At 43.0% G+C, this 72,089-nt stretch overlaps 1 protein-coding gene across 1 annotated transcript; it reads left to right on the top strand.

Moving 5' to 3' along the window:
• Positions 1-14,834: 14,834 nt before the first annotated feature.
• On the top strand, positions 14,835-50,344 carry LOC124788515. The gene is made up of 2 exons (XM_047255784.1): positions 14,835-15,200; positions 49,988-50,344. The coding sequence occupies exons 1-2, from the start codon at positions 14,835-14,837 to the stop codon at positions 50,342-50,344; spliced, it is 723 nt and encodes a 240-aa protein (XP_047111740.1).
• Positions 50,345-72,089: the final 21,745 nt, after the last annotated feature.

Below are 72,089 nucleotides of genomic sequence, written 5' to 3'. Positions count from 1 at the left end.
TTGACACCGACCTACATAGGGAGGAACGATCACCACGATAAAATAAGGGAAACCAGAGCTCGTCCGGAAAGGTATAGGTATTCATTCTTTCTGCGCGCTATACAAGATTGGAATAATAGAGAATTGTGAAGGTTGTTCGATGAACCCTGTGCCAGGCACTTAAAGTGATTTGCAGAGTATCCATGTAGATGCAGATGTAGAATGTGTCTGTACTGCATATCTATGAAAGTTTGTTACTTCCGTGTGTCATTTCTAACATTGCAAATTATAGGCACGAGGTGCAAAACGAACACGTTTGGTGACAGCGTTGTATGAGAACGGTGGAAATTACCACTCCCTGCTCCAACTATGAGGCAGAATGTGTGCTCTCTTTACCCCATGAGTGCCTGGATCAAGAAACAATAGACGCACTGTGAAAGTAACTTAAACTGAGCACAAAAGTCGCACACACTATTGCGCTGATATTTGATGGAAAATGGACTCTTGTTGTCTGTTTATGGTAAGTACGATATTTCAAGCACAGAACACATATCAGAAGTGTTTCACTGCAGAGCCTTTTCTCGTGTAGCGATGAGCCGAACACATCGCTATTTCAAAATATCGATTGTTTTGTCTCTGTGATATCAACTTCTTTTACATAAATCGATACAAAATATACATCGATATTTATAATTTGCTCATCCCCTTTCGGCAGTGGTAAATCCAAGTTGCCTGCCACACTTGCCAGCTGAACACACTGTATTTAATATTGCGCCTTGTAAGAACAATAACAGCATAAAACACATTGGCAATGAAAGATCGCTCACTTGCAGATGGCCATCAGTTGCTCAAAATAAAATAATTTTATGAATCTCCTTCCTTTTGGGAATGTCCCTAATAAAGGCGTCAGTTCTACAAGGAAAAGCACCATCAAAGCAAGACCATAGTTTAGGAATGTACTGTCGTTATTTATTAACTGTTGGGATGCCTCATCAGTTCGTTGCAAGGAAGAAAATATGATACTAAAACCGTTCTTGTTCAGTTGAAATATTTAATTACTCAATGCAATTACAAATTGTTGCATACGAGATCAACATTAATAGGCTTACAGTGACGCAAAAATTATTGACATCAGTTAGCAGTATGTGGTTATTCTGGGCTACTAATTATCCGTCGGCCAGGGTGGCTGAGCGGTTCTAGGCGCTACAGTCTGGAACCGTGTGACCGCTATGGTCACAGGTTCGAATCCTGCCTCGGGCATGGATATGTGTGATGTCCTTAGGTTAGTTAGGTTTAAGTAGTTCTAAGTTCTAGGAGACTGATGACCTCAGAAGTTAAGTCCCATAATGCTCAGAGCCATTTGAACCATTTTGAATTTATTATCCTTGTATGTGCCGATGGCACTTGACTTTTTCATGTCGAAGAGGGCTGCAAGGATAAATCAAACGACTATTCTGAGCAGCTCACAAATACTACTAAACTGGGGAAGATCGATTCGCACTTTCTGTAGTGGAATCTTTCTGTGATAAATAACCGAACAATTCCCATTGCTGAATAATTACGCATTTCCGAGTTTCACAGACCAGAAAGTAGTGTAAGGCCTAAATGCGACACTAACTCAAAATAACTGCATCAGAACAACGCCAAGGTGCAAATGGACGCCTCGGGATCTCTGTGTGCGCTAGAGACGGGGGATCCGCTCCTGAACTGATTCATAGAGTTGAATCTTTCAAAGGAGTGAACAATCAGTGATTCAGAAAAAAAGAACGGTAGCTCCAAACGTTTTCCCACAGCAGAGAAGAGAGAGAGAGACAGAGAGAGAGAGAGAGAGACGGAGCACATCAGCGGGGCCTCTGCTGGTCAGAGCACACTACACGCCACACAACACAGCCAGCGCCGGCCTCTGCCCTGCTTCTACCTTGGCTGCCTGCATTGTGCAGTGCCCCATTGGATTTTGTGTTTCACATATGCCGTGCTGTCTCTGTGCTTCCTCTGCCGCGTGCAGTGTCTGGCGCAGCTTAACTTAGTTAGCATCGCACTCCGCCGGCGATCGTTTCAGTCACACGTCCTGCCCTCTGGGCAGTTGATGCGAGCAACAGGACAGAGAGCCTCCTAGCGGAGAACATAAGAACTACTTGCAACTACCAGTTCGCAAGAGAACGGACGATTTGTCTCGGAGTGGGTGACTGATGACCGTTCACCGCTCCCCCCACCATCGGAACTCGCCCGCTCAGCTCTCATCCCACCGTTCTCGACTCTAGCCAGAGCGTTGAGCAAAGCAACTCAGGTGTCACTCTGGTCTCTGCGGTCTTAGCTCACGCAGTAATACAGCTCGCGGCTCGACCTGCTTGACTCAGCGCCTCTGCATCGGAGTTCGTCTCTAATGGATATTGTTCTTCGTAGTAATACCGCTATGTATATTACATTATTATGTTATGCATACATCATTTGTTTTTATTTTAGTTTTATTTGTTTAAACTGATCAGATTATGTTCCTGACGACTCCTCTTACTATAGGATTTTTATTATGGACACTCGAGTTTACGCTTTAATTACGAGCGAACCGATAAACGTATCGCAAAATATGATACACCAATATTTTCCTTGTTTTATTCTGTGTAAGGCTATATGCAGCACTTTAGTCTTACAGTCAAATTTATATATTTTTTTTTTCTTATTCTGGTACGGATTTTGCAATCTTAGGCGTCTTCGGAAGGAAACATTCACTTTAAAAATATATGGCTTGCGATGTATTTGTACGAGGTTAATGAAATTTTAATACATTATATCCAAATATATTGTTAATGTAAATCTCAAGTTACAACATTTTCCAATCACCCAAAAACCACGATAGTGCAAAATAAATCAATAATCAAAAACTTTGTCATATCGTGGAAATTTCAATAACCAATACAAAATTCTTATTGATTATCTGTGTTACTTCATAATAGGATCAAATAAGATCAAAATACAGGTATAGTACTGGAATAAACCAAGTTTAAAGGAAAATGTGCCTTCCATTTATTTTCTATTGTGAATGAGTGGTGAGTCATGAAAAAGAGCTAGTTCATTTCAGGGAGTGAACAGTTCTGATCCGATCTCTGAAAAGAACAGTTTTGCCCATCTCTAGTGTGCGCCCGCTCAACTCGTCGCCCTGCGGTCGGGAATGCGAAAGCTTACAAGGAAGCTCTTGAGTGGTAGGTCGCAAGTTCAGCCTTTAGTAAGGCTCATTTGAAACTGATGTGTTAACAATTGTGACTGGAAAAATATTAGCTGCTAATAACTCACCATGTGCATCAGGAGTGCGACAGGAAATGAGTGCACTGGATGAGCAGAGACAAACTTTCTATGGGATGTATGCATTACACTTCACAAAATGGACATCGTTGACATTCAAGAAATGTTCAGAACAAACCATTAGCTTGCCCCATGAACACAGGGTAAAATGGTGCGCAACAGTCTTCACATAGGTTCGCACCACCAAGATTGAAGGCGAACTCCTTGGGTGCTACAAACTGCACAGGATGTTCAGCTAGGTATCCAGTCTCAAAGACTGCATATAGAATCATATTGGTGTAATGAGGTGATGAGAACTGATGGAATATGATATCATGAAACCGAATGTGAAACGGTCTCTCCTAGAACTTTACGTGAAATTGGCTATCCTTTAAGGCGTAGCTGCAGATACTACGATAATGTGTTTTGTAGGTGCGGAAAAAATCAAACATCCAGAGGCTGAATTTGTCTAGTGGTTCCAGGTGGTAGGAAAGGCAATGTCACACATTTTTCACTAAGGATATTTTGCTCTAAAGGAGTATGACTCTTGTATGCAGACATGGAATCAAGCAAAAGCAAGTTATTTTAACCAGCTATTGGCCAAAAGCAGTGCTCATAGTATCGTTGTAGTTATCTCACGGCCATTTTCCCATTCTTGCTTGCTGTGACGTAAATATGTCCTACTAACCTTGCTAGAGCAATCATACGATATAGAATCTTAGGGGACAGAGTACCTGCAACTTCTCACAGATCAATAAATACATTTACAGCCAACCACACAGATTAACAATAGGCGTAATTATATGCGAATGCGTTAAGGCATTGATGTTAGTCGATCTTGATACAAATCTGTTGGTACCTCTAATTTCCAGGGTGCCTTTCACATGCATTTGACCTTCGAATCCCCATTGGACGGAGATGAAAACAAATTCCTTACTGAATGCTGGAATAAGTTTGTTTATTTCATCTACAAATTATCGGGCTGATTCCGCAGTTTGCTATACATCGTAAACTTGACACTTTGTTTGCAATTTCGCTATCTTCCGCTTTCAAATTCTGTAGCACTGTTTGAAGTTATGCAACCATCGCCTGCTTAACTTGAAATCACTGTAATCTATGTAGCGCGCAATTTGATGTGCATAACATAGTAGGTCACTATCACTCGCATTCTGTAAATTACGCTACTGGACATTAAAATTGCTACACCAAGAAGAAATGCACATGATAAACGGGTATTCATTGGACAAATATATTATACTAGAACTGACATGTGATTACATTTTCACGCAAATTGGTGCATATATCCTGAGAAATCAGTACCCACAACAACCACTTCTGTCCGTAATAACGGCCTTGATACGCCTGGACACTGAGTCAAACAGAGCTTGGATGGCGTGTACTTGCCCATGCAGCTTCAACACGATATCACAGTTCATCAAGAGTAGTGACTGGCGTATTGTGACGAGCCAGTTGCTCGGCCACCATTGACTAGACGTTTTCAGTTGTTGAGAGATCTGGAGAATGTGCTGTCCAGGCCAGCAGTCGAACATTTTGCGTATCCAGAAAGGCCCGTACAGGACCTGCAACATGCGGTCGTGCATTATCCTGCTGAAATGTATAGTTTCGGAGGGATCGAATGAAGGGTAGAGCCACGGGTCGTAACACATCTCAAATGTAACGCCCACTGTTCAAAGTGCTGTCAATGCGAACAAGAGGTGACCGAGACGTGTAGCCAATGGCACCCCATACCATCACTCCGGGTGATACGCCAGTATGGCGATGACGAATACATGCTTTCAATGTGAGTTCACCGCGATGTCGCCAAACACGGATGCGACCATCATGATGCTGTAAACAGAACCTGGATTCATCCGAAAAAATGGCGTTTTGCCATTTGTGCACCCAGGTTCGTCGTTGAGTACACCATCGCAGGCGCTCCTGCCTGTAATGCAGCGTCAAGGGTAACCGCAGCCATGGTCTCCAAGCTGATAGTCCATGCAGCTGCAAACGTCGTCGAACTGTTCGTGCAGATGGTTGTTGTCTTGCAAACGTCCCCATCTGTTGACTCAGGGATCGAGACGTGGCTGCACGGTCCGTTACAGCCATGCAGATAAGATGCCTGTCATCTCGACTACTAGTGATACGAGGCCGTTGGGATCCAGCACGGCGTTCCATATTACCCTCCTGAACCCACCGTTTCCATATTCTGCTAACAGTCATTGGATCTCGACCAACGCGAGCAGCAATGTAGCGATACGATAAACCGCAATCGCGATAGGATACAATGCGACCTTTATCAAAGTTGGAAACGTGATGGTACGTATTTCTCCTCCTTACACGAGGCATCACAACAATGTTTCCCAGGGAACGCCGGTCAACTGCTGTTTGTGTATGATAAATCGGTTGAAACTTTCCTCATGTCAGCACGTTGTAGGTGTCGCCACCGGCGCGAACCTTGTGTGAACGCTCTGAAAAGCCAATCATGTGCATCACAGCATCTTCTTTCTGTCGGTTAAATTTCGCGTCTGTAGCACGTCATCTTCGTGGTGTAGCAATTTAAATGGCCAGCAGCGTATATCTGAAGTCCTTGAAACGAGTAGACAACAGTTCTTTTCAGAAGTGCACCTTGTTTTCCCTTGAATATCCCTAGCTTTTCTTATGCTCTACACATCAATCTTGCTGTGGACTCTCACGAAATCTGTTTATAGTACTCTTTTTACTATAACGCGGATGATCTTCAATTTACACAATTGTGTTTAGCACCCGCACTTGGAGAACAATTGTCTTTTACTACTTTTCATCGCAGGCGGGATTTGTGGCTCCCTGTCCTACAAGGATGAAGTATACTACACTCATTCTCATAAATTAAGGATAATTGCAGAATGTGGTGCCACAAAACTGGGCACTACACAAAACTGGCGCTAATAGCATAGGCACATAGGGAAAGCACACGACACAGATCTGTACATCCATGGTATAGGTGATAAGTTGAGGAAATCATCCCGCAACACATGTGCTACTAAACGCCACTGTGTCCTGCGCATGTACCCCGAAATCAGTATGGAATATGATCACCATGTGCACTTACACAGGTCGCGCAATGAGCTGGTGTATTCTGGATCAGGTGGTCGAGCAGCTGCCGGGGTATAGCCTCCCATTCTTGCACCAGTGGCTGGCGGAGCTCCTGAAGTGTGGTAGAGGTTTGAAGACGTGCAGCTATACGTCGACCGAGAGCATCCCAGACATGCTTGAAGGGGTTTAGGTCTGGCGAACAGGCAGGCCACTCCATTCGCTATATTCTGTTTCAAGATACACCTCCACGGTGGCAGCTCGGTGGGACCGTGCGTTATCATCCATCAAGAGGTAGGTGAGACCCACTTCCCCCTGGAAAGGCGGACATACTGGTGCAAAATGACGTCCCGATATACCTGACCTGTTGCAGTTGCTCTGTCAAAGACACGCAGGGGTGTACATGCACCAATCATAACCCCACGCCACACCATCAAACCACGACCTCCATACAGGTCCCTTTCAAGGACATTAAGGGGTTGGTATCTGGTTCCTGGTTCAAGCCAGATGAAAACACGGTGAGAGTCACTGTTCAGACTATATCTGGATTCGTCCCTGAACATAGCCCAGGACCACTGTTCCAATGACCATGTACTGTGTTCCCAACACCAGGCGTTACTGGCTCTCCTGTGACCAGGAGTCAGTGGAATGCACCTTGCAGGTCTTCGGGCGATTAAACCATGTCTGTTAAGTCGTCTGTAGACTATGTGCCTGGAGACAATCATTCCAGTGGCTGCGGTAAGGTCCCAAGCAAAGCTACCTGCAGTACTCCGTGGGCATCTGCGGGCACTGATGGTGAGATATCGGTCTTCTTGTGGTGTTGTACACTGTGGACTTTCCGTACTGTAGCGCCTCGACACGTTTCCTGTCTGCTGGAATCGTTGCCATAATCTTGAGATCACACTTTGTGGCAGACAGAGGGCCCATGCTACGACCTGCTATGTTTGACCAGCCTCCAGTCGCCCTAGTGTTCTACCCCTCATAACGTCATCAATATGTGTTCTTTGAGCCGTTGTCAACACACAGTCACCATTAGCACGTCTGGAAACAGCGCACTTACTCGCTCCACAGTACTCCGACATGCACCTGCGTATGTGAACTGCTGCCAGCGCCACCGTGCGACGACCGCAGGTCAAATGCACCGCATGGTCATACCCCGAGGTTATTAAACGCGCAAACCGCCTACCAGAGCGTTGTTTCACCATGTATCAGCATTATCCTTAATTTATGAGCATGAGTGGATATGAGTCGACACCTGTTTCGGTATCACATTCACTTGTTAAGCACGTATTCTCATTATTGTACTCCACATGTACTTCGCCTACACAGTTGAGCGTATACGACACTAGAGATGGGCAAAACTGTTCTTTTCAGAGATCGGATCAGAACTGTTCACTCCTTGAAATGAACTAGTTTTTTTTCATCACTCACCACTCATTCACAATAGAAAATAAATGGAAGGCACATTGCCCTTTAAACTTGGTTTATTCCGGTACTATACTTGTATTTTGATCTTATTTGATCCTATTTTGAAGTAACACAGATAATGAATAAGAATTTTGTATTGTTTATTGAGATTTCCACGATATGACAAAGTTTTTGATTATTGATTTATTTTGCACTATCGTGGTTTTTGGGTGATCGTAAAATGTTGTACCTTGAGATTTACATTAACAATATATTTGGCTATAATGTATTAAAATTTCATTAACCTCGTAGAAATACATCGCAAGCCATATATTTTTAAAGTGAACGTTTCCTTCCGAAGATGCCTAAGATCGCAAAATCCGTACCAGAATAAGAAAAAAAAAAATATAAATTTGACTGTAAGACTAAAGTGCTGCATATAGCCTTACACAGAATAAAACAAGGAAAATATTGGTGTATCACATTTTGCGATACGTTTATCGGTTCGCTCGTAATTAAAGCGTAAATTCGAGTGTCCATAATAAAAATCCTATAGTAAGAGGAGTCGTCAGGAACATAATCTGATCAGTTTAAACAAATAAAACTAAAATAAAAACAAATGATGTATGCATAACATAATAATGTAATATACATAGCGGTATTACTACGAAGAACAATATCCATTAGAGACGAACTCCGATGCAGAGGCGCTGAGTCAAGCAGGTCGAGCTGCGAGCTGTATTACTGCGTGAGCTAAGACCGCAGAGACCAGAGTGACACCTGAGTTGCTTTGCTCAACGCTCTGGCTAGAGTCGAGAACGGTGGGATGAGCACTGAGCGGGCGAGTTCCGATGGTGGGGGGAGCGGTGAACGGTCATCAGTCACCCACTCCGAGACAAATCGTCCGTTCTCTTGCGAGCTGGTTGTTGCAAGTAGTTCTTATGTTCTCCGCTAGGAGGCTCTCTGTCCTGTTGCTCGCATCAACTGCCCAGAGGGCAGGACGTGCGACTGAAACGATCGCCGGCGGAGTGCGATGCTAAGTTAAGCTGCGCCAGACACTGCACGCGGCAGAGGAAGCACAGAGACAGCACGGCATATGTGAAACACAAAATCCAATGGGGCACTGCACAATGCAGGCAGCCAAGGTAGAAGCAGGGCAGAGGCCGGCGCTGGCTGTGTTGTGTGGCGTGTAGTGTGCTCTGACCAGCAGAGGCCCCGCTGATGTGCTCCGTCTCTCTCTCTCTCTCTCTCTCTTCTCTGCTGTGGGGAAACGTTTGGAGCTACCGTTCTTTTTTTTCTGAATCACTGATTGTTCACTCCTTTGAAAGATTCAACTCTATGAATCAGTTCAGAAGCGGATCCCCCGTCTCTATACGACACCACACATTCTGCTGCCTCATCTTGCAGAAACGCTAACATTTCATGTACCACTTCTTTCTCACTCTGCGAAATTCCTCGTGTTCCTTCCTGACGAAATGGCAACTTCGGCAACAATTCTGTAGATATAGTGCAATGTTTGATTTGTTCATCATTGCCATTACTCTGCTATGTATGGACACCGCTAGCACTGTAGTGAGTTACTTTGTCGTCTAAGCAGTTCTACTACGCTCCATAGTCTCATGCTGTGCTCACCATACCTGTCGTCCCGCCCGTGTTGCCACTAGCAGCCAGTATTGTGGTTCCATGGTAGACAATAGATTCGAACCAGCGATCCATGGAGATCAACTCATAAAATACGACGGTCTATTGCTCTAACAACTCAGCTGCCGAAGAAATGAGGTGTAGTTGGGTTAAAACGACAATTTTCAGTAGTAGTTTAATCTTGTTGAATGGCGCTGTCCTTCCTTGTAACAATGGGAGAGGGTATTTATGAGGTAGTTAAATGTTAACTTCAGGTTGCAACACAGTCTCAAGTTAGTTAACTTGTGTGTCGACGTGCTGGCAACTTACTGGTACAGTGCAACCACAATGTATGCATCTTCTCACTCACTGAAACAGTCACAAACAACTTTTCAGTAGTTTCTATAGATGTATTTGTACAGTACTGTACTACACACCGTTTGTAACCCATTTTCCGAAACGCAAATCCCAAACCAGGACATCACTGTGAATTAGCATTATGACGGTAGGAACAGCGAGCTAGCAAGTGACGTCACAGGTATCACACTACTCGAATGGAGCGTTTGAGGGGGCTTTCAAATTATTTGAATTTAATTTCCGTTTTTATAGAATAATACCGAAATTCAAGAGGAGGAAAAGCATGTTAGGAGCATAAAGGGACATAATTAATCATTTAAGACAATTTCCGGAAAACTAATACCCAAGGCGTCTTCCCGTGCTCCGTTGAAAGGACGAGCTCCCGCACAGTCTAAGGGAAAACATTTTAAGTATTATGCAAGAATCTTTTTGGGCAACGACAAATTTCCTAGGCAGTTCTTTACCTCAAAAGTAGTATTACGGTCCACCCAGTCTGTCGTTGGAGAGTTACGGTATACACTATGGAAACAATGTGGCAGCGTCCTCGGCAACTTTTTATTGATCGCAAGGAGAGTAATATCGCCAACTAATACCGTTGAGTTCACAGTACTAACTGAGAATGTGGCGTAATCTGAGTTCCATTGTAGGCATGTCTGTCCATTTCGGTGCCTGGGTTCACTCTAGGGCTGTTGCGTAGCGTATGTATTCGTTACTGAGTAATGAGTATTCTACGAGACGTAAGTACTGTATTGTTATTGCCTGAAACGTTTCGTAACTCACATCTGCCCTTCCCTGCATGGAGTTCTTACCCAACTCCAGCCCCTACAAGTGGTTGGTTCAGTGGACTCGGAAGCATATCGTTCCAGCACGTTAGTCCCGGCTCAGTACTTTTTGAGTTTCTTGAATTTGTTATTCTCAGTGGAGTAAGTCATTAGTGACGCGAAGTGACACTTACATTTTGTCCCTCGCCATATTTTCTTTCGCGCATGCAGTTTCCTGTCCGACTCGTGCGTATCTTCCTTCGTAAGTCCCTCAATACTACAGATGTATTTAGTTAACCACGGGTGCTTTACTACCTTCCACCTTGAGCTATAAACTCTATAGTAGTCCATAATTCTGCTCTTGCCGGTTCGGAATGTTATCTTAGGCAGATTTTCTTCTACGCTGTCCACAAAACTTCGAGGGAGCTGTAGCGATATAACGATGACGTCGGGGCTAATGATCCATTTCTCATTGTGGCATCTCAGCGCCTTGCTACTCTGCTTTGAGCCAGTGATGTAAAGACAAAAAACCCAAACCGTAAGATACTGCTGAAACACTGATTTATGTTGTACTCTGCCAGCGTTGCACCACGCTTTGAAACTACCTCACTAGAAAACAGAACAAGAAGAATAATTGTGTTACAGAAACAGACAGGAAGAGCTCTACATGCGACTCAGGTGCTATGTGGATGTCAAACCACATTTCTAGTATTAATTTTAAATTAACAACAGCCTCAGTTGCAACGTTTACCTAGATTTACCTAGGTTTCAGTTGGGATAACCCAACCTTCTTCAGAATAAAAGGAACCACGATTTGTCCTTAACGGACACTGTCAAAAACTAAAAATTATAATATAGTAATACATCGTCATATTGCAATAACTTATCTGGGAAACAGCCTCGGCCCCACTTCGTGACCGCAGTACGGCAGCAAGTCAAGAATGATATTAAATTTGCACATGAAATTATTTCCACGATAACTAGCATAATTACTCCTGACCACCAAAGGAACTGACATAAAAATGATTGAAATTCAAATATTAAATAATTCAAATGCCTTCATCTGTGGACTGTCCACATATCAGTCCGTACTCACCAGGCTCCAGCAATGCAGTAACTCTTCCCTTCCCCCCTCTCCGGTTCCGCCACTTCTGTGGTGGGGAGGGGAGGGGGGCATGAAAGGTGCAGGCGTCTTACACGCCAACCTAACTCTTTTGTATGCTGTTGTACCAGCTCTGACTACCAAGCTAGACCTCTCTGCCTTTCTACTTCCGCGAAAGCTGTTGACAAAACTGGAGAAAAAACTACTTTAGCAGACAGCAACTGGCTACTCTCACGAAAACTGACATTCACTCGTTGCAGTCATGCACTGAAGGGTAAATGTTGTAACAAGGATGTGGGGGTTACGCAGGTGGCCACTAATTTATAACATAATAAAGAAAAGAAAAGACACACTCATATAAACGACACACTTCGTTGTGAGAGACTAGTGGCGCACATGCGACAGATACCATTATGTAGGCATAAAGATCTCCACAGAGTGTTTCCGTAAGAGCGCGCAAAAATTTAACAGGACTTAGAGGATGCTCCACTGAGCGATTTGAAATAGGGAACCTTGGGTCGGAGAAACCGGTTTAAGGAGATAATAGAAGTAAAATCACTTTACTGTGTACTTTTTTATTTACGTTATTTACAGTTAACTGCAAACACCATCATTGACACAATGAACGTACTATTTGTACTGTATCTTACAAAATGTGCTGAAACGGACGGCCATAAACCTCAATGCAAGCATGGCATCAGCGAACAAGATTGTAACGCACCCCGACAAATATCCCTGGTATGTTTCGAATCACACCACAGGCAGCTACGATTCTGGCAATTAATTCCGTCTCTGTATCCTCTGGGGTTTCATACACAAGTGACCTTAGATATCCCCATAGGAAATAATCAAGGGTGACCTCCACTTCCAATCCAGCGACCAGGAAATACAGCATTAGGATGGTTGTGGGTATCTACACTGAAGTGGGGCGGTGTACCGTCATGTGTATCCACATCGTCCCATGAACAGCCAAGGGTACGTTCCCCAACAACTCTGGTAGAACTCTGTGCACGAAACTTAAGTACAGGTGGCCATTCAGACGGCAACGTAGAAGATATGGCCCAATGAGATTGTCGCCTACAGAGCCGGCCAAGAATGTACATATAAATAAACAGCACAGTAGGTGTTAACTTGTACACATGTTAGTTGTAAATAAGCTGGAAAACAGTAATTCTAAACAAAGGGGGAGACAGATCTACTTCCATATCTTCTTAAGCTGGCTTCTCCGACCCTATGTTCCGTATCTCAAGTTGTTCAGTGGAGCATTCTCTATGCCGTGTTACATTTTGCACGCTCTTACGCAAATACCTTGTCTATGTACGTATACAGGGTGGTCCATTGATAGTGGCGGGGCCAAATATCTCACGAAATAAGGATCAAACGAAAAAACTACAAAAAACGAAACTCGTCTAGCTTGAAGGGGGAAACCATATGGCGCTATGGCTGGCCCGCTAGATGGCGCTGCCGTAGGTCAAACAGATATCAACTGCGTTTTTTAAAAATAAGAACCTCCATTTTTATTACATATTCGTGTAGTATGTAAAGAAATATGAACGTTTCAGTTGGACCACTTTTTTCGCTTTGTGATAGATGGCGCTGTTAATAGTCGCATACGTAAAAGTACGTGGTATCACGTAACATTCCGCCAGTGCGGACGGTATTTGCTTCGTGATACATTACCCGTGTTAAAATGGACCGTTTACCAATTGCGGAAAAGGTCGATATCGTGTTGATGTATGGCTGTTGTGATCAAAATGCCCAACGGGCGTGTGCTATGTATGCTGCTCGGTATCCTGGACGACATCATACAAGTGTCCGTACCGTTCGCCGTATAGTTACGTTATTTAAGGAAACAGGAAGTGTTCAGCAACGTGTGATACGTCAACCACAACCTGCAACAAATGATGATGCCCAAGTAGGTGTTTTAGCTGCTGTCGCGGCTAATCCGCACATCAGTAGCAGAGAGATTGCGCGAGAATCGGGAATCTCAAAAACGTCAGTGTTGAGAATGCTACATCAACATCGATTGCACCATATTTCTATGCACCAAGAATTGCATGGCGACGGCTTTCAACGTCGTGTACAGTTCTACAACTAGACACAAGAGAAATTACGGGACGATGACAGATTTTTTGCACGCGTTCTATTTAGCGACGAAGCGTCATTCATCAACAGCGGTAACGTAAACCGGCATAATATGCACTATTGGGCAACGGAAAATCCACGATGGCTGCGACAAGTGAAACATCAGCGACCTTGGCGGGTTAATGTATGGTGCGGCATTATGGGAGGAAGGATAATTGGCCCCCATTTTATCGATGGCAATCTAAATGGTGCAGTGTATGCTGATTTCCTACGTAATGTTCTACCGATGTTATTACAAGATGTTTCACTGCATGACAGAATGGCGATGTACTTCCAACATGATGGACGTCCGGCACATAGCTCGCGTGCGGTTGAAGCGGTATTGAACAGCATATTTCATGACAGGTGGATTTGTCGTCAAAGCACCATACCATGGCCCGCACGTTCACCGGATCTGAAGTCCCCGGATTTCTTTCTGTGGGGAAAGTTGAAGGATGTTTGCTATCGTGATCCGCCGACAACGCCTGACAACATGCGTCAGCGCATTGTCAATGCATGTGCGAACATTACGGAAGGCGAACTAGTCGCTGTTGAGAGAAATGTCGTTACACGTATAACCAAATGCATTGAGGTTGACGGACATCATTTTGAGCATTTATAGCATTAATGTGGTATTTTCACGTAATCACTCTGCAACAGCATGCGTTCTCAGAAATGATAAGTTGACAAGGGTACATGTATCATATTGGAACAACCGAAATAATATGTTCAACTGTACCTAGTTTTGTATTTAATTTAAAAAACCTACCCGTTACCAACTGTTCGTCTACGATTGTGAGCCATATGTTTGTGACTATTACAGCGCCATCTATCACAAAGCGAAAAAAGTGGTCCAACTAAAACATTCATATTTCTTTACGTACTACACGAATATGTAATAAAAATGGGGTTTCCTATTTTTAAAAAGCGCAGTTGATATCAGTTTGACCTATGGCAGCGCCATCTAGCGGTCCAGCCATAGCACTATCTTGTTTCCTCCTTCAAGCTAGACGAGTTTCTTTCTTTGTAGTTTTTTCGTTTGACGCTTATTTCGTGAGATATTTGGCCCGGTCACGATCAATGGACCACCCTGTATATACGTATATATGAAAGGGGTCTAATGGAGCCCCCCTCGCTGTATGCACAGGTCGTTGCAGCGATTCCGGCGGAAGCAGACGGCAAGGCCGTCGTTCTCGCAGGGCAGCGAGACCGGGACGCTGTACGTGGGCGTCTCGCCGCCCAAAGTGTACTCGCCCTCTGCCGTTCTGGAGACCCTGGCGGCGGCGCTGGGGTCGCGGGAGGCGGCCAGCCAGATGCTCTCGCAGTCGACGCTGAGCCGCGGCCACCTCGCACCCTCCGGAGACTTCATCCTCAACACCCAGCAGCACGCGTCCTTCTTCTACGCCAACGCGGCGCCGCAGTGGCAGACATTCAATCACGGGAACTGGCTGTCCGTCGAATCGGCGCTGCGCAACCACGCTCAGCGCCTGTCCCTGGATCTGGAGGTGAGTCACACCGCTAAACTTTGCACATATAGCCCAGCCGACGATGACCAAAAGAGGCGTGCATGTCTGAAGGAACAGACATTGTAAAATAGCTATCACGAGGGCCGTTTGAAAAGCCGGTGCAAAAATAAGAACTACTTGCGTGTTTGGGGTAAACACTTTTTATTTTTCGACATAGTCTCCTTTTAAAGTAATACACTTCGTCCAATGCTATTCTAGTTCGTTGATCCCTTCCGAATACACTACTGGCCATTAAAATTGCTACACCAAGAAGAAATGCAGATGATAAACGGGTATTCATTGGACAAATATATTATACTAGATCTGACATGTGATTACATTATCACGCAATTTGGGTTCATAGATAAATACAGTAGAAGAAGAATGGGTAGCTTTGAGGGATGAAGTAGTGAAGGCAGCAGAGGATCAAGTAGGTAAAAAGACGAGGGCTAGTAGAAATCCTTGGGTAACAGAAGAAATATTGAATTTAATTGATGAAAGGAGAAAATATAAAAATGCAGTAAGTGAAACAGGCAAAAAGGAATACAAACGTCTCAAAAATGAGATCGACAGGAAGTGCAAAATGGCTAAGCAGGGATGGCTAGAGGACAAATGTAAGGATGTAGAGGCCTATCTCACTAGGGGTAAGATAGATACCGCCTACAGGAAAATTAAAGAGACCTTTGGAGGTAAGAGAACGACTGGTATGAATATCAAGAGCTCAGATGGAAACCCAGTTCTAAGCAAAGAAGGGAAAGCAGAAAGGTGGAAGGAGTATATAGAGGGTCTATACAAGGGCGATGTACTTGAGGACAACATTATGGAAATGGAAGAGGATGTAGATGAAGATGAAATGGGAGATACGATACTGCGTGAAGAGTTTGACAGAGCACTGAAAGGCCTGAGTCGAAACAAGGCCCCCGGAGTAGACAATATTCCATTGGAACTACTGACGGCCGTGGGAGAGCCAGTCCTTACAAAACTCTACCATCTGGTGAGCAAGATGTATGAGACAGGCGAAATACGCTCAGACTTCAAGAAGAATATAATAATTCCAATCCCAAAGAAAGCAGGTGTTGACAGATGTGAAAATTACCGAACTATCAGCTTAATAAGTCACAGCTGCAAAATACTAACACGAATTCTTTACAGACGAATGGAAAAACTAGTAGAAGCCAACCTCGGGGAAGATCAGTTTGGATTCCGTACAAACACTGGAACACGTGAGGCAATACTGACCTTACGACTTATCTTAGAAGAAAGATTAAGGAAAGGCAAACCTACGTTTCTAGCATTTGTAGACTTAGAGAAAGCTTTTGACAATGTTGACTGGAATACTCTCTTTCAAATTCTGAAGGTGGCAGGGGTAAAATACAGGGAGCGAAAAACTATTTACAATTTGTACAGAAACCAGATGGCAGTTATAAGAGTCGAGGGACATGAAAGGGAAGCAGTGGTTGGGAAGTGAGTAAGACAGGGTTGTAGCCTCTCCCCGATGTTGTTCAATCTGTATATTGAGCAAGCAGTAAAGAAAACAAAAGAAAAATTCGGGGTAGGTATTAAAATTCATGTGAAGAAATAAAAACTTTGAGGTTCGCCGATGACATTGTAATTCTGTCAGAGACAGCAAAGGACTTGGAAGAGCAGTTGAATGGAATGGACAGTGTCTTGAAAGGAGGATATAAGATGAACATCAACAAAAGCAAAACAAGGATAATGGAATGTAGTCTAATTAAGTCGGGTGATGCTGAGGGAATTAGATCAGGAAATGAGAGACTTAAAGTAGTAAAGGAGTTTTGCTATTTGGGGAGCAAAATAACTGATGATGGTCGAAGTAGAGAGGATATAAAATGTAGGCTGACAATGGCAAGGAAAGCGTTTCTGAAGAAGAGAAATTTGTTAACATCCAGTATTGATTTAAGTGTCAGGAAGTCATTTCTGAGAGTATTCGTATGGAGTGTAGCCATGTATGGAAGTGAAACATGGACGATAAATAGTTTGGACAAGAAGAGAATAGAAGCTTTCGAAATGTGGTGCTACAGAAGAATGCTGAAGATTAGATGGGTAGATCACATAACTAATGAGGAAGTATTGAATAGGATTGGGGAGAAGAGAAGTTTCTGGCACAACTTGACCAGAAGAAGGGATCGGTTGGTAGGACATGTTCTGAGGCATCAAGGGATCACCAATTTAGTATTGGAGGGCAGCGTGGAGGGTAAAAATCGTAGAGGGAGACCAAGAGATGAATACACTAAGCAGATTCAGAAGGATGTAGGTTGCAGTAGGTACTGGGAGATGAAAAAGCTTGCACAGGATAGAGTGGCATGGAGAGCTGCATAAAACCAGTCTCAGGACTGAAGACCACAACAACAACAACAGAGCCTGAGAAATCAGTACCCAGAAAAACCACCTCTGGCCGTAATAACGGCCTTGATACGCCTGGGCATTGAGTCAAACAGAGCTTGGCTGGCGTGTACAGGTACAGCTGCCCACGCAGCTTCAACACGATACCACACTTCATCAAGAGTAGTGACTGGCGTATTGTGACGAGCCAGTTGCTCGGCCACCATTGACCAGACGTTTTCAAGTGGTGAGAGATCTGGCCAGGGCAGCAGTCGAACATTATCCAGAAAGGCCCGAACAGGACCTGAAACATGCGGTCGTGCATTATCCTGCTGAACTGTAGGGTTTCGCAGGGATCGAATGAGGGGTAGAGCCACGGGTCGTAACACATCTGAAATGTAACGTCCACTGTTCAAAGTGCCGTCAATGCGAACAAGAGGTGACCCAGACGTGTAACCAATGGCACCCCATACCATCACGCTGGGTGATACGCCAGTATGGCGATGAGGAATACACGCTTCCAATGTGCGTTCACCGCGATGTCGCCAAACACAGATGCGACCATCATGATGCTGTAAGCAGAACCTGGATTCATCCGAAAAAATGACGTTTTGCCACTCGTGCAGCCAGGTTCGTCGTTGAGAACACCATCGCAGGCGCTCCTGTCTGTGATTCAGCGTCAAGGGTAACCACAGCCATGGTTCTGAGCTGATAGTCCATGCTGCTGCAAACCTACCGATTCCATATTCTGCTAACAGTCATTGGATCTCGACCAACGCGAGGAGCAATGTCGCGATACGATAAACCGCAATCGCGATAGGCTGCAATCCGACTTTTATCAAAGTCAGAAACGTGATGGTACGCATTTCTCCTCCTTACACGAGGCATCACAACAACGTTTCACCAGGCAACGCCGGCCAACTGCTGTTTGTGTATGAGAAATCGGTTGGAAACTTTCCTCATGTCAGCACGTTGTAGGTATCGCCACCAGCGCCAACCTTGTGTGAATGCTCTGAAAAGCTAATCATTTGCATATCACAGCATCTACTTCCTGTCGGTTAAATTACATGTCTTTAGCACGTCATCTTCGTGGTGTAGCAATTTTAATGGGCAGTAGTGTAATAGGTATTGTCCAAGTCTGAAAAATAGCTATTAGTTCCTGCAATCACCTCCTCGTTTGAATAAAATCTTTGTCCCACCAGCCATGTCTTCAAATTGGGGAGCAAATAGTAATCTGGGGGAGCCAAGTCTGGAGAATAGGGGGGATGTGAAACGAGTTGGAATCCTATTTTCATAAAATTTTCCGACCACAACTACTGACGTGTGTGCCAGTGCATTGTCGTATTGGAAGAGGACATTTTTGAGGTCCAGCCGCCGGCGTTTTTCTTGCATCTCGGTTTTCAAACGGTCCAATAACGATGAATAATATCAACCTGTAATAGTTTTACCCTTTTCCAGATAGTCGATGAGGATTATCCCTTGCGAATCCCAAAAGACAGCCGCCATAACCTTTCCTGCCGAAGGAATGGTCTTCGCCTTTTTTGGTTCTGATTCTCCCTTGGTAACCCATTCTTTAGCTTGTTCTTTGGTCTCAGGAGTATACTAATGTAACCATGTTTCATCCACAGTGACGAAACGACGCTTAAAGTCCTGCGGATTCTTCCTGAAGAGCTGCAAACCATCCTTGCAACACTTCACACGATTCCGTTTTTTAGTCAAGCGTGAGCAATCGCGGAACTCATCTTGCAAATAGCTCTCTCATGTGCAAATGTTTATGCAAAATATTATGAACCCATTCATTCGAGATGCCCACAGCACTAGTAATCTCACGTACCTTAACTCTTCTGTCATCCATCACCATATCATGGATTTTATCAATGATTTCTGGAGTCGTAACCTCCACAGGGCGTCCAGAACGTTCAGCGTCACTTGTGGCCATATGGCAACTCCGAAAATTTTGAAACCACTTATAAACTGTTCTAATCGAAGGTGCAGAGTCACCGTAATGTATTATCTTTAGTCTTCTGAGGCGTTTTGCCTTTTATAAAGTAATGTTAAATTACCACACGAAATTCTTTATCGTCTATTTTTTGTTAATCACTCAACTTCCTTGATTCACACGTATGCCAAACACGAAGAAATAGACCATTATGGCTGAAACATGGTGTGCGTTCTTTCCAAAGATGCTACTAACAAAAGATGACCTCGATACGTGCCGGTGGTGCCATCTCTCGGACTTTGCACGGACTTTTCAAACATCCCTCCTACATACCTGTACGGACAAATCGACGATCGTAATACTAACATTGATCACGATTGTCTCATTAACCCGCTTGCGGGTATCTAAGTTATGTTGCTAGCAGTAGGGGTGTAGATGGTAACGGCATACGGAGGTCTGAAAGTCCAAGAAGCGTGCACAGATAGCCTAACGGTAAGGTGACCACTCGCGATAAGCGTTGTGAAGAACGTATCAGATGTGAGCGACTAGGACACACAGAAAAATCAGCCATATCAAAACACAGCATAAAGGAAGAACACACCTTCAACCCCGAAAACACGAAGGTGCTGTGGCGATCATCTGGCTTCTGGGAAAGTATTATCAAAGAATCTCTAGAAATAAGGATTCACGACAACCTGGTCAGCAGGGATGAAGGATATCAACGAAGCGCAGCGTGGAACTCTGAGATAGCGGCATTTCTTCGGGAACGCGCCCACCAACGTCCTGCAGACAGAATGCCCACGCTGAGAGACGAACGCGACAGGACCACCGTAGCCTCCCGAGGACTAGTGGAGGCCGGCCGAATTGGCCGTGCGGTTAAAGGCGCTGCAGTCTGGAACCGCAAGACCGCTACGGTCGCAGGTTCGAATCCTGCCTCGGGCATGGATGTTTGTGATGTCCTTAGGTTAGTTAGGTTTAACTAGTTCTAGGGGACTAATGATCTCAGCAGTTGAGTCCCATAGTGCTCAGAGCCATTTTGACTAGGGGAGGGGGAGACCGCATGTATAAATACCCTGCTCTCCGCGCATCTCGACACTTAGCCAGAATATGCGTAATATGAGACTTCCCGAAACGTCGCGGTATATCTGAAACGTCCCCTTAGAAAATTTATACATGACTGTGCTTAATCTGACACACAATATTACCTATACGTTTCACAAATCACTTACCTCACAAAAATCTTCGTTGCTCGAACTACTCAATACAGCGAGCGCCACTATTGTCAGCTAAATAAAAGATTCAAGCTACTGAAGGCACTAACTACTGATAGGCATAGTTAGCAAAAGAAAGATTTTGGTTCAAAAAATGGCTCTGAGCACTATGGGACTTAACATCTATGGTCATCAGTCCCCTAGAACTTAGAACTACTTAAACCTAACTAACCTAAGGACGCCACAGAACACCCAGTCATCACGAGGAAAGATTTTGATAGAGAACAAACAATGTATTTACCTTAATAGTGTTCAAAAGTCATAATACATATATCAGTCCATGATATTCAATATTACAAATTTACTCTTTCTGATGGACACACGTCCAGATCGTCCGCTCTCAAAACTCCACCATCTCTCTCCCCACATCCACCACTGCTGGCGGCTCACCTCCAACTGCGCAACGCTACGCGCTGTTAACAGCCAACTGCCCAACACTACAGTAGCAAATTCCAACAATGCCACCCAGCCACAGACTGCACACAACACAGCCAGTGATTTTCATACAGAGCGCTACGTGGCGGTGGCGTTACCAATATAAGAACCTAAGCAGCCTACTGACATATCAAATTGTTCAAATGGCTCTAAGCACTATGGGACTCAACATCTGAGGTCATCAGTCCCCTAAACTACTTTAACCTAACTAACCTATGGACATCACACACATCCATGCCCGAGACAGGATTCGAACCTGCGACCGTAGCAGCAGCGCGGTTCCGGACTGAAGGGCGATATATCAACGCTACCACCCGGCTGGAGACCCGAGAAATCTGCATCAGTATTACACGCCAGGAAAGCCTACTGTCACATATATGACTAACATTAATTACTTTCCTTCACCACCGGCCGGGGTTGGCCGAGCGGTTCTAGGCGCTACAGTCTGGAACCGCGCGACCACTACAGTCGCGGGTTCGAATCCTGCCTCGGGCATGAATGTATGTGTGATGTCCTTAGGTTAGTTAGGTTTAAGTAGTTCTAAGTTCTAGGGGACTGATGACCTCAGAACTTAAGTCCCATAGCGCTCAAGACCATTTAAACCATTTTCCTTCACCATGGGGCCTAACCACTATCAATTACTAAATCACTGCAATACATGATCTCTCTCTCTCTCTCTCTCTCTCTCTATCTCTCTCTCTCTTTCTCTCTTTCTCTCTCCCTCCCTTTTTTACAAACCGACTTGATCACCTCCAAAAACACTCTTTTACACTTAACACAGTTGTTCAATCATTCACTGAATTGTTGGAAATATATTTGATACACATCTGCAATGATGGCGAATAACTCCATCTTCTGTTCTTGATGGCATCTATGTCATCATTGGTCTCTGTTCGTGTCCCTCTTCGCGTAAATTAACAAGAAGAAATTGCAGCTAGATCAGGTGAGTCAGGTTCAAGGGACGCGATCACTCAGTACGACGATCACTCGAGACGCAGTTCGTCCGCGTTGCGGCATAATGAATGATCTTCCGCTTTTCCCGTGTGCAGTATAACTCTTCTACATCTACCTCTAAATCCATACTCCGCAAGCCACCTGACGGCATGTGGCGAAGGGCATCTTGAGTACCTCTACCGGTTCTCTCGTCTACTCCAGTCTCGTATTGTTCGTGGAAAGAAAGATTGTCGGAATGCCTCTGTGTGGGCTCTAATCTCTCTGATTTTATCCTCACGGTCTCTTTGCGAGATATACGTAGGAGGGAGCAATATACTGCTTGACTCCTCGGTGAGGGTATGTTCTCGAAACTTCAACCAAAGCCTGTACCGAGCTAATGAGCGTCTCTGTTGCAGAGTCTTCCACAGGACTTTATCTATCATCTCCGTAACGCTTTCGCGATTACTAAATGATCCTGTAACGAAGCGCGCTGCTCTCCGTTGGATCTTCTCTATCTCCTCCATCAACCCTATCTGGTACGGATCCCACACTGCTGAGCAGTATTCAAGCAGTGGGCGAACAAGTGTTCTGTAACCTACTACCTATGTTTTCGGTTTGCATTTCCTTAGGATTCTTCCAATGAATCTCAGTCTGGCATCTGCTTTACCGACGATTAATTTTATATGATCATTTCATTTTAAATCACTCCTAATGCCTACTCCCAGATAATTTATGGACTTAACTGTTTCCAGTTGGTGACCTGTTATATTGTAGCTAAATGATAAAGTATCTTTCTTTCTATGTATCCTCAGCACATTACACTTGTCTACATTGAGGTTCAATTGCCATTCCCTGCACCATGCGTCAATTCGCTGCAGATCCTCCTGCATTTCAGTACAATTTTATGTTGTTACAACCTCTCGATATACTATAGCATCATCCGCAAAAAGCCTCAGTGAACTTCCGATGTTATCCACAAGGACATTTATATATATTGTGAATAGCAATGGTCCTACGACACTCTCCTGCGGCACACCTGAAATCACTCTTACGTCGGAAGACTTCTCTCCATTGAGAACGACATGCTGCGTTCCGTTATCTAGGAACTCTTCAATCCAATCACACAATTGGTCTGATAATCCATATGCTCTTACTTTGTTCATTAAACGACTCTGGGGAACTGTATAAAACGCCTTGCGGAAGTCAAGAAACACGCCATCTACCTGGGAACCCGTGTCTATGGCCCTCTCAGTCTCGTGGACGAATAGCGAGAGTGGGTTTCACACGATCGTCTTTTTCGAAACCCACGCTAATTCCTACAGAGTAGATTTCTAGTCTGCAGAAAGGTCATTATACTCGAACATAATACGTGTTCCAAAATTCTGCAACTGATCGACGTTAGAGATATAGGTCTATAGTTCTTCGATGCGGTGCCTCAGACACTTCGGTTACCGTGGATACAGAAGCACCCACAGTACACGCACTGACAATTTGCCCACATTCGAATGCATTGAGCTCCGCCGTAATGCGGACACAACTAGACGGAACACCGCTCTGAGCGCAACCTGTTGAGGACACTGCACAGGTGTTGTTCGTTGTGAAACTCAACAGCGTAACTGGCAGAGTTGGCTAATATCTGCATTTACACTGGGGCGCCAAAGCAACTGGTATAGGCATGCGTGTTCAAATACAGAGATATGTAAACAGGCAGAATACGACGCTGCTGTCAGCAACGCCAATATAAGACAACAATTATCTGGCTCAGTTGTTAGATCGGTTACTGCTGCCACAATGGTAGGTTATCAAGATTTAAGTGAATCTGAACGTGGTGTTATAGTCGGCGCACGAGCGATGGGACATAGCATCTCCGACGAAACGATGAAGTGGGGATTTTCCCGTGCAACCATTTCACGAGTGTACCGTGAAAATCACGAATCCGGTAAAACATCAAATCTCCTACATCTCTGCGGCCGGAAAAAGATCCTGCAAGAATGGGACCAACGATGACTGAATAGAATCGTTCAACATGACAGAACTGTAACCGTTCCGCAAATTGCTGCAGATTTCAGTGCTGGACCATCAAGTGTCATCAAGCGAACCATTCAACGAAACGTCATCGATATTGGCTTTCGGAATCGAAGGCCCTCTCGTCTACCCTTGATGATTGCACGACACAAAGCTTTACGCATCGCCTGTGCCCGTCAACACCGACATTGGACTGTTGATGACTGGAAACATGTTGCCTGGTCGGGCGAGTCTCGTTTCAAATTGTATCGAGAGGATGGTCGTGTACGGGTATGGAGAGAACCTCATGAATTCATGGACCTTGCATGTCAGCAGCGTACTGTTCAAGCTGGTGGATGGTCTGTAATGGTGTGAGGTGCGTCTAGTTGGAGTGATAGGGACCCCTGATACGTCTAGGTTCGACTGTGACAGGTGACACGTACTTAAGCATCCTGCCTGAGCATCTGCATCTATTCACGCCCATCCTGCATTCCGACGGACTTGGGCAATTCCAGCAGGACAATGCGACACCCCACACGTCCAGAATTGCTACAGAGTGGCTCCAGAAATACTCTTCTGAGCTTAAACACTTCCGCTGGCCACCACACTCCCCAGACATGAACATTATTGAGCATATCTGAGATGCCTTGAAACGAGCTGATCAGAAGAGATCTCTCACCCCCTCGTACTCTTACGGATTTATGGACAGCCCTGCAGAATTCATGGTGTCAGTTCCCTACAGCACTACTTCAGACATCAGTCGAGTCCATGCCACGTCGTGTTGGACACTTCTGCGTGCTCGCGGGTGCCCCTACACGATATGAGGCAGGTGTACCAGTTTCTTTGTCTCTTCCATGTATTTCATGCATGAATGCCTCCCGCTGTTTCCATTTTTTTGTCCACCCTCTGTAGTCCACCACTGACGGCAGAACACCAAGTTTCGGAAAGCTGAGCCTGCACTATGCAGCGGCCAGCTGAAGAATTACGTCAGCGACTGGTCCGCATATCCCTTGGCTGGTTGCGAAGGCCGGCCTGCAGCTGCCACCGCAGCAATAGGGAATGAAATGCGTACCTTAGAGTGTACAAAATGCCAACTCGTGTAAATAATCGAGTTTCCTCGTGTGAAATAGAAAAACGTCATCCTCTTGCTCACGTACCTTACATGAGAGATATCAGCTACTGCGTAGGCAAGGTGCTGTGCCACATAGGAAGTAAGCTTCTATCAAAGAGTGGCCGACGAATTCGACATATAGTGAAGCCCATAAAAGAGCCCATAGATCCTCTCCTCACTGCAGGCGTTTAGAAGCTTCGATGTGAGTGCGGCGAAGTCTACTGGAAATCGTACACCGACGCAAAAAAAAAGACTTGCAGCAACAAGAAATAATTAATGTAGAGTAATGAAATTTCAGAAATACATTTGTCTAGGTAATATATTTAAGTAATTAACATTGCAGGTCGCAGGTTAATGCTAGCCCGAGATACTTCACTGAACATGTGAAATGCTGGTACATTAATAACCGGTGTCTCCACCAGAATGTTGAATGCAAACAGGCAGACGTGTATGCTTTGTGTTTTACAGGTGCCGCATGTCTGTTCGTGGGATGACGTTCCATGCATGTGCCACTGGTCGGTCAATAAAGGGACAATTAATCATGTTTGTGGGTGGCGCTAGAGCTGTCGTCCGATGGCGCCCCGTATGTCATCGATTGGAGACAGATGTGGTGGTAGAGCAGGCCAAGGCAACATTCGACACTCTATAGGGCAAGCTGGGTTACAGCAGCTGCATGTGGGCGAACGTTATCCTGTTGGAAAACACCGAATGTTGTTCATGAATGACAGTAGAACAGGTCGTATCACCAGACTGTATACAGTTTTCAGTCAGAATGCGTGGGATAGCCACTAAGTGCTCCTACCGTCATACAAAATCGCGCCACAGACCATAACTCCAGCTGTAGCCCCAATGTGTCTAGCGCGGCCATCACTGGCACCGAGGCAGAAACAGCTTTCATCAGAAAACACAACAAACCTCCACCCCGGCATGCAATGAGCTCTCTCTTGACACCACTGAAGTCGCAAATGGCGGTGGTTTGTGCTCAATGGAATGCACGCTACAGAGCCTCTTTTTCGAAGCTGTCCTTGAAGTAATCGATTAGTACGAGTTCGTTGTGTTACCGGGGTGCCAACAGCTGGTCAGATAGCTGCTGCAGATGCAGTATGATGTGCCAGCACCATATGGCGAACACGAAGGTCTTCCCTCTTGGTATTGCAAAGTGGCCGTCCGGAGCCCGCTCTTCTAGCGACTCTACATTATCATGACCACTGCAGCCAGCAATCGTGTAGAGTGGCTACGTTCCTGCCAAGTCTCCCTGCAATATCGCAGAATGAACATCTAGCTTCTCGCAGCGCAGTTACACTACCTCATTCAAACTCAGTGAGATGTCGGTTATGGGGTCTTTGTCACCTTATAGACGTTCTTGACTAATATCAACTCACCATGTCGAATATTAAAGGTAACTAAAGCTCATGACCGTTAAAGCGTATAAATAAAGAAAACCTGATTTGCGTCCGTAGTGGCTCTTTACTTACGCCACTGTAAGGCAACTGGCGCAAAATTTGAGAAGATATCTTTCAGCTGCAGAAACACGCCAATCAACTTTCGTCCTTGTCGTACTACTATTACTTGGTATTGAGATTTTTGTCCATCAGTGTATTAATATTCGCGTAGCGGAACATGAATGCTACTTGAGACTGGGGCATCACAGCTATTCAGCAATAACTGAACACTACGACTGTAGGCGATCTATCGATTTTCAAGAAACGCATCTGCTCGTTCGGAAGCCATGGGTGCATCAACGGAATTGAAGAGCATATTTACATAATAAACAACGCAACAACGTGAACAGGGAGGATAGTTTTAAGCAACTGACAGCCTAGTTCCCAGCGATTCCAGTCGAATGGGTCGCCTCTATTCCCAAGCCAGCTGCTCCAGGAGATTGGGACTCAACAAGATCAGCAAACGGGCGCAAGAAAGTTGATGTGCGCAATCGAACATGTGCTGCAAGTAAACGCGTCTCCCGTGTACAAACTATCGATTCGTGTAGTCTGACAATATGGTATAACCTGCTAGAGAATCACAGACAATAGCCTACCGTATCACCACTTGAATTTGAACTGTCTCAGAACACACCAGACTGTGGCATCAGTTGCCACCTGACACTCGAAATAAGACAGTATATATATATATATATATATATATATATATATATATATATATATATATATATATATATATATACCGGGTGATCAAAAAGTCAGTATAAATTTGAAAACTTAATAAACCACGGAATAATGTAGAAAGACAGGTAAAAATTGACACACATGCTTTTTGTTAGAACTAAAAAAAAAAAAAACAAAAAAAAGTATTGCTAGACGCGTGAAAGATCTCTAGCGCGCGTCGTTTGGTGATAACCGTGTGCTCAGCCGCCACTTTCGTCATGCTTGACCTCCCAGGTCCCCAAACCTAAGTCCGTGCGATTATTGGCTCAAAATGGTTCAAACGGCTCTGAGCACTATGGGACTTAACATCTGTGGTCTTCAGTCCCCTAGAACTTAGAACTACTTAAACCTAACTAACCTAAGGGCATCACACACATCCATGCCCGAGGCAGGATTCGAACCTGCGACCGTAGCAGTCGCGCGGTTCCGGACTGAGCGCCTAGAACCGCTAGACCACCGCGGCCGGCTGCGATTATTGGCTTTGGAGTTACCTGAAGTCGCAAGTGTATCGTGATCGACCGACATCTCTAGGGATGCTGAAAGACAACATCCGACGCCAATGCCTCACCATAACTCCGGACATGCTTTACTGTGCTGTTCACAACATTATTCTTCGACTACAGCTATTGTTGAGGAATGATGGTGGACATATTGAGCATTTCCTGTAATGAACATCATCTTTGCTTTGTCTTACTTTGTTATGCTAATTATTGCTAGTCTGATCAGATGAAGCGCCATCTGTCGGACATTTTTTGAACGTTTGTATTGTTTTGGTTCTAATAAAACCCCATGTCATTCCAAGCATGTGTGTCAATTTGTACCTCTCAATCTACATTATTCCGTGATTTATTCATTTTTCAAATTTATACTGACTTTTCGACCACCCGGTATATATATTCCCAGAATCCAGCAGTTTAGTCACGCTGAAGAGCAACGCTAGAAAGATGGTCGAAACGTTATTTATTTTAGTGTTTAATAATGACGCAGCCAAACACCGAAATGTATTTTATTAAAATTGACCCTACCCAAGGAGCCTTTGAACAAGTTTATAGTCGCTTTTTAGCTAAAATTACATCCTAATAGTTGCTGCTCCCTTTCCAGTATTCGTCAGCTACGAACTGTTCTTTATCTCTTCGAAAAAAAAGCCTAATGATACGAGAATAAGTCAATTATTATCCGCAATTTAGTTATATTTTTGTTAATTTTGGTAGTACTTTCGTTTTACGTTGATGACGCATGCTATATTTGTTGTTACATCTTTGCAATTTTCAAGCTGTTAGGTTAGTTTCGTTATCGCTGCCGTGCTGTTAATCATGGCTGCTCCGCTGTCTGTTTGCACCAAAGGAGGGTAAAGTTCAGTGATCCGTTTTTTGTCGTCGGAAGGCGTAGCAGGGGCCGAAATTCATCGAAGATTATCGGTACAGTACAGGAACATTGTTTTGCCACAACAGTGTGTCTACGAATTGATTGAAAAATTCCGAAATGGTTTCACAGATGTTACGCACGAGGTTCAAGACCCAACCATCCGCAGGAAAACTGATGCTTACGGTTTCTTGGGACGCACAAGGTCCAGTACTGGAACATTAAGGGGAAAAGGGCACAACAATAAACAGTGTACGTTACTGTGAGATGCTTACTGCCAGGCTAAAGCCTGCAATTCGAAGTAAACGCCGACGATTGCTGTCAGAAGGTGTTGTGGCTGCCCACACTGCTGAAACGCTCCAGAAACTCAAATTTGAAGTGCTAGATCATCCTCCATATAGTGTCGATCTTGCCCCTTCTGACTATCACTTGTTTGGTCCACTCAAATAGGCATTAAGAGGCTGTCGATTTGCCTCGGACGAAGCAGTGAAGGACGCGGTGCATTCCCGGCTAGCAGCTCAACCGAGAACCTTCTTATATGAGGGCACCAGGAAGCTTGTACTACGGTGGACCAAGTGCGTTGAAACGCATGGAGACTATGTCGAAAAATGGTGATCTTGTAAGTTAACTATTTCATTACAATAAAATTTTATATCTACTTTGCGGATAATAATTGATTTACCGTCCGACATTTGCGATTGTATAGTCCCCAGTGTTTTAACTCTATCATGACAGCGGCTTGTTGCAGGAAAGTAGCTTCAAAAGGTGACGCAAGAGTGTGGCGCAACACGAGTGAAAGCTGAATTAAATTAGCATGTTTAACGCAGTAGCGAATCTGTAAACGCGTCCCATTCAAGTCAGGCTGGTCATCAAAATAAAATAATTATTAAGCAAGAACCTAATCAATACAATATTGATAAATACATTTCCGTTTTAGCGCATCTTATTGAAACAATTTTATAAAATGAAACGGTATCCCATTGTGTCCGGTGATGCAAGTCGAGCGCGTACAGTGCTCGTTGCTTTTACACGACAGCACTTAAAGAGTACAGTGTACTGATGCAAGACGTGCGTGTGCAATGGACGTTGTTTTAACAAAGCAATATCTGGAGAAACTAAGTAGTACTGATATAAGAAGAACAGGTTTGATGCTCTTTACTTTCACAAAATAATAAGTAAGTTATCCTAGTAGTAGCCCTCTGTGCACAAGTGCAATGCCAACACAGTGAAATAAACATCTGGAAACACAATCGGTTATATTTGTTTTTTAATGTGTCGCCTATCGAGGACAAGTTTTAGGGAGAGTTCAAGGATCTTGAAATCTATGTCATGACAATTGTTTATTCGCGATAATTATTGACAGAAATGTCCGCCCTTGGTAGCTGAGTGGTCAGCTCCAAGGAATGTCATACCTAACGGCCCGGGTTCGATTCCCGGCTGGGTCAGAGATTATCTCCTATCAGGGACTGGGTGTTGTGTTGTCCTTATCATCATCATTTCATCCCCATCGACACGCAAGTCACCGAAGTGGCGTCGACTTGAAAGACTAGCACCAGACGAACGGTCTACCCGACCGGAGACCCTAGCCACACGGCATTTCCATTATTGACAGAAATCACAATATCAACAGAGAGCAGTAGGAGGTGCCAAACACTGTGGAAGACAGTGTGGAGCAATCAGAACAAGATCTGCTTATCTGGCCGGCTCAAGGTCGCCATCACCACAAGAAGCCAGAAATATGACCAAAGGAAACAACTCAAGAAGCGCGACAAAGTAAGCAAGTAATGAGCTGCACAGAAAATTGATCGCGCTACCGCAATTGCACTACTTACATTCCCTTAGACAGCTACCGTGCGCCAATCAACACCAAACAGCGTCCGGAGACGACGCTCTCTCTAGCGGCCTGATGGAGAACGCTCTCTCCATGACGGCCTGGAACAGAATGCCAAGAATCCAAGTACACGGCCCTCAATTCTCTACTCACTAAAAAACGTAACATGGAGAGGATGCAGTTGCCAATGTGACGGGTGGGTATTGTTGCTACGTTCTTGGAAAAGCTGGGGAAAGCGCACGAAACTGCCAAAAGAGACATTTTGGAACATGAAGTTAGCCCTCAGCCAAAGCAATGCGTTCATGATTGGTCAGTCTTACGTGCCGAGAACTTGTCCTGGGTGACACAACACTACTGGCTGAACCAATATTTTAGAGGGAACACGACAGACTTTCCCATGCTGGTGAGATGGTGCCACGGTATTTGAACCTTCGAAGTCTCACAGAAAAGAATGTCGTGTTCAGTTATTCTCTGGGGGCTGTATGGTGGCCTGGGGTACATTGAACCCAGAGATGCAGACGCCAGGCCGGTTAATGGATCAATTTTAGGAGGGGGGGGGGGAGGGGGGAGGAGACCAAACTGCGAGATCATCGGTCTCACCGAATTAGGGAAGGATGGGGAAGGAAGTCGGCCATGCCCTTTCAAAGGAACCATCGCAGCATTTGCCTGAAGCGATTTAGGGAATTCACGGAAAATTTAAAGCAGGATGGCCAGACGCGGCCTCCCGACTGCGAGTCCAGTGTGCTGACCACTACGCCACCTCGCTCGGTCGCTAGCCCAGCGTTCAGTAGTACCAGGTTCCGCTATCTGCCCATTCCCCCGCCCCATTCTTCCCCCCGCCCCCCTCCCCAGAGTAGGCCCGCTCGACCTAATGAGATTCAGCGACTGTCTTTCTGCCCATAGAGGAAGTTATAGAGACGTTCCCGGCGGCACACTACCCACGGTGGAGAGTGCAGGGCTGCCTTCTCAGACACACTGCTCCAGTATACCCACTATACAGCTGCGAAATAGCTGCAGAAAAATGATATAATATTGTCCAGCGATATGTGACAATAGTGTCGCATTGTGACAGTAACGTCACAAAACGTTGCACAAAATAAACACTTTCTTTTATAGATTTCTGGCAATTTTCCATCAGTGTAATTTAGAGCTTTTACCTTCATCTGCACTTCCCATGAGAGACAGCTTACAAGGAAAGACTCTGTGTTAGAACGAAGATACCTGTATGAAAGCCGGTCGAGCCGGCCGCGGTGGTCTAGCGGTTCTAGGCGCTCAGTCCGGAACCGCGCGACTGCTACGGTCGCAGGTTCGAATCCTGCCTCGGGCATGGATGTGTGTGATGTCCTTAGGTTAGTTAGGTTTAAGTAGTTCTAAGTTCTAGGGGACTTATGACCACAGATGTTGAGTCCCATAGTGCTCAGAGCCATTTGAACCATTTGAAAGCCGGTCGGTGTGGCCGTGCGGTTCTAAGCGCTTCAGTTTGGAACCGCGTGACCACTACGGTCGCAGGTTCGCATCCTGCCTCGGGCATGGATGTGTGTGATGTCCTTAGGTTAGTTAGGTTTAAGTAGTTCTAAGTTCTAGGGGACTGATGACCTCAGAAGACAAGTCCCACAGTGCTCAGAGCCATTTGAACCTATATGAAATTTTGGATGCAGGACCATTACGTACCTCACAGTGTGCTGGTAAGTGTCGTTTTTCTGCATGACTCTGTAAACGGGTGCTAGATGTCACTGCAGATGTGGTCGCAGAAGCCAAGTACAGTGAAGATATCTTAACTATAAATGCGAGAAAGGACTCACAGTGAAATGCTCAGAGCAATATGAAGACTACAGAACACACAGTGAAGAAAAGCAAGTTGATCAGAAGTCATAACAGAATATTCTAAGATATCAGTGCTAAACGCTATGTCAACGACACTTTTGAAGTTGTCCACACTTTCACCAATGTCGCAACCACTGTTCGGCCACACGTAACGAAGCACTGGTCTGTACACTTCCACAGATAATTGATTTTAAATGATAGAATGCATTTCCGTGATGAAGAATCTGTCATGCTGTTATCGCTTCATATTCCTGGAGGGTTGTTTACGAAAGCCTGTGATTCTCTTGCGTGGAAAAATACACGTCCAGAGATTTGCATATTTTTTTCAGACAGAATGATTTTTAACACTACATCTTTTCCTTCAGTGGTTTCTAGTAGATCTTGTTGACCCTTACGTCCGGACCAGGAGTCACAATGTGGCAGTGACTTTGTCGTCAAATGTGGAAACAAAACTGACTGAAAAAAATCTTCAGATGTTCTTTCGGCATCTTCTCGCTCACACTAGCATCTAGGAAGACATTTGGATAGCACAATTTTTTTATTTCCCGTGGCACACGGGGTCCAAACTTCCTGTTTGGTTCTTGGAAGCATAGATAGAGTTTCTCTGCCAATCGTCCATTCATTGATGCAGCAACGTAGATAGTGTATCTGAGTGTTAAACTGTTAACTGATTGCAACATCTAGACAGGACTTCTCTCCCATTTCATGGATAGCGTTCTTTCTGGAGAAAGCCCATAGTTGAACTGGCTCTGATCACAGATCCATTTCAGCTACGAATATTTCGGTATCTCTCCTTCGTCGTTCTTATCTTTTCGTGCTTGGAGCTTAGTTATACGGTTATCCTAACCCCCTATTTCAAATTAGTAATAAATCCCAGTGACGTAGTAAAGTTTGTACTTTCGTGATTTCTGACTACGTCCAATGCCAACAATGAACGGAAGATCCGCATTCTTGGTCTGGCGGTTCTAGGCGCGCAGTCCGGAACCGTGCGACTGCTACGGTCGCAGGTTCGAATCCTGCCTCGGACATGGATGTGTGTGATGTCTTTAGGTTAGTTAGGTTTAAGTAGTTCTAAGCTCTAGGGGACTGATGACCACAGAGGTTAAGTCCCATAGTGCTCAGAGCCATTTGAACCATTTGAATAAAAGAAATATTAAAAGTGGAGAATTGTAGGACACCCCTTAATAGATTATGTGTGCACCGCACGCATGAAACGGCTTCTATTGTAGCTCAATAAGTGTGATGTTTGTGGATTTTTTTAGGGTAGATAAATCCCTTCACGGGCTCTATAAGGCACTGTAGTACTAAGGACAGGAATCTAGCTGAAACCACTTGTTAATAGCTTTGAAATTATACATTCAGATTGGAATACATATCGTAAAAATTGAACGCTGTTGGAGAACACGTGGTTAAGGCTGTAAATAATACGTTACGTGTTATTGGTTCGTAATCGATTAGCACAATCTCGGATGTGGAGTAATTTGTCTGAAGATAAGTGTTAAAGGTGGATCAAATATGGTCACCGGATGCTTTTATAGACCCCTCTGCCTCAGAAGCACTAATGGCGGAATATTCGAGGGAAAATTTGGAGAAGATTTCGTATACATTTTTGGTTATATTGAAGTATTATGGAGAGATTTCCACTTACTTTCTATAGACAGCGAGAGTCAAGTGATCAGGGCAGGCGTTTTGACAGGGAAGTGTGTGAAATAAATTCTAAATGTCTTATCTGAAAATTATCTTAAGTAGTTAATCGCAAAACCGACTCGAAAAGGTAGCATCTAAGTTCTCCTTGTCACCAACTGGACCCAACATTTCGACTCAGTTAACAGAATCAGTGATTATAAGATTGTTACAAAACAACTGAATACTGCTGTAACTAGGAATGTAAACAAAAGTAGGAAGATATTTCTACTTAGAAAGTGAGACTAAAAAGAGTTTAATAGGTTGTAATCCCTGACACAGTATTCGTTAAAGCCTGTGCTATGGTAAGTGAACGGGATTCACCTTATGAGAAAGGATTTTCGCATAGATATCGACCGCGTGTACCTGAATGGTGGTCAATCAGACTTACATCCACTCTGTAATAACAATGTTTCGTCAATCACAAGTCAGGACGGATTAAAAGCAAACAAGAAGATGCTACCAATGTGACAATAATATGGCCGCCAGCCTAATTAGGCATTAACTGAGTTTCTTCCCTGTACAAGTTGGTATATATTCATGCAAAACAACAAGTTGTAACACTGCATAATATAGTAGAATTTTAGAGCCAGAAAATCTATTGAACTGATAGTTTCACGTTGTGTACTGATATGGAAAATCATGAATACAGAACACTACACTATAATGTTTACTACAAAACTTTATACTGTCTGTTAATCTGATTAAAATCGGGCATAGGTTACCCTAGAAATTGTACTTTCATGCCACACACACAAAATGTCAATTATGATTAAAAAAACCACTGATAAATTTTGACTTTTCTGTTGACTTTAACTTTTGCTGGTCAAACCAATTTAGAATACTTCAGAATTCAAATGAATGAGGGGGGAACCCTGAAACTGTTATGATCGCTGTATTTAAAAAAATGATTACGGAATTTATTATTCATTCAAGATTTCCAGTATATAAGTTACTACTCTTTTCATCTTATTTACTGCTCATTTAAATCTGTCTCGAAATAATAAACTTCATTACTGTATCAATACTAAAGTTATCTTTCGACTTCGTTAGACCTTCGCTATTCATTTACTGGTTCATTAACAATACATTTCTTTAAACACTATTCTAATATAGCTAGTTCTTCAAATAATTATTATTAACACAATTTTTAATTTTCATTTCGGGACACTCGGATTGCGCAACGTTTGGAAAGGACCCTGTCTAGGTTAGTTGTGAGGATAATTAAATGATGGAAAGTTTCCGGTAAGATTTAGGTTATTATTGCACCAAACAAACACAGTTCACTCTCTGATCCATACGAATACAATACTAAAAGTTTCAACCTGCTTGTATCGATGCGGCGGTTGGCGGGCGGCGAGATGGCGAGGCACAGAGCACACATACAACCACAGCTATGGCTCTTGACGTATCGGCACTTTAATTCTTCTTAGCATCGCAATCCTTTTTCATTTAGTGCCTATGGAATTTTTCCATGCTGTGTTGGAACGGCATACCCGAGGCTCAGTGAAGCTACGTTTTCCAGGAGATCCTCCTCGCTCCAGAAGGTGTTGCTCAAACCAGTGCGAAACTCCAACTACTCCTGTGCCCGTTCTGCCGTGCAGTGCCCGCGCGCATTTTCCCGCGCTCGCCTGCCATCCACCTTTTACCGCTCCCTGACAGACCGGGTATTCACCCGAGGTTTTGCATTCTACATATCCTAACACATTGCCTACGTATCGACCAGACACACAGTTACAATTTTAAACATCTAACAACAATTTCAACATTTGTTACATTTCAACTCTATTACAATATTACTTGACATTTGACATAAACATTAATATTCACATTGAAACTTATTTACAGTTTTCTTAATATAATGGCATGAAACAAAAATAAATGAAATAAGAACATCAATTACATAAGTTTATCATAAAATCAGATGAAAAGAATTACTTACATGTACAATAGTACAGAGTCGTTGTTGTTACAAGGTTACTTGAGCGCTCAACATAAACATTCATCTCCAGAACTGAAAATGTTGAGCATAAACGGACAAAGTTCAAGAGTATTGTACATTGCGCCTAAGACAGTTATGTGTCGAGCAAAGTTGTGAGAAGACCCGCTGTTGTTGAACAGCCGTGTTAGGAAAGTGCTAAGAAAAAGCAAAACTGCCAAAGCTTCAGACAAACTGAGAAAGGGAGCCACGCGTGAATTTTTCAGAAAAGTCGAAAGTAAAATTCTATCTACCAATATGACAGAAGGTCCGAAGTCGTTTTACGGATCGAAGCTATCTGTGACCACAATGACGCCGAAATGAAGGACGACACAGAGAATGCCGAAATAAAAAAGTAATTTTTCGACAACTCTTTCACTGACGAAGACCGTACTGTTTTTCTTTGTTTGAAATCGTTTCGTTAGTGACAAATTAACGGATATCAAAATAAATGATCGCGGGATAGACAATCAACTGAAATCGATCAACAGAGAAGAGACCACTGGACCTCTTCAGGCACTTATGCAGGGTGTCCTAGAAATATCGTGACAGACTTCGACGATTGTAGAGGGTATCTTGAGGAAGAAATCGGAGATGGGAACTCTTGTCAGGAAACATAATCCAAAGACACTACAGAGCGTCGAAGTTGTAGGCGCCGGAACTTGCCAACAGGTCACCGCTTCGGCAGCAAACGTGACTTTGTACGCTGATGGAGCGTAGGAGAAATAGCTCGCAATGTTGTTTGTTGTTCAGTGATCACGACTGTCAGTGGAGAAGATGAAGATAGTTGCGTGCTCTGCAATGCTCTGTTGTCTCAGTGCATGACGGTTTTGTTCACAGGCTTCCATGTGCAGTTTATGTTTCTCCTGTATACCAAAGAACACTACAGATTCTAAGAGAAAAATGAACAGCAGATGGAAACCGTCATCTACTGGGACAACAGAGCATTGTATTCATAGCAAACAAGGCATGTCTACGCGGCAGCTAGCTCTATCTTCTCCACTAGTTCCATCTTTTCCACTGGCGACCGTGAAAGTCTTGCTCGATCACTGAATAACAAGCAACATTACGAGACGTGCCGCCTACGCTTCGTCAGCGTACAAAGTCACGTTTGCTGCCGAATTGGTAGCCTAGTGCCAGGCGCGGGTGCCTGTAAGTTCAACGTTCTGTAGTGTTGCTGAATAACGTTTCCGGACAGAGGTTCCTGTCCTCGATTTGTTCCTGAAGACGCCACTTACAACTTCTTGAAGTTTGTCGAAACGTTTCTGAGACAACCTGTACAACATATGCGGAAGAACTTGTCCCTGTCTTAGCAGCGTGTGCCGTAGGGCTCTGGAGAAGTGAAGCATTCGTAATGACTGGTAAAAGGCATACGTCATTCCTGTATTTAAGAAAGTAAGTCGAACAGACAGACAAAACTGTAGACCTATATCTCTGACGTCGGTCAGTTGTATTTTGTAAGGTGTTTTATGCTTCTGCGTTATGACATTTCTGGAGACCGAAAGTCTGTGTAGGAACCAACACGGTTTCGGAAAACAACGTTCATATGAAATTAAGCTCGCTTTTTTCGTCCACTAAATACAGAAAGCAGTAAGAAGCAGGGCCCAGGCAGATGTCGTGTTCTTTCACTTCCGGAAGGCGTTCTATACAGATCCCCACTGCCGCCTAATGAACAAAATCCGATAGTACGGGATAGCAGACCAAATGTATGTTCGAAGTGAAGAGTTCCTAGCATACTGAAAAATTAACTTCAGAAGTCCATAAGGGAGTGTTATGAGACCGTTACGTTTCACAGTATATACACTGAAGACACAAAGAAACTGGTACACCTACCTAATATTGCGTAAGGCCCCCGCGAGTACGCAGAAGTCCCGCAACACGACACGGCGTAGACTCGACTAATGTCTGACTGAAGTAGTGCTGGAGGGAATTGGCACCATGAATCCTGCCGGGCTGTCCATAAATCCATAAGAGTATGAGGAGGTGGAGACCTGTTCTCAACAGTACGTTGCAAGGCATCTCAGATATCCTCAACCATGCTCATATCTGGGGAGTTTAAACTCAGAAGAGTGTTCCTGGAGCCACTCTGCAGCAATTCTGGACGTGTGGGGAGTTGCATTGTCCTGCTGAAATTGCTCAAGTCCGTCGGATTGCACACTGGACATGAATGGATGCAGGTGATCAGACAGGATGCTTATGTACGTGTTAGCTGTCAGAGTCGTATCTAGACGTATCAGGGGTCCCATATCACTCCAACTGCACACACCATTACAGAGCCTGCACCAGCTTGAGCAGTCCCCTACTGACATGCAGGATCCATGGCTTCATGAGGTTGTCTTCATCCCTGTACACGTCCACCCACTCGATACAATTTGGACCGATACTCATACGACCAGACAACATGTTTTCAGTCATCAACAGTTCAATGTCAGTGTTGACACACCCAGGCGAGGTGTAAAACTTCGTGTCGTCCAGTCATCAAGGGTATACGAGTGGGACTTCGGCTCCGAAAGCCCATATCGATGAATGGTTCGCACGCTGACACTTGTTGATGGCCCAGCATTGAAATCTGGACCAATTTGCGGAAGGGTTGCACTTCTGTCACCTTGAACGATTCTCTTCAGTCGTCGTTGGTACCATTCTTGCAGAATCTTTTTCCTGCCGCAGCGATGTCGGGTATTTGATGTTTTACCGGGTTCCTGATATGCACGGTACATTCGTGAAATGGTCGTACGGGAAAATCCCCACTTCATCGCTACCTCGGAGATGCTGTGTCCCATCGCTCGTATGCCGACTGTAACACGACGTCAGACTCATTTAAATCTTGATAACCTACCATTTTAGCAGCAATAACCGATGTAACAAATGCGCCAGACCCTTGTTGTTTCATATAGGCGTTGCCGATCGTAGCGCTGTATTCTGCCTGTTTACATACCTCTGTATTTGAATTCAGGCTGAGGATGACACGGCGGCCAACAAGTACCGTTGGACCTTCAAGGTCTGTTCAGACGGTGTTTTGTTTTAACGCACAGGAAACAGCTTGTCATTCTTAGAGGAGAGAAATCTTCAAGCGTAAAATTGACTTCAGATGTACCCCAAAGGAGGGGACCATTACTTTTAACTATATATACAACTGACATATGAACAACGTTAGAAGTTCCAAGAGGCTTCTCACCGATGATATTGTGTACAGAGCAGTTGCAACGCTAGAAAACTGTACGGAAATGGAGGAAACCGTGCACGGGTTTGACACTTGGTGCAGAGATTGTCAGTTGGCGGTTAACATAAACAAACGTAGCATATTGTGCATAAATAAGCAAAAATGGTTCAAATGGTTCTGAGCACTATGGGACTTAACATCTGAGGTCATCAGTCCCCTAGACTTAGAACTATTTAAACCTAACTAACCTAAGAACATCACACACATCCATGGCCGAGGCAGGATTCGAACCTGCGATCGTAGCGGTCGCGCGGTTCCAGACTGAAGTGCCTAGAACCGCTCGGCCACACCGGCCGGCCATAAATAAGCAGAAAGAACTGTTGTTGTACTCGTATGAGTACACGGGAAATTGCAGAACAACCACTGGAAGCAGCAACATCCACAAAATGTCTAGAAGGAAGGATACGAAGCGATTTAAAGTGGAATGATTATATGAACTAACCGCACGTAACGTAGAAACCTTAGAAAGTATAGCCCACCCACACGGGAAGTCGTCTGCAAAATCCGCATTCAACAAACACTTGAGTATTTCTCTTCGGTCTGGGATTAGTGTCATATAGGATTGATACAGAATAGGGAAGATCCAAAGAAAAGCAGCTCGTTTTTTCACAGATTAATTTACTTTGCGCGAAAGCATCACGGAGATTCTCATCCATCCCCAGTGGTCGTCGATACAAAGCGCTCAGCGTCTTAGTGTGGTTTAAATGTTAAATTTCCGAGAGCACATTTTCCTAGAAGAATCAGTTATTATATTTCACCGTCCTATGGATATCTCACGAAAAGTCCACAGAGGTAAAACTAGAGAGATTCGATCTCAGAAGGATTATTACCAACCATTCGCGATTGGAACACCAAAGACAGGTAGTGACAGCAGTACGCAAGTTAGGACTACCCTACGTCGCACATCGTAAGTTGACATGCGCAGTATACACATAGACGTAGACGCAAATGCGTTTTCAGTTTCAATTCCTACATTTTCTCAACATTTTTTTGCTATTGTAAACACATCATTCATGTAGAGCTCAGTTGTTGGCATACGTATTGTTATTCAATGATCATGGTTCCAGTAATTGCTGTAGGTCTGTTGAGTACTCCCAACCTCGTTTTTGCTGCTGTTGTTGTGGTCTTCAGTTGGAAGAATCGTATGATGCTGCTCTTCAAGTTGATCTATCTTATGCAGCCTTCTTCAACTCTGTATAACAGATTCAACCTACATCCATTTGAAGCTGCATACTGTAGTCGAGTAGTCAACCCTTGGATTGCCTCTACAATTTATACACCACACTTTCTCAGTTAACAACTGAACATTCATTAAAGGCTGAGGATGTGTTATGTCATCCGACCCCTTTCTTTTATCAAGTTGTTAGACACAGTACGTCTTGGTTAGTAATCCGACGTAGCAATCTAATCATCAGTATCCTTCTCCAACTCCACATCTGACATACCTGTATTGTCCGTGCTGCTTATCGTACATGTTTCACCTCTGTACGAGATTACACTCCAACTGCTATCAAAAACACTTCGTAACATATAAATTCACACAAATTATTGGCATATATCTCTTTTCAAGAAACTTATTTGTTGCCGATGCCAAACTGCGTTTTATATCCTCTCTATTTCTGTCATCATTTATTTTGCTAGCCAAACAGCAAAATTGATCTACTATTTTCAGTGTGTCATTTCCGAATCAGAAAGTCACCCTCAGCATCACTGATTTAATTTGACTATACTCCACTACCCTTGTTTTAATTTCATTAATATTAATAACTTCGTTTCAAGATACTGTTCATTCCTTTCAACTGCTCTTCCAAGTCCTTTGCCGTCTGTGAGAGAATTACTCTCTCATCGACACATTTCATAGTTTTTATTTCTTCTCCCTGAACTTTAATTCTCTTTCCCTCTTTCCCAATTTCTCTTTGATTACCTTTTCAATTTGTTTAGTGAATAGACTGAACAATAGTGGGGGTCTGTTACAATCCTGTCTCACTTGCTTAGCAGCTAATACCTCCCTTTCATATCCTTCGACACTTCAGTCTGTAAAATTGTGAAAGTCGTAGATAACCTTTCGCTTAATGTATTTTATCTTTGTTAATTACATAATTTGAGAGAGTATATTCCAGTCAACATTTTAAAAGCTTACCCTAAATCTAGAAATGTTATATAAGCAGGCTTGCCTTTCTTCCATCTTCTATCGTCTTTAGACGCACCATAAATAAAATTTCGTAATTAATCAGGTATGCGTTTAATGTGGTAGTTCCTTGGAGGAAGTTCAGTGGATTAAAAATGGGTCAGTGCGTCGGAGCTAATCGTAACGTGAGGGACATATGAATGCTGTGGGAGCACAGACGGTCCTTTTTTAAATATTCTAGTGACACGCATCCTGCTCTAGAAGAAAAGCACGTCTTAGATGGAACCAAAACGCCGTCATGACAGACCAGCAAAGCCAACTTTTATGCCGTCTCCTCGATAAACATACACTCCTGGAAATTGAAATAAGAACACCGTGAATTCATTGTCCCAGGAAGGGGAAACTTTATTGACACATTCCTGGGGTCAGATACATCACATGATCACACTGACAGAACCACAGGCACATAGACACAGGCAACAGAGCATGCACAATGTCGGCACTAGTACAGTGTATATCCACCTTTCGCAGCAATGCAGGCTGCTATTCTCCCATGGAGACGATCGTAGAGATGCTGGATGTAGTCCTGTGGAACGGCTTGCCATGCCATTTCCACCTGGCGCCTCAGTTGGACCAGCGTTCGTGCTGGACGTGCAGACCGCGTGAGACGACGCTTCATCCAGTCCCAAACATGCTCAATGGGGGACAGATCCGGAGATCTTGCTGGCCAGGGTAGTTCACTTACACCTTCTAGAGCACGTTGGGTGGCACGGGATACATGCGGACGTGCATTGTCCTATTGGAACAGCAAGTTCCCTTGCCGGTCTAGGAATGGTAGAACGATGGGTTCGATGACGGTTTGGATGTACCGTGCACTATTCAGTGTCCCCTCGACGATCACCAGTGGTGTACAGCCAGTGTAGGAGATCGCTCCCCACACCATGATACCGGGTGTTGGCCCTGTGTGCCTCGGTCGTATGCAGTCCTGATTGTGGCCCTCACCTGCACGGCGCCAAACACGCATACGACCATCATTGGCACCAAGGCAGAAGCGACTCTCATCGCTGAAGACGACACGTCTCCATTCGTCTCTCCATTCACGCCTGTCGCGACACCACTGGAGGCGGGCTGCACGATGTTGGGGCGTGAGCGGAAGACGGCCTAACGGTGTGCGGGACCGTAGCCCAGCTTCATGGAGACGGTTGCGAATGGTCCTCGCCGATACCCCAGGAGCAACAGTGTCCCTAATTTGCTGGGAAGTGGCGGTGCGGTCCCCTACGGCACTGCGTAGGATCCTACGGTCTTGGCGTGCATCCGTGCGTCGCTGCGGTCCGGTCCCAGGTCGACGGGCATGTGCACCTTCCGCCGACCACTGGCGACAACATCGATGTACTGTGGAGACTTCACGCCCCACGTGTTGAGCAATTCAGCTGTACGTCCACCCGGCCTCCCGCATGCCCACTATACGCCCTCGCTCAAAGTCCGTCAACTGCACATACGGTTCACGTCCACGCTGTCACGGCATGCTACCAGTGTTAAAGACTGCGATGGAGCTCCGTATGCCACGGCAAACTGGCTGACACTGACGGCGGCGGTGCACAAATGCTGCGCAGCTAGCGCCATTCGACGGCCAACACCGCGGTTCCTGGTGTGTCCGCTGTGCCGTGCGTGTGATCATTGCTTGTACAGCCCTCTCGCAGTGTCCGGAGCAAGTATGGTGGGTCTGACACACCGGTGTCAATGTGTTCTTTTTTCCATTTCCAGGAGTGTATCTTCCCTAAATGGATGACTCTCATAACTGGAACAGTAGGAGTTATAGATAACATTTCAGTCCCTGCTTTGTGTCCCTGCTGTCTTCAGGATTTCAGAGACTGTATTACAGTTACTATTGCCAAAAACTTCCTCTAAACCTGGAAATGCTATAAACTATAACTTTTCTAGATTGCAGTGGACAGAGTGTCACCAACATACACTGTGACATGTTACACAGTTATGTGAATCATGTTTACACCTATACATAAATGAAGCTCAACGTCATGTTCATTTGGAAACTCGGGAAGTCATTTCGAAAAACTGCATGCTGCAAGCAGGTCCTCTGTGGATATCTTAATTACACAAAAAATGTCCCTTTTCTTTAAGAGACATGTACATACGTGATTCAGAATTTTTACAACAGGGCTCCGTGCAACCAGGATGAATTGTTACTTGCAATTAATGAGAATGGTAAGATTACTGTTGTAGAGTCCATGAGGTGGATGACCTCTATGGTTGGTGGTGGAGCTGGGCCTTCAGTGCTCAGGAGGGTCATCAGCTCTCCACCCAAGGTGGGGTTGTATCGATGTGGTGGATATGTACCAGATGGCTTTCCGACCTTCAATCATAAAAACAGGAAATTCAATCAAATGTTTGTTCTCTGCCATATTACTTCAGTGTTGATTGTATCATACAGTGGTCAGCACCCCCAAGATACTAGTTGGTGTTGGGTGGTGAAGCACGATTAAGTCACAAGTGGGCTTCTGACTGGCCCACATGCGGTGTCTCTCCTGTTTGACAGGTGGCAGGTGAAGCTATGTAGTTATAACTCCACTGGTACAGTGGTGTATCAGCTCACAGTCTCTTCGTTGTGACAGACTCCGTGGTCAGCCGTGTTGGCTACGCAGTCGCGGGGGTCAGTGCAGGACGTATCAAAGTGTGCAGAGACGAACCATGGACCTCGGTGCGGATGGCAGCATCAGTACTGGCAGCCAAGGAGTTTGCTCACAAAGTGTGAACAGCAGCAAAGTTTGTCTGCACAGGGTAACACGAGCAACAGCAGAGCTTACCCTCATACGGTGATGACAGCTGGGTGGCTAAGTGTCCCAGGCACAAACTGCAGATACCCATGGTACATGGCGTCCAGTGGATGGAGGTTTGACTGCAAGTGGCCCACTGGCTGTAAGCATCACGTCAGCAGCATTCAGACTCGCTAGCGAAGACAGAATATAGTAGTGATGGCTTGAAGATCCAATTCAGTATGTTGACTGATGTAGACTACTCCTTGTATCTGCTCTTAGTGGTGTGAGATATTATTTGTCTAAAATGAGCAATGCTTATGTTACCTCGGTTCATCACTATTGCTGAAATAGCAACACGCTCTTTGTAGCAGAACCAGGTTCTAAGGCACATCTAGTGGGCAGTCATGACATCACTGCCTTGGTGGCCCAATCTTTCTCCTATGTGAGCGGTACTGCAGTCCTGCTGTGCTGTGATGGTGTGGTAACTGCTTTTCAGGAGGCTCAGATGACGACTTCCGCAATGTTAGCAAAATCTGAATACAGCTTCTTGTGCAAGAACTCCCACCATTGAGGCTTTTTGTGCCATGCTGCCATGACGTCTCTCTGCTGAGTCATTCAAGCGTCACTTCTGCTATGCCCGAGAGAGCCGTGGACGACACTGTCTTCCAAATAGCAGTTTTCGTGTGCATCTGATTAAAACTGTGAGTGCGACACATGGAGAACGATCAAGAGTAAGCAGGCCCCGTGAGTGACCCCCTGAAACTCTTTGGGATGGCCCAAAACAAAATATCAGATGCCCATGCAAGTATCCACAAATTCTTGTTAACCCATTGCATGTTTCTGGGAGAGAAATAATTGCACATTATTCTCCCTTTCATGCACATCTTTGTACAGTGCATGCAACACCAATCAGGAACGTTATTAAACTGTGTGGAGGCAAATCTGAAGACAAGATCAAACAGGGCAGAGTTGGAGAAGAAAACAGACCGTGACCATTTCTAAGGGACTGGTCCAATATTTGCCGTAAGTGATCCAAGGGAGCCATGGAAAACGTAATCTGGATCGTAATCGTCCTAGATACAAGCACAGGGTTTTAACCATTTCACCGTATCGATCTAGTTCAAAAAATACCTGGTTAGCTCTTACTAAATGAAATGGCTTGGGCAAAGGGAAAGTAGATGAGAAACTTCGGTTCAATGATAGGGTAATGGGAGAAAGCTGTACTAAAATATTGCTCAAGTGTGTGGGACCCATACCAAATACAACTAACAGGGTACACTGAGCGTATATTCCGATCCATGATCTGTGCCATGGATTTTCCGTTAATAGCTTCAGTTTCCCGAGATCGTGGGACTGTAGTCCACCGCCATGGTTCAAGGATGATGGTCGATGAGATGCTGTAGCATGGCCTGTCTTATCACCGGACCTGAATCCATTGGATTTCCTGCCTTGGAGACATTTAATAGGCCCAATCCATCGACAGTGTGCAGACGTTATGGGAGCGAGTGATCAAGGCACAGTCCGATTGAAGCCAGATGTATTTGAAAGAGCATGTGATTCACTGCAAAGAAGTGCTGAAGGATGTGGCAAAATGCCAGATGCGACACCGCATATGTCTACTTCTATGTAACAGATGGGAACGAGACTACAGACTGTGTCATACCTTAATAAATGATTCAAATGACTCTGAGCACTATGGGACTTAACTTTTGAGGTCATCAGTCCCCTAGAACTTAGAACTACTTAAACCTAACTAACCTAAGGACATCACACACATCCATGCCCGAGGCAGGATTCGCGTCTAGAACCGCTCGGCCACCCCGACCGGCCATACCTTAACAGGTATTGGTTTCTGGACATACTCTTATAGGATGTTTTCTTCTAGTTTTGATCAATATTACCCCCTGCAGTAAAATATGACGCTGTTTTTCAAGCACCTTGTGTACGAGGATGGTTTGATACGACTGGTAAAAAAAGTTTTTTCGTAAACAATCCACCTAATTTCTCGACATTGTCTCCTTTCAGGGATGTACACTTGGTCCAGCGATCCTCCAGCTTTTTCATCCCATCGTAAAAATAGGTTCTATCAAACTTTACAAAATGCTCGTTGACTGCAACTATCATGTTCTCAATTTATGAAAATTTCTTACCAGCAATCCAAAATTTCAAGTTAGGAACAGGGAAAACTCACTTGTGGCCAAGTCTGGTGAAAAGGGTGGATGAGGAAACAATTCAAAGCCCAATTCATGCACTTTCGTCTCTGCTATTGCTGATGCACGGGACGGTGAATTATCATGGTGTAAGAGCAATTTTTGGGTGCAAACGTTGGTATTTTTTAGCTAACGTAAGTTTGAAACGGTTCAACAAGAAGCATAATAGGGTCCAGTTATAGTTCTGCTTTTTCCCAATAATCTATGGCGATTATTCCTCTGGAGTCCCAAAAAGCAATGGCCATCGCCATATCAGCTGATAAAATGGCCTTTGTTTTCTTCGGTGCACTTTAAGCGGCCTTTGTGCATTATTTTGATCGCCGTTTCGACTCGTGTGTAATGATGTATCCAGTTTTCATCAAGTCATAAATCGGCGCTAAAAGTCTTGAGGATTGCGATCAAACATCGCCATATATTGTGTTGAAATGTGACAGATGAACGTTTGATCGACTGTGAGCAGCCGGCCGAGCTGGCCGAGCGGTTTTAGGCGCCACAGTCTGGAACCGCTCGACCGCTACGGTCGCAGGTTCGAATCCTGCCTCGGGCATGGATGTGTGTGATGTCCTTATGTTAGTTAGGTTTAAGTAGTTCTAAGTTCTAGGGGAGTGATGACCTCAGAAGTTAAGTTCCATAGTGCTCAGAGCCATTTGACTGTGAGCAACTGCGGCACCCATTTCACACACGGCTCCTTCATGGTCAATTCTCTGTGCAGGGTGTTGTGCACTCGCTTAACTGAGCACTCTCATTAATTTTTATTCAGCAGTCTTGCATTATCATATCATGGATTTTGTTATTGGTTCCCTTTCTAGCGACCTCAGTTGGGTGGTCGGTGCGTGCTTCGCTTTCGGTGCTTGTTGGACCACGTTTAAATTTGTCGATTCATTAGTGAATGGTTTTCAGTGATGGTGCAAACTGTTTTGATCTATGGGAAATCTAGCTCTCCAAATTAAAATGAGTGATAACAGCAAGAAACTCTGTTTTATCCATTTACAATCGCAGTCTGTAAATAGGCTGTTTATGTGTTTGTATGTTGGTAGCGCTCTGTATTAAATCTCTGACTGCGCTGTGGCAATCTGTAAGAGACTCTCTGTGGCTGGTCGGACTCGCAGTTGGAGGTGAACAGCCAGCAGTGATGGACGTTGGGAGTGAGTAGTCAGCAGTGATGGAGGTTAGAGGCTAATAATTAACTGTGTTGGAGGTTTGCAGTATTAGCACGACCGGATGATCTAGAGGTGTCCGACTTTGAGACTGAATATTATTCATGATTATATAATTTTTGGAACTGGATGTCATGGACGATTACATAATTTTTGAACTGGGTGTTACATTCTTAAGGTAAATACATTGTTTGCTTTGCTACAAAATGTTTCCTTTGCTAACCACATGCCTACCAGTAGCCCTCAGTAGTTAGAATCTTTCGTTTACCTGGCAATAATGATGCTTGCTGCATTGCTGTAGTTTTGGTATTGAAGATTTTTGTGAGCTAAGTGACTTATGTGATGTGTAGGTTATTGCTAGGATTTCCTCTAATTCAGGGGCATTGTTTTGTAGTAATTATTTGAAGTCAGGTTATCATTTTTTGAGCAGTCTGATTGCGTTGCTCTAGAATATTGGGGTCAGTGTTGACACGATAAAGAATAAGTAAAAAGAAAATAGGTTCACTTGCATTCAGTTTCACTTGGCAGCAGAATTAAATAACGTAGAGGTTTCACCTTCTCAGAGATTTCAGAATGCGTAAAATTTTTATTAAGATGTTTCAAGTCGCCACACTGACCAATCATGACAGATGTCAAAAACGAACTGTGCGCTGTACATTGTTGGAATTCTGTAAAAGTTCCTTGTAATAATCAAACTTACCAAATATGAAGGTGCAACAAAAACGTTGCATTCTTTCATGGAAATTTACCAGACATATCACACCACCCACGTACGACAGAGCCCACAGAGGAACTTAAGCAATCATTCTTACCACGCTTGTTAAATGAATGAGAAAGGAAGAACTGGGATTTTCGGTACAACCAGAAGTACTCACTGCCACGCATTTCACAGTAGTATACACAGTATGGATGCACACTCATACTCATTAATTAAGGATAATGCTGATACATTGCGAAACAACGCTCTGGTGGACGGTTTGCGGGCTTAAATCACCTCGGGGTATCACCATGCAGTGTATTTGACCTGCGGTGGTCGCACGGTGGCGCTGGCAGCAGCCCACATACGCAGAGGTGTGTTGGTGCATGTCAGAGTACAGTGCAGCGAGTAAGTGTGCAGACGTTTTCAGATGTGCTGATGGTGACTGTGTGTTGAAAATGGCTCATAGAACACGTATTGATGACGTTATGAGGGGTAGAGTACTAGGGCGACTGGAGGCTGGTCAAACACAGCAGGTCGTAGCACGGGCCCTCCGTGTGCCACAAACTGTGATCTCACGATTATGGCAACGATTACAGCAAACGGGAAACGTATCCAGGCGCTACAGTACGGGACGTCCACAGTGTGCAACATCACAAGAAGACCGATATCTCACCATCAGTGCCCGTAGATGGCCACGGAGTACTGCAGGTAGCTTTGCCCGGGACCTTACCGCAGCCATTGGAACGGTTGTCTCCAGACACACGGTCTACAGACGACTGAACAGACATGGTTTATTCGCCCGGAGACCTGCAAGGCGCATTCCACTGACCCCTGGTCACAGGAGAGCCCATAAAGCCTCGTGTTCAGAACTCAGACCATGGTCATTGGAACAGTGGTCCCAGGTTATGTTCACAGTCGAGTCCAGGTATAGTCCGAACAGTGATTCTCGCCGGGTTTTCATCTGGCGTGAACCAGGAACCAGATACCAACCCCTTAATGTCCTTGAAAGGGAACTGTATGGAGATCGTGGTTTGATGGTGTGGGGTGGAATTATAATTGGTGCACGTACCCTCCTGCATGTCTTTGACAGAGGAAGTGTAACAGGTGAGGGTATCAGGACGTCATTTTGAACCAGTATGTGCGCCTTTTCAGGGGTGCAGTGGGTCCCACCTTCCTCATGATGGACGATAACGAACGGCCCCACCCAGCTACCAATATCGAGGAGTACCTTGAAGCATGAGATATCAGGCGAATGGAGTGGCCTGCCTGTTCTCCAGACCTAAACCCAATCGAGCACGTCTTCAAATCCCTAGGACACTTCAGGAGCTCCGACAGGCACTGGTGCTAGAATGGGAGGCTATACCCCAGCAGCTGCTCGACCACCTGATTCAGAGCATGCCAACCCAGTGTGCCGCCTGTGTACATGTGCATGGTGATCGATGTCGGGGTACATGCTCAGGGAACAGTGGCGTTTTGTAGCACATGCGTTTCGGGACGGTTTTCTCAACTTATCACCGATACTGTGGACTACTGTGCCTATGCTATAGCGCCAGTTTTGTGTAGTACCTCGTTGCGTGGCACCACATTCTGTAATTATCCGTAATTTATGAGCATTAGTGTGGATAAGACACTTTTGGGAAGGAGTTGGCTACTCTACTTGTTTTATGCTATAAATTTTACACTGGAAACAAAAAACCTTTTTTCGTTGACATTGCGCAGGTTTGGACTGGGACACACGGCGTGCTGTCGCTGGATGACACAGAGGAGCTGTACTTGGCGGGGGGCCGCCGCATTGCGGTACCGCTGTTCTTCTGGAAGCTGGTGCACGACCCGCGGTCGGGCACAGCAATAGTCTTCGTGGGGCTCAACAACCCATTCGCGACGTGCAAGGCGGTGCAGGTGCTGACGCAGGTGTGCCCCGAAAACGTGTGCACCAAAGCGGGCTGGGCGAGGCGCAACTGGGACCGACCCAGCAAGGGGCTCATCACCTGCTGCTCTGCCCAAGAGCTGGCAGCCGCCGTGCCGGGGGTGCCACAGGTTAACGCCACAGGGCTCTTACGTGGGCCACGCGCCTGACCTGAACCCTGACATAGGGCTGGGCCAAAGTAATGCTGGCACCTACTGTGGCCGACACCACCACCACCTCTCGACTCAGTACGACATCTGATGGTCTCACTTAGACTATGGTCATACGAATCAGGTTGGAAGATGGATCGGATCAGTTCTAGAAAATTCCTTCTAACCGTCACATGCAAACTGGTGAAGGAGGTGCTACCATATCGCACCTCGGCAAGAAGAGTGACACAACTCAAAAATACAATACTTGAGAAAAATCGACTTAAAGAATACTATAAAACTTATATCAGGATGTAGGCTTTCTCGGTGAATCTCGATGATAAAATCTCCTCGGGTTGACAGCCGAGTCAATGCGTCCTTCTCTGGCGCACTGATTCGGCTGTCAACTTGAGAAGATTTTATTATAAAACTGCAGTTGAAATAGTATAAGCGTCATTTAAATTTCAAGTAAGAAGTTTTGGCTGCAAATTCCATTATAGTCTATGTAACAGTAATATGCACTTCTAGTTCTGTACTTGCCAAATGAGGCGGTCTGTTCCAAAACTTGCCTTATCCATGATAAGAAATTTTACAGGAGACACAAAACACTAAAAACTTCTTAACGCCGACAGAAACTGAACTCTTTTCCTGGTAGGAATGCATAATATTGATAAATAAAATCATGATTAATTGGGAATGTAATTATTCCCATCGAGAAATTGGTTATGTTGCTTTATATCCAGGATTAGACAAGTTTTGTTGCAGCACACTGCAAGCACATAGTTCATGTACTGAGGAATATACTTTTTTGTACATTTGTGATAATGCTGATGCATTCAGTTTATACTCATTTATTAGAACTTAAAAAACACAGTTCATAGTAAACAATAATCATTCTACATAATTATTCACAGAGCAGAATTCAATTACCTAAGTCTGTCAAATCCTCATGAGTTTCACAATATTCGTTGATTGTCTCTCCAGGGGAGTAATTTGTTTCTCCAGTATTGGACGCTAAGAAATTCTTGTTGAGAGCCAGTTCTTCATTCACCTTCCACTCCAATCCAAAATGTTTTTGTAGGTAATTCTCTACGTCCTTAATCCCACTAGATGGTAGCACACTACTCAAATATGCCAATAATTATTTTTACTACCATTATTACTAATATTATTATTCTCAGTGGTTGTAGCTGAATAAATTTGTTCAGACCGTCATCATAACTGTTACAAAAAATGCTATTTCACACTTTGAGGTTTATCTGAATCAAAAAAATTTGTATGGAGTAAGTGTTGGGGCAATCTACTACAGATGATAAAGCCCTGAGAGTTTTGAAACTGCTCGTCACCATAAATAAAAAAATTATCTGCGCAAACAATCTATTGTATTAATAAAAATTTGTGAACATCTAAAATTTATTTTCAGCAGCCACCACCGCCGTTTTGTTAACCTTTATACGTTCACTGATCATTGACACCAGAGTCTAAACCAGTCGTGTAAACACACTGCACAAATTTGACGTCTTTCTTACCTTCTATATTTTTCCTTGTTTTCTTCAATAAAGCAGGATCACTTTTACGGCAATTTGCTTTGTCTTTTAGAGCTAGAGTAATTCTTTCTTCCATCGTACTCCTATTTTGTCACAAAACTGCACACGTCTTCAGACTTTACTGACGACAGCTGTAAAAACGCGGGAAAAATATCGCGCGTTTCCTTTGACTGAAATATGAAGAATTTCATTGGCTAGTGGGATAAGGCGACTATTGGAACGACACTTGGAGTAAATAAGACAAGTTTTCGAACGATGACCGATTTTTAGCTAATGATTTCTACGGTAAAGAACAACTTTTGAGTGAATATAGACTAATCAGTCAATGCGCCGGGTACAGAAGAAAATCGGAGTAGGCTTCACTCATTTCGTAAAAAAATTGGATAAGACCAGTTTTGGAACGGACCACCTCAAATGATAGGTGCTATCAGGTAATTATTAATTAATTCTTTCCATTGTGTCACTTTTCTTGATGTTCTAAAATCTTTTTTTGTTTCTGTTATGACCTCTCACGTAATACTTTTGCCACTTTTCCACCCCAGATAATGTACTTCTTTTTTACTTAGTGCAATATAACACGACATTCGAACGTCCATCAGGCAAAATTAGTACTACAGTTGAAATAAAAATGGAATAACAAATTGAAATTGTCGTATAAGAGAAGTACAAAATCAAAACTAATTTATGAAAATGAATACCGATTAATAAAGAACATCAATTAGGTACAATTTAAGGAACGTAATTTACGAAAGCCGGTCGCTGTGGCCCAGCGGTTCTAGGCGCTTCAGTCCGGAACAGCGCTGCTACTACGGTCCAGGTTCGAATCCTGCCTCGGGCATAGATGACTGTGATGTCTTTAGGTTACTTATGTTTACGTAGTTCAAAGTCGAGGGGAGTGATGACCTCAAATGTTAAGTCCCATAGTGCTTATAGCCATTTTAATTTACGAAAACATAGAATGATAAATGGGCTTATATACTGTAGGAATACTTTTCGCCGAGAAAAGGGATTCAGTATGAACCTGTTTTATAACAAATGTTCGTCGTTTTTATCGTACTCTGCAACGCACGAAATTTCGTAACATTTACAAGAGTCGCAATCGTTAAAACAATTTCTGCTCTTTCAGACATGCGTGCATCTCTGAAGGATATTATAATGTAAGATACAGACACTGTATAAACACAGACATTGTAAATATCATTGATATTAAAAATTACATTCAGCTTATCTTCTACATGCAGAACGTGCGTCTCTTCGTGAATGACCCATGCACACTTGCTAGCAGCAACGCTGAAGTTACACTGTTCTTGTCGTGGTGAATCGTGAAGCAGCCTACAACAAAACTCACGACGTGATCTTTTTCGTGCACATTGGGGCACTATTTTTCAGTCGCAAAAACTAAAAATTGCAGTTTTTTTAACTTGTGTCACTTTTCTGCCTGGGTTGCAATATGGTGGTAACCGCAGAACTTATACATAATGTTGAAAATGTAGAAAACGTTGTTACGTGTGTTCATTGCTGAGTCGGAGTCTGTGAATATTTTGCTGTCGTTTCAAATTCTGTAAATGTTCTGCTTTGTAATATAACTTTGGGTTCGAATGAATATATAAATAACAATTCGTTTAGTAATTTATTAAGTGAAGTATTCGTTGCAGAGTAAGTTTATTTTCTGGAGAAGATGTTATGGCGTTAACCAGCACAGTAATAAACTCATGCAGCATTACCAACTTAAGGGAAAAAATTGTTCGCATTTCCAGCGAATCGGCTCAGTACATCAAGGGCGAATAGGTTCAAAATTTTGTATATCAGTTTGTTGAAATTATTATTTTGTTTTCATTTTTTGTTACAGATGGTAAAATACAAAAGGGAAACTTCTTCTTTGTAGACTGAGAATGACATGTAAAAGACAACTAAAACTTACTGTGGAGGTAAAAGTCAGTGCAACACAGTGGTCTTCCAGCTACAGCTAACTGCCGTTTGAAACTGGTTTTTAAATCTAGAAATCTATTGTTTAACTGACTAGAGAAATTTCAAAAATGTGTCCTGCATAAATGAATACACAATTAATTTGCTTCACCTAAGGAAAGTAATCCGATTACCACTTATGTACAATGCAGTTGCATATATTCCACCTTGGGAACAGCTTCTACACGCCACCATAGAATGAAAGTTAAGTCATTATACTCTATAACATAATTTACATATTTATAACAAGTTTTTTTTGTGGTACGTAAGAACGAGAGTAAAGTTGTTGTAATCTTAAACATAATTTACATATCTAAATTAAGCGTCTCACGTTTACCTTCAGATTACACAAATCTACAAGATTCACACCAAAACAAATTTTATAATCCATACCATAAAAAAGAAAAATTAATCTTATGATAAAGTGCATTGCATACTATCAAAAACAGCATATAACAAGAAAAAATGTTAATCAGTACAAATTACAATGGCACGCCACCTTTGTGGCATGTGCACAGCCTATTCGCTTACAGCTAAGGAAAATACAAGAGGAGATGAAAGTTTCAAACTTCATCTGCTAAATTATGACACAAACAAGCCAAGTTATTCCATGAAGAATTTCATTTTCTACAGATGAAGCAATGCAGGATAAGACAGCGTGACATGTTCCTAGGAATAGACAAGGAAATAAAATAAATGCAGGTGTGACTATACAAAGTGCACAAAGGCAGTAATGCAACAGTCACCAGGGCCGCTCCACAGGAGGGGCATTATCATCAAGGCAAAAGCACAAAAAATATACAAATGTTACAATACAAGTCACAAAGACAGTTACATTAAAAAGGAACGTCATTAACAAAGCATCACAATATTAATTGTAGTATTGGTGTTAAACTGCATGCATTCTGTTGTTGTTGTGGTCTTCAGTCCAGAGACTGGTTTGATGCAGCTCTCCATGCTGTTCTATCCTCTGCAAACTTCTTCATCTGTCACTACCTACTGCAACCTAAATCCTTCTGAATGTGCTTCGTGTATTCATCTCTTGGTCTCCCTCTATGATTTTTACCCTCCACGCTGCCCCCAATACTAAATTTCTGATCCCTTGATGCCTCAGAACATGTCCTACCAACTGATCCCTTCTTCTAATCAAGTTGTGGCACAAATTCCTTTTCTCCCCAATTCTGCTCAGTACCTCCTCTTTAGTTATGTGATCTACCCATCTAATCTTCAGCATTCTTCTGTTGCATCATATTTCGAAAGCTTCTATTCTCTTCTTGTCATAACTATTTATAGTCTATGTTTCACTTTCATACATGGCTACACTTCATACAAATATTTTCAGAAAAAAGACTTCCTGACACTTAAATCTATACTCGATGTTAACAAGTATCTCTTCTTCAGAAACGCTTTCCTTGCCACTGCCAGTCTAAATTTTGTATCCTCTCTAATTCGACTATCATCAGTAATTTTGCTTCCCAAATAGCAAAACTCATTTACTACTTTAAGTGTCTCATTTCCTAATCTAATTCCCTCAGCATCATCTGATTTAGTTTGACTACATTCTATTATCCTCGTTATGCTTTCTTTTATTGTTCATCTTATATCCTCCTTTCAAGACACTGTCCATTCCGTTCAACTGCTCTTCCAGCTCCTTTGCTGTCTCTGACAGAATTACAGTGTCATCGGCAAACCTCAGAGTTCATATTTCTTCTCCATGGATTTTAATTTCTACTCCAAATTTTTCTTTTGTTTCCTTTACTGCTTGCTCAATATACCGATTGAATAACATAGGGGACAACCCTGTCTCAATCGCTTCTCAACCACTGCTTCCCTTTCGTGCCCCTCGACTCTTATAACTGCCAACCGGTTTCTATACAAACTGTAAACAGCCTTTCGTTCCCTGTATTTGACCCTGCCACCTTCAGAATTTGAAAGACAGTACTCCAGTCAACATTGTCAAAAGCTTTCTCTAAGTCTACAAATGCTAGAAACGTAGGTTTGCCTTTCCTTAATCTATCTTCTAAGATAACTTGTAGGGTCAGTATTGCCTCATGTGTTCCAACATTTCTACGGAATCCAAATTGATCTTCCCCGCAGTCGACTTCTACTAGTTTTTCCATTCGTCTGTAAAGGATTCGTGTCAGTATTTTGCAGCTGTGACTTATTAAATTGATAGTTCTGTAATTTTCACACCTGTAAACACCTGCTTTCTTTGGGATTGGAATTATTATATTCTTTTTGAAGTCTGAGGGTATTTCACCTGCCTCATACATCTTGCTCACCAGATGATAGAGTTTGTCAGGGCTGCCTCTCCCAAGGCTAACAGTAGTTCAAATGCAGTGTTGTCACTCCCGGGGCCTTGTTTCGACGTAGGTCTTTCAGTGCTCTGTCAGATTCTTCACGCAGTATCATATCTCCCCTTTCATCTTCATCTACGTCCTGTTCCATTTCCATAATATTGCCCTCAAGTACATCACCCTTATACAGACCCTCTATATACTCCTTCTAACTTTCTGCTTTCCCTTCCTTGCTTAGAACTGGTTTTCCATTTGAGCTCCTGATATTTATAGAAGTGGTTTTCATTTCTCCATGGGTCTCTAATTTTCCTGTAGGAATTATCTATCTTACCCCTAATGATATATCCCTCTACATCCTTACATTTGTCCTCTAGCCCTCTCTTTTTAGCCATTTTGCACTTCTTGTCGATCTCGTTTTTGAGAAGTTTGTATTCCTTTTTGCCTGCTTCATTTACTGCGTTTTTATATTTTCTCCTTTCGTCAATTAAATTCAATATCTCTTCTGTTACCCAAAGATTTCTACTAGCCCTTGTCTTTTTACCTACTTGATCCTTTGTGGCCTTCACTATTTCATCTCTCAAAGCTACTCATTCTTCTTCCACTGTATTTCTTTCCCCTGTTCTTGTCAGTCGTTCCCTTATGCTCTCTCTGAAACTCTTTATAGCTTCTGGTTCTTTCAGTTTATCCAGGTTCCATCTCCTTAAATTCCCACCTTTTTGCAGTTTCTTCAGTTTTAATCTACAGTTCATAACCAATTAATTGTGGTCAGAGTCCACATCTGGACCTGGAAATGTCTTACAATTTAAAACCTGGTTCCTAAATCTCTGTCTTACCATTATATAATCTATCTGATACCTTTAAGTATCTCCAGGGTTCTTCCATGTATACAGCTTTCTTTCATGATTCTTAAACCAAGTGTCAGTTATGATTAACTTATGCTCTGCGCAAAATTCTACCAGGTGGCTTCCTCTTTCATTTCTTAGCCCCAATCCATATTCACCTACTACTTTCCCTTCTCTTCCTTTTCCTACGATCGAGTTCCAGTCCCCATGACTATTAAATTTCTGTCTCCCTTCACTATCTGAATAATTTCTCTTATCACATCATACATTTCTTCATTCTCTTCGTCATCTGCGGAGCTAGTTGGCTTATAAACTTGTACTACTGTGGTAGGCATGGGCTTCGTGTCTATCTTGCCACAATAATGCATTCACAATGATGTTCATAGTAGCTTACCCTCGCTCCTACTTTTTTATTCATTTCAATCCTACTCCTGCATTACCCCTATTTGATTTTGTATTTATAACCCTGTTCACCTGACCAGAAGTCTTGTTCCTCCTGCCAACGAACTTCACTATTTCCCACTATAGCTAGCTTTAACCTATCCATTTTCCTTTTTAAATTTTCTAACCTACCTACCCGAATAAGGGATCTAACACTCCACCCTCCGATCCGTAGAATGCCAGTTTTGTTTCTCCTGAATATCCCCCGCCCGGAGATCCGAATGGGGGACTACTTTACCTCCGGTTTATTTTGCCCAAGAGGATGCCATAATCATTTAACCATACAGTTAAGCTGCACGCCCTCGGGAAAAATTACGGCTGTAGTTTCCTCTTGCTCTCAGCCATTCACTGTACCAGCACAGTAAGGCCGTTTTGATTAATGTTACAAGGCCAGATCAGTGAATCATCCAGACTGTTGGCCCTGTAACTACTGAAAAGGCTGCTGCCCCTTCAGAAACCACACATTTGTCTGGCCTCTGAGCAGATAACCCTCCATTGTGGTTGCACCTACGGTATGGCTATCTGTATCGCTGAGACATGCAAGCCTCCCCACCGACTGCAGGGTCCATTTTTCATGGGGGGACATTCATTCTACACCTGGAAAAAAGGCTGAAAAAGAAGCATAACTGTCATGTTTCACTATGTGTTTCACATCAAATTATAGCTACCAAAGTGAGAAGAAAGAAGAAAATTATTCACAGAAATTGAAAATATAGTCATCAATTATGTCCCAAAACATCCATGTCCCACTGAAGGACATAAACCGTTTCAGTTAAGATAAAAGGAAATACTTTTTTATCGAAGTGCATACTTTGTTACCTGTAGAATGTTTATGCTCATTTCCTAACTAACATACACTGAGAAAGGAAGCAAACAAAATGTACAATTATCATTCTCAGATTCCAGCACACCACTATCCATCTCCACACAAGCTCTTATTTAATCGATCCTACAATGTCTGCACTTCATTTTTTAACAGTTCCTCTGCATATTTCATTGTGCATGGACTGTGGTCTCTCATCTCTGTAAAATTAAATCTCAAGTAGTTTCCTTCTAAACCTCAAATTGCATACAAGCTATGACTCTTACTCTAGGTTAAAGTTTAGTGCTTTATCCTTATTCAACCAACAATATTCTTATTAATTTGTTTCAAACAACAAATAGGCTGCAGTGCTCCAGACAGCAGAAAATACATTAATGTTCTCACTATGACACACAGAATTACTCTTTCATTCACAGGCAATCACAAAACATCATCATCAATTCACATGGGCCTGGTCCTATTCCTTCAGACACTAGAAAACAAATCCCTAATCAAAATTACAAGATCCAGCATTGTCTAGTCTTCCAGACTACTGCACAAGACTACAATTACAACAAAAAGCGTCACCCAATAACAGTCTCCAGCCAGTTGTTAAACCAATAATCTTTACACCTCCTACTAATCCCAAGACAACATAAAACCTTAAAACCATAATGTTTCATCCTCTACCTTAGAGAAAATACAAAAATCCATCACCAATAGATTCATAAGCAATAATCAATACAGCCGCAAATGAATTAACGTCATCATTTAATTCTGAACATCCTTACAAACAACTTTACACACAAGCACAATCTGGAGAAACCATTATAAAACATAAGCAGACGTCACTGGAGCAAAACGCCACATCATTATCTTAATTGCTATTATCTTTTATGGCTCACACAACTAGAATTAATCAATTTACTCTCACTTCACATGGATAATAGACTTTCTCACAGATGATAAACTAAACCAAAGACTTTCACACCAAATGTAGTGATGATAAAAGATATATACTCACATGGACATAGGACAGGGCCAAAGTAGTAAACGTCACAGAAAATAAAAGGTGAAATGTGTACTGTCACAGCTTATGTAACCTTATGCTCCCTACATAGCAGCTTCACATTCATTGTCACAGTTTACTTGTTAATCATAGAAGTGGCAAAACCTCTTTCACATTACCTAGATAGATCACACAAACCAAACACAACCAATGACAAAATCAAAACTCAGTTGTCAGTGTACAAGAGCAGAATCAAACTTGATGGAAACAACTGTGCAATCATACACTCAGAACTGTTAATTCAAGAAAATATAATGTTTTACAAAATGTAAGATCATGACTAACCTATCTTGTCTAAGGACTGGTCTCTACCGAAGATGGCTTTCACTCATTCACAGGAAAACTTAATCAAACCAATGAAATAATAAAACATCAAGAAAAGGTTACATGCCACTGGGCATAAATTTTTCTGCATTTCATTCACATCTTGTACCAAACCCAACTGCACAGAGAATATCCACTCATGATCACATATAACAGTTCCAGATGCACAATAGCCAAAAACATTATCAGTTCACTATACCATACAATAGTCAGACATGTCTGATACCATTATATTAAAATGTTCATGAAATGCACATGATGAAGCACCTACAGCTACTCAATACTAAAACCACCATATGTATAATATCAAACCAGACATGACACTCAAAGAAGAGATCACCTAAACTTTAAGGATAATGACCTTATCAATGGATAAAATAAAAGTAACAAAATATGCAGAACATATGGCAACCCCATTCTTGGTCAAATTATCATTTTAAGATCACTACACACGACCTCATTAACCCTTATAACTGAAAAATCACTTAAACTATCTCATCAACCCCAATCTTCAAGAACACTAAATATTTCTTATTCCATAGATGACTCTCAAATGGAAAAAAAATTATCTAAATGCACCTCACTAATATTAAAGATCCTAACACAGTAAATATATTGTACATAAAATACAGTATATAGATGTTGTCTGTTTACACAATAAAAATACAGTGAAGCAATTTGATTACAGAAAAGTAATTTCGTATAAAGACAAAATCACGGGAATTGCAACATGATTCGTGTTGGAAGCCTTTCACGTTAAACTCACCAACTCCCAAACAGATTAGAGTTCCACTTCTCTTGGTAGCAGCACAGTGATTGAAATCGGACACTACATCACATCCATCTGCCAACAGAAAGAAAGAAGATTATATGTTTCAGAATGTAAGCGACAAGTTTGGGAGCTTAGGCCTTTGTTGGCACATCATTTAGAAAGTCACACTCATTTTCAACAAAAGGGTTGCAGTAGTTGTGAACTCACTTCTCACTAATAATTTAATCACTACTGGGGTCTCCTGCTCTTTCTCAATCAAATCTACACGTAAATGATACTAAACATTTATTGCAACCAATGCTAACTCAGGTTCATCTCTCAATTCCAGTCTGTTATCTACTGTGTGATAAGCAAATTTAGCCACAAACTCCTCATGAAGAACTGTAATCTCACCTCGTACAACAGTTTGCTCTTGTCATTCACTGATCTTATATTTTCATTGCTTTTTTGTTTCCTTATCAATCCCTTAAGACCACTCTGTCTGGCCACATATTTCTCTCTAGATTTTGTAATCAGCCTTCAGTTCCTCACTGCTCTCCCTCATTTGTTCTCCTAGTCTGTCATAAGCAGCCTTCTCTTCGTTTATAATTCTCTCATTACAGGCCTCAAGAATCTCCCCCATATGTTTCCCTAACAAAGTAACCAAGCCTTCTGTATGTATATTTATACCTGTGTAGGGTGGAGCAACATGCAGTGCAGGCACTTGAATGTTCTCCATTCCAAATTCACACCAAAGGATAAAATAATAAATCATACACATACTAGTGTCAAGCAAAAAGCAAATGATCATTACTAGTAGAGAAACGACCAAACATTCCACAGTTAAAACCCAACAGTGACTCAGACCTCAACAGAACACAACTTTTTCAGGTTTGAAATTAAGCAAAATCACCAAAACCATTAATTCCAGTCCATTTAGAGCCTTCACGACATGCAAAAATGACCATTTCAATGTTTCAAATCCACCTATTGCAGTAACCCACAAGTGTTCCAAAAGTGTGCTTCACTAAGGAAATTAATTCAGACTACAGAACAGACTTCTACAGAAGAAGTACGGTTCCATTTAACTAACAATGAAATTCTCATATGTTCCAGAAAAGAACATACACTCCAAAAAAGAAAAGCAGACGGAGGGACAATACCCGACCACCACCCTTCCTCCATCTCCAACTCAGCATCCCACTCCAATCTCCCAGCCAGTTACCATGATCCTTCAGTTCTAAAGCATGTGACCAAGAGCAGCGTAAACATGTCAAACATGCGCAAATTTCTACAGTATAGGTTATGTGCAATATTATGTATAGGACAACAAATGGCTGAATGAAAAGAACACAGAAATGAATGTAAGTAAAAAGCAACAACATGTAATTGTAAACAGAAATTGCTAGATCTAAATGAACTGCAAAAATCTCAAAAACGAATAGTATAATTTTAAAAACTTACATGTACTGTAGGCCACTGAAGATGCCTAAAATGAATAGACAAAACACGTTGGGTACTCAAGAATAATTTTCAGCTGCAAAAGACGAAAGTTTTCTTATCTTTATGATGAAATATAATTGAACTGTATTGTGATTAGAAATAGAGAGCACGTTGTGACCCCAATACTACCTGGGTGTACATCTCTGGTATCAGAGCATGGAACTTCGACGTGCATGCAGATTCTTGTCATCCGTGTAGTTCACCATGTTGTAATTCGGCAACAAAATTTGCAGAGGCCTGTACTTGATAAAGAATTCGTTACATATTTCTTGCCATGAATATCAGCATGTGATGATAGAGTCGGGAAGTATTTACATTTCGAATTCCCATGACACTTCGTGGCAGCCATATTGTAATTAGGCAAGAACGAAATTCCATCTTTGGTCGGCTTGTTCAGACAACTGGTGTTGGACATCCAGACAGCATAGAGATCATAAGAACCTGAGTCCGGTAAATCATTGCAACAGACCAGCAACTCAGAACTCGCGTAAAATGAAATTGAAAGGTGATTTTTAGTGAACTGCTCTTACACTGTTGTACTGCATTTCTTATGCACAGTTTGGCAGGAAGTTGATTCTATGCTTGGAGAAAACTTGCTGTGACACTTGAAGCTCTTAATGAGACAGGCGACTTAAGCAAGAAAACTATGGGAGTGGAGCTTTTAAAACTAGCACGTGTGGCAACGTTGAATGTGATGCTGCGTCAAACAGTACTCGTTTACTGTATGGTCTTTCTGGTTGATGGTTTGTCTGGCGAGCTGAATGACTCGCATGAGTTGATAGAGGCTAAAACCCTGTGATGAAATCAGAACTCTTGCTTCTTGACTCGTCATTTTAAAGCTGTTTGGATCTCATTCGTGACGAAAGTGTATGGGGACGCTGTAACGGACATCAGCAATATGCAGCGTTGTGTAAAGAAGTTTGGTGACAGAGAATTGCATATAAACTGGACAGCGACAGGCCGACAACAAGTGCCACAGATGCCAATAGAGGACGCGCTGATGAAGTGATTTGAGGAGAAAGATGCGTTAGAGTTCACAATAAACAGCGAAACATCTGCAGCCGTACTTAAGAAACATCAGGAGGCGAAACGCTGAATTTTTACAAACTGGCTTAACGATCTTGCAAATGCGTACAAATGCTTGGCAACTATGTTGAACGATAGTGTCGTGCTGAGGACAGTTCAAAGTACGATATATGTTACACGTCCATTATTAATTTTTTTATGACACAGGAGGCGTTCCTTTTGTTCCATCCTCATTTCAGATATTAATTATTTAAATCATTGATGGTTACAATGTCTGTGTTTACGGTATACAGTGTCTGTATCTTCACAATACAATGTCCTTCGGACGTGAATGCATGTCACTGACGATTACAGCTGTGGTAAAAATTATGAAATAGATTCGCCTTCCGTTACTATCCATTGAAGTAAGCTGTTTGTGACACTTGAAAATTTGTGCTGCATTTGAATTTGAACCCGTACTTCCCACTCATCGTGAGCAGTCCCCGTAACCACTTCGGCTTTCCGAGTACGCCTCCAGGACTGATCAAAACTTCCATATTTGACATAGGCACAATCCTTATGCTACCACAATTTGATTCCCGCACAGGGAGGCAAACATTATGTTGTCACTATAGCTTGCCGCCACATGGATACGTCATTGATGGTTACAATGTTTGTGTTTGTGCAGAGTCTGTGTCTTCACAATGCTGTAGCTTTCAAACTTCGACTGGCAGACAAGGCTAACGACAGTGATAACGTCACAAAAAGTTAAATAACATCTAACCCTATAGTGCAAGACAAAACGAGAACGAACAGATAATTTCAGAGAGGTACATAAGTTTGAATATGAATATAAAAATGTAAACTGCTAATGAACTGTATATGCTTCTTGTCTTACTTAAATTATCATACCGTGTAGTTTACCATGTCCTTATTTGTGTCCTTGGTCACTTTTTTTTGTACGTTAGGGTGTGGACCAAAGCATTCTTCTGAGCCTAAAATTTCGTTTCCCAGTGCTGGAGACGTCCTCCGAGGCTCTAAATACTTAATCAACCCTAGCAAGACAAACAGTAGGGTCGTGACGTCATCAGACCATTGTCTGAAGGCGTAATTTCAATGTTGGGCCTGTGACGAGGCAAGCTGCATGGTGCCAGTCCAAAGGCATTCTTTTTATGTAACTGGATGCAATGCTTTCCAAAGACACCTATGCAGTGGCATTCTCTCAGAGTAACTAAATGCAACGCCTTCCGAAGATGCCTCTCCAAAAGTATTCCTTTAATGTGAGTGATGTTTTCCAAAGACACCTGTCCAACGGTATTCCTTTAATGTAACTGAATGCAATGTTTTCCAAAGACACCTGTCCAATGGTATTCCTTTAATGTAACTGAATGCAATGTTTGCCAGACACCTGTCCAATGGCATTCATTTACTGTAACTGAATGCAACACCTCCCAAAGACGCCTGTCCAAAGGTATTCCTTTAATGTAACTGAATGCAACGTTTTCAAGTAGCACATCTGCTGTCACACGATTACACAGACACTTTTGAAACTGTTTCATTCAGTTACATTAAAAGATTTCCATTGGACACGTACGTGCGTACTGCCATGTGGTTTGTATCGTCACAGGTACCACACTGAAATCGAACATTAAGATCACGTGTATTGTGGAACTTGTAGTTCAGAAGAATAGGCGCTGCCAAAGCTATTTTTGTCATTTTGAATGGTTCTTTTGTCTCAAAGGATTCTTTTCTGCACAGGTTGTTTTGATGTATTTGAGGGATTGAAATCATAGAAGTTGTTTGCTGTAATGCCATATTAGGCAAACAGCGCGCATTATTCCCTACCGTAAGTCGAAAACAGTTCGGCTTGTTGACCTTATTTAACTTTGAAACTGCTGTCTGAATCGTAACAACTTGTGACTATCTCTCCAGCATTAGGAGATGAAACGTTAGTCACTTAAGGAGCCTATTCCCCATAAACCAAAAATTAGTTAAAGGAGTTTTTTCTCATATTAACAGAATCTTCCGTCGGTTCTTGGTAGAACAACATTATAATAATAAATGAAAAGCACCAGTTTGCTTTTGTTTTTTCTCTTTCTCGTACGTACAAGTTGGTTCGTTTAGAAAAGTCAGTATTTCGCGTTCGGTCATTTTCTACCTAAATTTATATACCCATATTTTCATCTTTATTGTGCAAATGACGGGCGCTGTGGCCAAGCGGTTCTAGGCGCTTCAGTCCGGAACCGCGCTGCTGCTACGGTCGCAGGTTCTAATCCTGCCTCGGGCATGGATGTGTGTGATGTCCTTAGGTTAGTTAGGTTTAAGTAGTTCTAAGTCTAGGGGACTGCTGACCTTAGGTGTTAAGTCCCGTGGTGCTTAGAGCCATTTGGACCATTTATTGCGCAAATAGCTATAGACTTCGTGCTAGAGGCTACCTTTCACTGAACCATACACTGAACTCTGCTCCTGCTCCATTCGCAGATGGAGAATGACTGCTTTTATGTTTTTTTGGGAGCCTAATTTCATCAGCACGATCTCTGTGGGACAGATACGTAGCGGGCTGAGCATTCTTTGTTTCTGCGTTGAAATATGGGTCTTGGAGTTTTTGAAGCACGTTATTGAGAGATGTATGGGGTCTTGATACGAGTTCTGCGAGTTAAGATTTTTCTCCTAATACTGCCATGTTGAAAGTAAGCATTTTTCAGAAACATTTTTTTTTTGGAAAGAGAATGCTCAGTTATTGCAACATTCATAGATTTTTTTTTTTTGTCACATCAGGAATCTGTGCCAATACGCCGTGGTCGTGGTAGCTTGATATCAGCTCTGCTAAGTCTTCTATACGAGACTTTCATTTACATTTGTACTTTAAATGAGGCTCTTATCAACACTAGCTGTGCTGGGAAAAGAAGACAAATTTCATGATAAAATATCAGGTAGCAGATACGAAAGAAGGTTGTATTGTCACGTGCGCGTCTATAACATGCACCATTCGTTAAAACTAGGTATTTAGATGCTAATAAATATTTTCAGTTATTGCATAAAAAACTGTTGAGTCCAGTTCGGAGCTCTGTTACCCTCTGCCCTCCCAAAGCTTGTCGATGTGCTTTTCTACTTCTGTAGCTCTTTTGTTAGGCAATTTGCACCCAACAACTTATCCTTTACAGCTGTTCAAAGTTTCGCCAGGTACCTTATTATACATGGTGTAAATTTTAAGTTGACAAACCAGAATAACTCGAAAAATAAGCTTCACACGAGAAAATGTGTAGAATCCAAAGTTGATTGTTTTCGAGGGGGACATGTGTTGGTGCTAAAATTAGCCCGGTTACTTAGTTAGCTAGTCAGATGATTTGTTTGATGATTAAAAGTTGTGTGGCCTCATGACCACGAAATAAACAAAACTTATCCGAATCTGCGTAAAAAATTAATGTATGTGGGTCAACATTTGTAAAACTCTAATTCCTCTCTCTCAAACCGCATCCTATGGTGAGAGTGTGATAGTTTTAGGTTTAGCGAATCAAAATTTACGAAGTAAATAAGTATTTTTTATTTATCCGTAACCATTTTCCACGCAAAAATGAGAACATGGATTTTCTTGTATTACAGCGCCAACTACCAAGAATCAAAACAAATGTTTAAGACAAAATGTACGTAGTTTTTAATGTAGAATCTGATTCTGCAATAAAAAATGGGAGTTCCCATTTCAGATTTTTAAAGTTGCCTCCCGCTTCACCCCCAGGGGTCTGGAGAGGTGGGCTAATTTTAGCACCAGCAGACGTCCCCCTCGAAAATAATCAACTTTGGATGCTACACATTTTTCCGCGTGAAGCTTATTTTTTGAGCTATTCTGGGTTGTCAACTTAAAATTTACACCCTGCATAATCCTTTGATACTAGCAATTTCTGATAGCAACCGGTCGAAATTTCGAACGGGTTAGACACTTGACTCGCGATTCAAATTCTCATTACTCATCTACACTGAAGTTTTCCTTGATTTCCCCAAAATCTCATGAGACAAAGGGCGGGGTGGTTATTTTGAAACGAATACGGCCGATTTCCTTACCCATCCTTCCCCTACCCGGTTTTTCGCTCTGTCTCTAATGCCCTCTTCGTCATGTTGGCGTGAAACCCTAATCTTCCATCTTTATTTTTGACAGCGCCTTTCCCTAGCAGTCTCATGTACCTGCAATGTCCATGCTCGCAGACTGCAAGGTCTCAGACAGTATTTTATGAGGGTTGCCCTGAGAGTAATGCACAGCATTTTTTTCTCAGCCGAGAACAATGCAAGGAATGCGGAAGAATACGTATGTATTATTTGAAGTCTCCTGAATGCGTGCGCCATGTTTCCGTCACTTTCGACGGATAGCGTAGCTGCAGGACAGTTTCAAAATGGCGTCTGTAGGTGATGTACGTTACTAGCAACGTGCCGTCGTTGAATTTCACACTGCAGAGAAAGAAACTGTGGGGAATATTCACAAACACTTGTGCAAAGTCTATGGAGCATCGTCTGTCGACAGAAGTGCAGTTAGTCGGTGGGCACGGAGGGTGAGTTCATCAGAAGGCGGTTCGGCGGAGCTCCACGATTTACAGCGGTCGGGGAGACCATCCACGGCTATCATCACTCCTGCCCCCTAGGAGTTCCACTTATGAGGGCCATTAAAGGATGCCATTCGTGGAAGACATTTTGAGGACTAAGAGGAGGTGATTTATACAGTGAAGCACTGGCTCCGCCACCAGGACAAGGATTGTACCGACAGAGCATACACGCCCTTGTTTCGCGCTGGAAGAAGGCCATAGAACGGGACGGAGATTACGTGGAAAAATAGGGTGTGCAGATAAAACACCATTCTTTCGTGTGTGTAATTCCCATGTTCAATAAAGAATTATTGAAGAAAAAAAAGTGCAGTGCATTACTTAATGGGCAACCCTCGTCATTCTTTCAGCTGGTTTGTACTAAATCTAAAAAAAATAAGGTAATGTTTTTTGAGATCTATTGTTACACTTTATCATATTTCACAATCTTACGAATTATATTTGTGAGAGCCTTAACAACATCAGTGTTGCATTGAAAGTACTAATGAAATACGTCGCCACTGTATCATGCTGTGAGTAAGAAATCTGTATATGAAACTTCCTGGCAGATTAAAATCTGTCGCAGGAGAGCTTCTGTAAAGTTTGGAAGGTAGGAGACGAGATACTGGCAGAAGTAAAGCTGTGAGTACCGGGCGTGAGTCGTGCTTCGGTAGCTCAGATTGTAGAGCACTTGCCCGCGAAAGGCAAAGGTCCCGAGTTCGAGTCTCGGTCGGGCACACAGATTTTAATCTGCCAGGAAGTTTCATATCAGCGCACACTCCGCTGCAGAGTGAAAATCTCATTCTGGAGATATGTATATGTTCTCAAGCATTTGGAAATACAGAGATGTTTCTTGATTAATCTCTTAATTTCTACAATACTAGTTAGGACTTAATTTAAATTGTGGCTCGATTATTTTTTGCATACCACTATATACGCCATACTTAGTGGATGGTACGTCACATCTCTGGTCTCAACACTTATTCACATGTAGCCTCTTTCGATCTGTATGTTTGTTTAACGGATGCTCGTATCCTAATGCCGCTTCATTTTTGACCTGAGTAAAGGAGGTAAATGATTCGCATATCTTTATATCAGAATGATCTCCAAAACAATAATTCAGCAAAGCGAGAGACGTCTCTTGACTAATCGACTTTACTAATTTTCTCTTCACTTTTTGCTATTTTTATTTCTTTTCAGAGGAATCTTATCTTCATGAATAATGCCCTAGTCATCCCAACCCATCCCCTGCTGCTATCGATGGGCCGTGTCCTTAATTGTGCGATTATTTTTTACCGCATAACCTCTTTGGCTAAACAACATATCGCGACGCGACGTGTTTCCCAACAATACAGCTCTCTCTGCAGCTGCACCCGCCATTGCTTAGCAACAGTTAGACAAGACGATTGACGAGCAACGAAAATGTATCCGGCCCCAGTCAGCAAAATCTTGAGAAAAACGTGAAGTGCAGCAAGAACACAGGGAAAAAATAGCATTCAGAAGGTAAGCCATCTTGGTAATTTCCAAGGTCACTTGCAAGATACATATAGATCAAATGCGCGACTGTCATGGCGGCAGATACCGATTAGTTATTGCTCTTCTTTACGACGTTTAGCCTATAATGGAACATCTTGTTATAGTGAACCTTGTCAGCAGTGCTCTACAGATGAGTGGACTGAAGCCCGTGTAGTGTGGACTTGCACTTCTCCTACCTGGCAGACGTTAATTCTGAGACTAGAAATTTCCAAGATCACTTGCATGGAGAACTCAGGCGTCAAATCGACTGTGCGTTTTTGCGGAGGCGTAACAGGAATTCTTCCAGGTATGAAAATTTAACGGACGTAGAGATATTCGACACTACAGTTATATTCTAGGCAATTTTATTTTACAGACCGGTCATCCAGATTGTTCAAGGTTTGTTTGACGCAGTTTGTGTTGAAAAGCATGAAGTTTATAAATATTTTAATCGCAGAAAAATTTGCGTACTAGCTATCATACATTGCCCTACGAAGTTCCCGTGCAAGTGAGCTCTGTTTTCGCACGTATAAACTTTTTCTTCAAGTCAAGTGTGTCACCGTGGTGTCTTGAAACGTCTTTTCCATGCACATATGGTAAGAACTAACGAATTTTTAAGAATTTCTAATGGTTATAGGTGAAGTTGAAACATTAAGCTTTTAAATCATGGATGTCTTATAAACGAGATGAAACACAATTTGAAATTGTTGTTTCTGCTTAAGAAAAATTAAATAAGGTGACTCTTCAGCTTTCATCTTTGACTGAGGGCAGTTACTCATAACATTTCTGTGATCTTTTGACACTGCATGGCGTCTGCTTTTAGTACATAGACGTAGTGCACCTGGTATCACCTGTGTGGTGAAGTTGACTAAATGATTCTCGTATCTTCAAGTCAAAATGATTTCCACAAGCTCAAATGCCTCTGAGCACTATGGGACTTAACATCTGAGGTTATCAGTGCCCTATAACTTAGAACTACTTAAACCTAACTAACCAAAAGACATCACACACATCCATGCCCGAGGCAGGATTCGAACCTGCGACCGTAGCGGTCGCGCGGTTCCAGACTGAAGCGCCTACAACCGCTCGGCCACACCGGCCGGCATTTCCACAAGCAACTTCAGTCATTTTAAAACAGGGAAAGACTCCACGTGACTGATCAATTGTACTAATTTCTCCTTGCTTCTTTTTTTTCGTTTCTTCCGGGGGGGCCAGGGGCTCATAATTCTTGGGAGTCCCACGATGTCGCCCTGGTTACCCCAGGCTACTTACGTCCCTGTATGGCATACCTACGAAGGAGAGGAAAGACTAGTTGAATTGACTTTTATTAAAGAATCGTATGTCATGCTGATTAAATTTCTCAGGAAACACTAAAAACCTATGTCAAGACGAAAGTAATAAATATATGTACATTTTTGTGGTTTTATGTGTTCATTAAGTTAGAATTTGAGATCATATCAAACGGATATTCACCCTAAGTAATTATGCTCTGTTTTATTGAACTGTAGACTACATTGATTTACGACGTTTAAAAATATACAACTTAAAGAAATACGGTCAGAAGTAACTGAGTTTTGCTTTGTTTTTGAATTTCATTTAATAAATCTTCAGCGACATACAAATTATTATTAAGAGCCATAGTTTATGTTTTAGTCACAATAATTAGTAAATAATGCGACACTAATACTGGTATCAACTATGTTAAATGTTTTAATTTTTCTTATTTTGCGACATTTTCATGCTCAGTCGGCTACGAAATTATTTCTGAGTAGAAATCCTTGTACCAATTAGGTACGTAGTTACCGATTTTGATTAGGAGTTCGGTTTTTGCTCTTTTAATGAGAACGTTTCCAGAATGGTATGACGGTGGTGATGGTGTCTTAGAACTGTTAGGGCACAGAATAGTATGGTGTAGAAAATTAGACAATTTTATTAAAGCTCACTCACCTTGCTACAAGCAGAGTGTGGTCACGCCAGAAACAGAAACAGAACCAGGAAATAAGCAGGAAGTAAGCTGTGTGTCGCAAGTGGGTGAGGCCTCGGCACGTGACAACAGTGTGCTAAGAGAGAGAGATGACGAGCTCAGCAGAAAAGAGCGCAGGACAGAAAACCAAAGAAAACGTAACGTGTATATTCGTAAGGCCGTAAGAGATATCGAAAGAAACTGTACCTATTTCATAAGAACTACACTACTGGCCATTAAAATTGCTACACCACGAAGATGACATTCTACAGACGCGAAATTTAACCGACAGGAAGAAGATGCTGTGATATGCAAATGATTAGCTTTTCAGAGCATTCACACAAGGTTGGCGCCGGTGGCGACACCTACAACGTGCTGACATGAGGAAAGTTTCCAACCGATTACTCATACACAAACAGCAGTTGACTGGCTTTGCCTTGTGAAACGTTGTGATGCGTCGTGTAAGGAGGAGAAATGCGTACCATCACGTTTCCGACTTTGATAAAGGTTCGGATTGTAGCCTATCGCGATTGCGGTTTATCGTATCGCGACATTGCTGCTCGCGTGGGCGAGATCCAATGACTGTTAGCAGAATATGGAATCGGTGGGTTCAGGAGGGTAATACGGAACGCCGTGCTCGATCCCAACGGCCTCGTATCGCCAGCAGTCGAGATGACAGTCATCTTATCCGCATGGCTGTAACGGATCATGCAACCACGTCACGATCCCTGAGTCAATAGGTGGGGACGTTTGCAAAATAACAACCATCTGCACGAACAGTTCGACGATGTTTGCAGCAGCATGGACTATCAGCACGGAGATCATGGCTGCGGTTACCCTTGACGCTGCATCACAGACAGGAGCGCTCGCGATGGTGTACTCAACGACGAACCTGGGTGCACGAATGGCAAAACGTCATTTTTCGGATGAATCCAGGTTCTGTTTACAGCATCATGATGGTCGCATCCGTGTTTGGCGACACCGCGGTGAACGCACGTTGGAAGCGTGTATTCGTCATCGCTATACTGGCGTATCACCCGGCGTGATGGTATGGGGTGCCGTTGGTTACACGTCTCGGTCACCTCTTTTTCGCATTGACGGCACTTTCAACAGCGGAGGTTACATTTCAGATGTGTTACGACCCGTGGCTCTACCCTTCATTCGATCCCTGTGA

The sequence above is a fragment of the Schistocerca piceifrons genome, chromosome 3, assembly GCF_021461385.2.
Source record: "Schistocerca piceifrons isolate TAMUIC-IGC-003096 chromosome 3, iqSchPice1.1, whole genome shotgun sequence".
Taxonomy (NCBI): domain Eukaryota; kingdom Metazoa; phylum Arthropoda; class Insecta; order Orthoptera; family Acrididae; genus Schistocerca; species Schistocerca piceifrons.
This window is presented reverse-complemented; position numbering and strand designations above follow the sequence as displayed.

Bases quoted from the DNA above. Each gene is read 5' to 3' on its own strand.
- LOC124788515 (XM_047255784.1), top strand. From the start codon at position 14,835: ATGCACAGGTCGTTGCAGCGATTCCGGCGGAAGCAGACGGCAAGGCCG. The intron at 15,201-49,987 runs GTGAGTCACACC...GACATTGCGCAG, and splicing joins GCCTGTCCCTGGATCTGGAG to GTTTGGACTGGGACACACGG.